Source organism: Triticum dicoccoides, chromosome 2A (assembly GCF_002162155.2).
Source record: "Triticum dicoccoides isolate Atlit2015 ecotype Zavitan chromosome 2A, WEW_v2.0, whole genome shotgun sequence".
In the NCBI taxonomy this organism is placed as follows: domain Eukaryota; kingdom Viridiplantae; phylum Streptophyta; class Magnoliopsida; order Poales; family Poaceae; genus Triticum; species Triticum dicoccoides.
In genome coordinates, this window is record NC_041382.1 from 592,081,883 (window position 1) to 592,142,597 (window position 60,715).

Genomic DNA, 60,715 nt, shown 5'->3' on the forward strand with positions numbered 1-60,715 from the left:
CTCTCTTCACTAACCTCACTCACCACCTCCTAATTTCCCTCTGGAGCTCGGCAGTAAGGCCGGAGAGGCCATCTTCCCCAACTCCGGCGAGGCGCCTCGCCGCTCGGCCTCTGCTCTGGCCAGTCCCCCTCCGGTGCCACTCTGCCCCTGCCGACACCACCATCGACCTCACTGGAGTCCACTTACCCTCCCCAACCTCTCTTCTTCTCGTATCATCGCCGGACCCGCCAACGGCCGAAGCCCACCACCGCTGGAGACGACGAATCCGACGTCGTTCGACCACCTCCCAACGAGCCACAGGTACGGGTGTGCTCGCCATCATTCGCCCGTTTCATCCCCAGCGTCTCCCAGCTCCGATGTGGCCTCCTCGCCACCGTCCATCGCCGGTGATCCCCGTCATGCTTTGCCTCTCCCTCTTTCTCTTTAAAACCTGCACACCGGCCCCACTCGTCAGCCTCTCATTCCCCCTCCGAACCATTTTTCTAGTGGAAGCGTATTCCCAGAATACGCCTTCGACGTCACCCTCTAGAGATTTTCCAGAAAATCATTTGAATTCATTTTTAATCTAGTTTGACCACAACTTTGACCTTGAATATCTCCTAAACTACAAGTCCAAATGAATTGATTCTTTTTGCATTGTTTTTATTTTGAGCTCCTTTATTTTCTAGTAGAGTTTGGTATTTTCATCTTCTATCTAGAATTTCTGGATAGTAGAAAATGCATTATGTGGTATTTATAAATGTCTACAAAAATATTTTCCAGAGTGTTTTGATGTGTGTTATGAAGACCAGGAGCATTTCCATCACTCCCTTGGAGCAAGGCAAGCCACACCCTCCAATTGCATGATTGCAATGCAATGCCATGGTTTATTTAATTAAATTTGCTTAAAATTTGCATTAGTTAAATATGATTTATTCATGGCATTTCTTGAAGTGATATTTTATCTTGCTATTGCCATGATGATGCTTGGATTTCTAGGACTAATGCCTTGCAGATTAGGATGATATATTGTCATTGGATTATTAGGAGCAATATTTATTTTTGTTATGATCATATGGGATATTATGTTTTGGAGTATGATTTGGACTTGATGCTATCATATTGATGTATGGTTAACTATCTTGCTATTGGATTAGTAGCATCATAGTCCTTGGATTCATCATGATTGTAGTGAATATGTTACCCTTGGAGTTTATTATGATATGACTATACTATTCATTGGATTATTGGATGGATATGGTTATAACTTGGATTACAGGTTGATATATGATGTTGGAGTAACAGTTATCATAGATATTTCTTAGGGACAACTTCCATCATTTTGTTAGTCAGGTGCCACCAAATCAAGCTCACCAGTGCAGCCACACTTGCCTGGATGGGGAGGCCCTAATGCGTTCTATTTTCATGCCTCTCGTTGGTTCCTCCAACTAGGGAAGGTTATGTGCGCGCTACCATGATCAGGTAGGCGGCCATAAGCCTTGTGTGCCCAAGTTGTATGGATCCATTGTCCCTATTTGGGACCTTTTGTTTTGCCACGATGGTGGCCGGCCACGAAGGTGGCAGGTGTCCAGAGTGGCATCTGGGGCCACCCATGACTTAGCCCAAAGGGGAGTTGGTCAGAGTGGCCGGGAGAGTGTCATGCAATGGATTGGTTTTGTTGGAACACCGTTGGTCCACCTGAATGGGAACACGAGGCCATGGGTTCTATGGTGTGGGTACAATGTACTAACCTCTGCAGAGTGTTTAAACTATGATAGCCGCGTCCTCGGTCATGGACACGGTTCGTACTAGGTCACATCGTTCGATCAACACTCATAATGATGGAATGACTTATGAGATGACTTATATTTGTATGTGAGCAAGTTACAGTTGGGCAGGATGCCGATGATGATGTGGATGATCTTGAGGATGATCATTTAGTTTGCCATGTGATCATGCGGTGATCACTAGGAGGTTCTAATCACGAGGTGATCGAGATGATATATTGCTTGGCCAGATACTGATGTCTACTATGCAACTTTATTCTTGTAGACACGTGTTGGGCCTCCAAGCGCAGAGTTTTGTAGGACAGTAGCAATTTTCCCTCAAGTGGATGACCTAAGGTTTATCAATCCGTGAGAGGTGTAGGATGAAGATGGTCTCTCTCAAATGACCCTGCAACCAAATACAAGAGATCTCTTGTGTCCCCAACACACCCAATACAATGGCAAATTGTATAGGTGCACTAGTTCGGCGAAGAGATGGTGATAAAAGTGTAATATGGATGGTAGAAATATATTTTTATAATCTGAATAAATAAAAACAGCAAGGTAGAAAATAGTAAATGGGCACAAAAACGGTATTGCAATGCTTAAAAACAAGGCCTAGTGTCCCTACTTTCACTAGTGCAACCTCTCAACGGTGCTAACATAGTTGGATCATATAATTATCCCTCAAAGTGCAACCAAGAATCACTCCCGAGTTCCTATTAGTGGAGAACAAAAGATAGGAATTGTTTGTAGGGTACGAGACCACCTCAAAGCTATTCTTTCCGCTCGATCTATTCAAGAGTTCATACTAAAATAACACAAAGCTATTTTTCTCCGATAGAAACTTTGGGGTCTCTTTGTAGTTCTTTGTGTGGATTGAGCATTATGAATATGATTACGCTTTGGTGTTATTCTAGTACGAACTCTAGGATAGGTCGAATGGATAAAAACGTGCATCAACCCCTATGCATAGATTACCCCAATATCACCACGGGAATCCGCAAGTTGAGTGCCATAATGTATATCAAGTGAATCAATAAGATACCCCATTGTCACCTTAAGTATTCATACCGCAAGACATACATCATGTGTTCTCAAATCTGAACATTCAATCCGACATGACAAAACTTCAAAGGGTAAAGATTCAATTCATCACAACAAGAGTATAGACGGGAGAAACATCATATGATCCATATATATTAACAAAGCCCATGACATACATCACGAGAGAGAGAGAGAGATTAAACACATAGCTACTGGTACAAAACCTCAACCCCGATGGTGGACTACTCCCTCCTCATCATGGTGGCCGCCGGGATGATGAAGATGGCCACCGGAGATGATCCCCCCCTCCGGCAGGGTGCCAGAACGGGTCTAGATTGGTTTTTGGTGGCTACGGAGCCTTGCGGCGGCGGAAATTCTGATCTAGGTTAACCCCGAGGGGTTTCGGGATATTTGGGAATTTATAATGCAAAGAAGGGGTACGGGAGGCCATCGAGGTGGGCACAACCCACCTGGGCGCACCAGGGGGCCCTGGCGCGCCCTGGTGGGTTGTGCCCCCTCGGGGCACCCCCCAGGTGCAGCTCTGGCCAATGGATTCCTTATGGTCCAAAAAAATCTCCGTAAAGTTTCGTTGCATTTGGACTCCGTTTGATATTGATTTCCTACGATGTAAAAACAAGCAAAAAACAACAACTAGCACTTGGCACTAGGTCAATAGGTTAGTCCCAAAAAATGATATAAACTTGCTATAAATGATTGTAAAACATCCAAGAATGATAATATATTGGCATGAATACATCATAAATTATAGATACGTTGGAGACGTATCAGCATCCCCAAGCTTAATTCCTACTCGTCCTCGAGTAGGTAAATGATAAAAGAAATAATTTATGAAGTGTGAATGCTAGAAAAGTGCATAAGTTTGATCAATGATAATTTCAATCACTTTTCCTAGCATCATAACAGCAATTATTTCTTATAAAACTTCTCATGTTATAGTGGCAACCCATTCACATGTTAAGGTTCAAACAATGAATTCTCTTGAAACCCAACAACCTAAGTTTTCAGTCACCAAGCAATTGCAACTCAACTTATTCAATAGAGTTTAAGTAAGAGCTCCACATACTCAACCATCATATAGTATTCTATGATTGATAACACTCACTGCATACACATGAGCAAAACGTTTCAACCGGACACATAGAAAGATAGGGGCTTATTGTTTTGCCTCCCAACGTAATCATCTCAAGGGTGATGTCAACAATAATAACTCATGCTACCAATATTAAACTGGACATATGTGCCTAGATCTTTCCTCACCACATGATGCTTACCAAAAGAGAAAATAAAAAGGAATGGAGAGGAATACTTTGACTCTTTGCATAAAAGTAAATACTAAAAAGTAAAAGATAGGCCCTTCGCAGAGGGAAGCAGAGGTTGCCATGCGCTTATTTGTTTATATGCTCAATCCCTTAGTGCAAAAGAACGTCACGTCATATTGCCCCTTGTGATAGCAACCTTTATTATGCAGTCTGTCGCTTTTATTGCTTTACCATCACAAGTTCGTACAACGCTCAATTTTCTCTTACACTAAATGATCTTACACTTTTAGAAGCAATTTTTATTGCCTTATTGCACCAATGACAACTTACTTGAAGGATCTTACTCAATCCTTAGGTAGGTATGGTGGAATCTTGGAAATAAGATTTGGGTTTAAGGGTTTTTGGATGCACAAGTAGTATCTCTACTTGGTGCGGAATTTTTGGCTAGCAAAGATGGGGGGCAAGCACCACATGTTGAAGGATCTATGACAATATAACTTCTATGTGAATATGAACAAACATAAACCATTACGTTGTCTTCCTTGTCCAACGTCAAAATTTTTGGCATATAATATTTTGATGGGGGCTCACAATCACAAAAGATTTCCATGATAGTGTATTTATATGTGAAAGTTCTCTTCCTTATACAAATTATTCGGGAATTGCTTGTATGACCAATATTGTGATTGTCAAGCCTCAAAAGATTTCACTTTCTAAACCCAATGTGAGGCTACCACTAGGCATGAAATGATTTCAACTTCATGACATTCAATTTATTCAACAATTTACTCATAGGATATAAGTGAAGCACAAGAGTAAATGACATAGGAAAGAGCTTCGTTGACGGGATGTGGATGCCGCTTACTTAGCCTCCATGGTAACTATTTGAGGACTCTATTTTATTTAAAAACTTTCATATCTAAGTATTTTATTAAAACAACAAGCAAAACAAAATAAAATGACATTCTAAGAATATCACACATCATGTGAAGAAGCAAAAACTTAGGCTCAACCGATACTAACCGATAATTGTTGAAGAAGAAAGGTGGGATGCCTACCGGGGCATCCCCAAGCTTACATGCTTGATACCTCTTGAAATATTATCTTGGGATGCCTAGGGCATCTCCAAGCTTGAGCTTTTGTGTCTCCTTAATTCCTTTTATATCACAGTTTCCCTAAATCTTAACAACTTCATCCACACAAAACTCAACTAGAACTCGTGAGATAAGTTAGTATAAACCAATGCAAAAACCTTATCATTCTCTACTGTAGAAAATCAGTAAAATTATTATTCAACATTGCATACTAAATGTCTCTGCATATTTGATACCCCTATCCTCAAATAGAATCATTAAACAAGCAAACATATGCAAACAATGCAAACATAACAGCAGTCTGCCAAAACAGTACAGCCTGTAAAGAATGCAAGAGTATCGATACTTCTTAAACTCCAAATATTATGAAAATTTACCACACTGTAGAAAATTTATCAGAGCTTATTTTGCAAAAAGTTACAACATTTTATCACATTATTACTTTTCTAGGGAATTTTTGCAACAACGGTAAACTTTCTGTTTTCAAACAGCAACATGTATACTTGCGGAAATAAGCATGGCAAAGGCTATCATTGCCACTTTTATTGAAATAAAAGATGCAAAACATTATTATAAATAACAGCAAGCAAATCCTAACAAACTAAATTGATGCTCCAAGCAAAACACATATCATGTGACGAATGAAAACATAGCTCGAAGTGAGGTTACCGATAATGTTGGAGACGAAAGAGGGGATGCCTTCCGGGGCATCCCCAAGCTTAGTTGCTTGGATCTTCCTTGAATATTTCCTTGGGGATGCCTTGGGAATACCCAAGCTTAGGTTCTTCTCACTCCTTATTCTCCTCATATCGATGTCTCACCCAAAACTTGAAAACTTCAATCACACAAAACTTAACGAAACTTTGTGAAATAGGTTAGTATGATAAAGAGCAAACCATTCCATTTTTGGTACTGTCAAAGACAAGATTCATAATTATTCTCACACAATGCTTACTGTAGCATATCATTTCTACAATTTATATTAAGCAATATAAGACATAGAAACTAGAAACAAGCAAACTATGCATTGAAAACAAAATCTGTCAAAAATAGAACAGTCTGTAGTAATTTGTACTCAAACCATACGTATGCTACTCCAAAAATTATGAAAATTTTAGGAAAATCTGATCAATTTGTCTATTAATCTTCTGCAAAAAGAATCAGAATTTTATCACGCTTCTGTTAAAAATGAGAATTGTTTTCCTGAGCGCAAAAGTTTCTGTTTTTCAGCAAGATCAAATCAACTATCACCGTAAGCCATCCCAAAGGTCTTACTTGGCACTTTATTGAAACAAAAGCAATAAAACATGATTACTACAGTAGCCTAATCATGTGAACACACAAAAACCGTAGGTAAAAGTGTTGGGTTGTCTCCCAACAAGCGCTTTTCTTTAATGCCTTTTAGCTAGGCATGATGATTTTAATGATGCTCGCATAAAAGATAAGAATTGAAACATGAAGAGAGCATCATGAAGCATATGACTAGCACATTTAGGTCTAACCCACTTACTATGCATAGGGATTTTTCGAGCAAACAACTTAGAATCAACTAGCATAGGAAGGCAAAACAAGTGCAACTTCAAAACAATCAACACATAGAGAAGAAACTTGATATTATTGAGATATGTAAGAGCATAAGTTCCTCTCTCATAATAATTTTCAGGGACATCATGAATGGATTCAACAATATAACTATCACATACAACACTCTTTTCATGATGCACAAGCATAGAAGATTATCTCTTTATGGCATACATGTCATCATAATAATCATCATAGATAGCAACCTTATTGTCATAGTCAATTGAAACCTCTTCCAAAATAGTGGATGTATCACGAAATAAAGTCATGACCTCTCCAAATCCACTTTCATCAATGTTTTAATAAGGTTCAACACCCTCCAAAATAGTGGGATCACTACTACCTAGAGTTGACACTCTTCCAAACCCACTTTCATCGATGTAATCATCATAAATAGGGGGCATGCTATCATCATAATAAATTTTCTTATCGAAAGTAGAAGGAATCAAAGGATCATATTCATTAAGAAAAGCATCCCCAACCTTAGGACAAGCATTATTTCCAGCAAATAAATCTTCAAACATATCATACTCATCAAACATAGCATCCCTAAGCTTGTGGTTTTGCATATCATCACAAACATTCTTATCAATAGCATGAATGGCACCAATAGTATAGCAAACATTATTATCATATTCTTCCAAGCAAGTGCTAAAAAGATTTTCAAGATCATAAGGGATATCGTTGTCTTCCCAATCATAATCATCACAACAAGCAATAGGCATAACAAAATCATCATCACTATCATAATCCTCCATCAACATATTTGATTCACTTTCATGAGGCACGATGGTGATGGGAGCAACATTATTTGGGAGAGGTACCTTTTTACCTCTATTCTTTCTTATTTTCTTCTTCTTCACCACACCATGTGTGGGTTTAATTAATTTTCTCAAGCTTCTTGTTGAAGAGATTGATTGGATAGGAAGCTCCTCCTCGTTACCTGATTCATCATAATAAACACTAGGAGGGTATTGGGAAATATTTTCCCTTTCATTGGTACTCTCTTCATATTCTATTGGTTTTCTTGACTTTGGATAGTTGGCAATATAAGGATTCTCAATGAAATTTACCGAACAAAACATATAAATTTCCTCTTGATCAAAATCAAGAAATCTCTCCGGATTTGGAAAACTCTTAGTTATATGTTTCATTTCTTCATACACCAAAAGAAGACTAAGCTCTTTATGATGCTCAAGGGTAATCAAGTTATCACAATTTTTGGATACGATTTGATCATGAAACAATTTGCATTGGAGATTTAAATGACCACGTTCATTGCAAAGTTCACAAGGATGATGAAAAAAATTACATCTTTCAGCATAATCATCTAGCCTCTCTTGCAACCTTTTAATTTCTAAATATTTACGCTTCTTACAAAATCTATCTTCCCTTTTTGGTGTGCAAAGGCACTCCCAATTCACTCCACAAAAAGTGACATGCTTATAAGAAACATTTTTGTCATGACTTGTGCAATCATCGTTAGCATTTTGGATATTCAAAGAATTCACACTAACAACATTGCAATCATGCTCATCATTCAAATAATGTGTGCCAAGAATTTTCTTGACTTCTTCTAACAATTGAGCACAATTTTCCGAATTATCATTTTCAAGGAAGATATTATAAAGATGATCAATAATATGATGCAACCTCAATTCCATTTTTGTGTAGTTTTCTTTTTATAAACCAAACTAGTGATAAAACAAGAAACTAAAAGATTTGATTGCAAGATCTAAAGATATACCTTCAAGCACTCACCTCCCCGGCAACGGCGCCAGAAAAGAGCTTGATGTCTACTACACAACTTTATTTTTGTAGACACGTGTTGGGCCTCCAAGCGCAGAGTTTTGTAGGACAGTAGCAATTTTCCCTAAAGTGGATGACCTAAGGTTTATCAATCCGTGAGAGGTGTAGGATGAAGATGGTCTCTCTCAAACGACCCTGCAACCAAATACAAGAAATCTCTTGTGTCCCCAACACACCCAATACAATGGCAAATTGTATAGGTGAACTAGTTCGGCGAAGAGATGGTGATAAAAGTGTAATATGGATGGTAGAAATATATTTTTATAATCTGAATAAATAGAAATAGCAAGGTAGCAAATAGTAAACGGGCACAAAAACGGTATTGCAATGCTTAAAAACAAGGCCTAGGGTTCGTACTTTCACTAGTGCAACCTCTCAACGGTGCTAACATAGTTGGATCATATAATTATCCCTCAAAGTGCAACAAAGAATCACTCCCGAGTTCCTATTAGCGGAGAACAAAAGATAGAAATTGTTTGTAGGGTACGAGACCACCTCAAAGCTATTCTTTCCGCTCGATCTATTCAAGAGTTCATACTAAAATAACGCAAAGCTATTTTTCCGTTCGATCTATCCTAGAGTTCATACTAGAATAACACCAAAGCATAATCATATTCATAATGCTCAATCCACACAAAAAACTACAAAGAGACCCCAAAGTTTCTATCGGAGAAAAGATAATAAAAACGTGCATCAACCCCTATGCATAGATTACCCCAATATCACCGTAGGAATCCACAAGTTGAGTGCCATAACGTATATCAAGTGAGTCAATAAGATACCCCATTGTCACCTCAAGTATTCATACCGCAAGACATACATCATGTGTTCTTAAATCTAAGCATTCAATCCGACATGACAAAACTTCAAAGGGTAAAGATTCAATTCATCACAACAATAGTATAGAGGGGAGAAACATCATATGATCCATCTATATTAACAAAGCCCATGATATAGATCATGAGAGAGAGAGAGAGATTAAACACATAGCTATTGGTACAAACCCTCAGCCCTGAGGGTGGACTACTGCCTCCTCATCATGGTGGCCGCCGGGATGATGAAGATGGCCACCGGAGATGATTCCTCCCTCCGGCAGGGTGCCGGAATGGGTCTAGATTGGTTTTCGGTGGCTACGGAGCCTTGCAGCGGCGGAACTTCTGAGCTAGGTTAACCCCGAGGGGTTTCGGAATATTTGGGAATTTATAGTGCAAAGAAGGGGTACGGGAGGCCACTTGAGGTGGGCACAACCCACCTGGGCGTGCCCTGGTGGGTTGTGCCCCCCTCGAGGCACCCCCAGGTGCAGCTCTGGCCCAATGGGTTCCTTCTGGTCCAAAAAATCTCCATAAAGTTTCGTTGCGTTTGGACTCCATTTGATATTGATTTCCTGCGATGTAAAAAACAAGAAAAAAACAGCAACTGGCACTTGACACTGGGTCAATAGGTTAGTCCCTAAAAATGATATAAAGTTGCTATAAATGATTGTAAAACATCCAAGAATAATAATATATTGGCATGACTACTTCATAAATTATAGATATGTTGGAGTCATACCAGATAGCCAAGAGTGAAATGGTTCACCAGTTATTCTAGCATTACCATATCATGCTTAGTAGTTGCTTCCTCATCATAGTAGTGTTAATAATTTAACCTTTTAATGCTATGTTGTTGTCTTGTCTTGATGCTTTTGGTTGTTGTGAGCTTGCGAGTACATTCAAAGTACTCACCTGGCATGTCATGCCAGTTGCAGGTGATGCGGTAATTGATTTCCTGTCAAGGATACCGAGCGTGCGAGCTAAATTGTGTCCCAACCAGAGTCCCTGTGGAGTGGAGTTCATCACCGTCATTGTTGTTCTGCTTCTAGAAGTTATTCCGCTGCTACGAGTTGTTCCGCTGCTAGCTTAGAGCTACCTTAGCAGGCATAGTGTCGTTGTGTCGATGTAATCCTCTGTAACATCGGGTCCTTTGTGCCCTTATCCTTTGTAATAAGAGCCAATGTGTTCTATACCAAGCAGTGTCGTATTCTAGAAGACTTGATCTCTAGGCTGGAATACAGGGTGTTTCGGTCCCTCTGAGCCAGGGTGCCATAATTAATCATGTGTAGTCATTTAAATTAATGATTTCCCTGTTATGATTGGCCTTGTCATTATTTTTATGCATGAAGATCTCCATTGCACCAAATTAGGTAGGCCATTCGTAAGGACCATTAAAGCTAGCATTAATGTTTTTTATGGAAATGTGAGATTTGATCTTTCATCAAAGGATCTGTTTATTAAACATTTCCCCAGGAAAAAGAAGATGAAGATATACACACGATACTGTATCACCCTAAACGCCAGGAGCTATAGACTATGTGCCAGCGCTCATGGTGACTCCGAGTTAGGTCAAATTTTGACACTTTGAACACGAGTTGGACTATTTTTATTGTATGGGAATTCCATCTGCCTCATATATAGATGAGATGTGCGGGCGGATTAAACAACACACAAACGTCAAATCAATCTTCCACTTTATACTTTTATACTCCTTTGTCTTTTTTGGCATTGAAACAGGGTTTAATTGATTAAGGATCTGAAATCAACCTGTAGGGCAGTTCGCTATTAACTTAGGATGTTTCTCGACCCAGCTCCCAAATAAGTCAAGGGTGGAAGCGAGCTTAGTACATTCATCTGCTGAGTTGTTTGCACTTCTCCTAATATGCTAGGCGAAAAAAGGAATAGGTGCTTTAGACTGGTCATGAAATTAGGTATGCCAAGAAGAAACACATGGATTCTTGATGCCCAAAACCTTGATTCGAGTAACCATTTATTTGGTACCGCTCAAGGAGCGGTAACTACAAGTTACCAAATCTTCTTGGGGGATTCCATCCACAAACTCTAATTTAGCAGAAAATGAAATGAAATGGTCGACCCATACATAGACGGCAATCCACGCGGATATATGCTATAGAATATATTCCGTAGAGAGCATAGTTCAATGGTAAAACATCTCCTTGCCAATGACAAGATACGAGTTTAACTCTCGTCGTTGTGATGCAATCATATCCCACCTTATCTGGGTATGAATATTTCTTGGTTTCACATTTGTGTCTTGTACATTCATAATTATACCATGCTTTCTTTAGGCCGTCCACAAGACCCGTTTTTGTACCGCCATACAATTACAACCTATCTTTGCTCAATGGCTACAAAAAGACAACACAAACATAAAAGATCAAACTCTAATTTAGTTATGGAGTGAGATGTTTTTCTACTTGAAAAAGGTTCGCTTCTTTGATATCCTTGAGGAGCATGTGTCATTATATGCACCAACAAATGATGACAATGATGAGGTGTTTTAAGAGAGTAGGAACTTCCATGCGAGGTGTAGAGGTTAACAACATCTAGACAGTCCTCCTGCATGGTGACATGAGAGAGGCCTCAAAGATGAGCAAAACTATCACATTCATAAATACCTAGCATCTCGACAATAAGAGGATTAGCCACACTTGGCAGAGATTTGCACCAAGCACTAGCAAAGCTCACATGTTATCTAGCCACACCGCGAGAACCACCCTTTGAAATTCATAGTGATTAGGACCATAAGTTTTATCCTCGCCCATCCTCTTCAGGTGTTCCCAACATTGGCAAGTGGGTAACTTGCTTCGCTCCGCCAACAATTCAAGCAAACACGGAATTTCCTATGCCCATGTCACTTATTACAGAGGATCGAACACCCCACTACCATGCCTCCAACAGTTTTTGGACAGCCAGATCGAGTACATTATGGAGATAATTGTACACCAATCCCTATCATTGAGCATATGGTCCATTAGAATATATTTTCCACGTGTCTAGGTGCGTCTTGGGATTTTTAGTTGGAACCAATGCTGAGTTGCATTCTAGAAACTGTTCGCAAACCAATGATGCAATGCATGTATCAAGTTTTCATCCATAGCCGGGAACACTTCGGAACGTCCTATTTCTTTGATATGGTGGTATTTCAATGTGCAAAAATCTGGAAGGATGTCGAGAAGCACTCTCCACCAAAATAGGGTGCATGTATCAATTTTAAATTAAGCCCCGCTTAGTCACTATGGTTCAAGAAAACTAATTTCGAGGCTCTGCATCAGAGGATGCCACCATGCTTTTACACACTTTTACCTAACTATGTGATATGACACGTATAAAAGACTGTGAACCAGACCCTTTGAAGTTATGTCTATTTCCTTTCTCTTTGAGAGGAAAAGAAAAGGAATGGATTCTAGCTTTTCCTAGAGGAACTAGAACCTCATGGAGTTTGTGTTATAGCATGTTTTTATCTAAGATTTGTCCCCTGCAAAAATTATGCAACTCTATCTCAGATCATAGGTTTTAAGCACGAATACCGCGAGCTACTAGTGCTTGCATGGGACCGCATGAAGGAGGCTATAAGAAATTTCCCCGTCCATGGGATGGAAGAATGATTCTTCATATATTTATAGTGCTCTTAATCCCATGTCAAAAATTATTCTTGTTACAGCTGCAGGAGGTATCATTATGGGAAGACCGGCTGTGAAGGCCAGGAAATTATTAGATGATATGCAAGAGAACCATTCCCAATGGAATGTGGAGAGGTCTACCACAAGAAAGGTTAGTTCTATCTCCGAAGAGAAAAATGAAGAGTTGGACACCAAGGATCGATGAATTAATCAACACCATAAGAGGTAAAGAAGAGATAAATGTGAATTCCATTACCAATACCAATGTTAATGATGTTACTCCCTCCATCCATATATATAAGGCCTAATACATTTTTCAAGGTTTTCCTTTGAGTATTTATAAGATTAATAATATATGAGATGTATAATGTGAAAATTATATCATTAGAAGCTCATTCCACATGCTAATTTGACGGTGTGTGAGGGAGTCCTGGATTAGGGGTGTTCGGGTAGCCGGACTATACCTTCAGCCGGACTCCAGGACTACGAAGATACAAGATTGAAGACTTCGTCCCGTGTCCGGATGGGACTTTCCTTGGCGTGGAAGGCAAGCTTGGCGATGCGGATATTCAAGATCTCCTACCATTGTAACCGACTTTGTGTAACCCTAACCCTCTCCGGTGTCTATATAAACCGGAGGGTTTTAATCCGTAGGACAACTTCATCATACAACAATCATACCATAGACTAACTTCTAGGGTTTAGCCTCCTTGATCTCGTGGTAGATCTACTCTTGTAATACCCATATCATCAATATTAATCAAGCAGGACGTAGGGTTTTACCTCCATCAAGAGGGCCCGAACCTGGGTAATACATCGTGTTCCTTGCCTCCTGTTACCATCCGGCCTAGACGCACAGTTCGGGACCCCCTACCCGAGATCCGCCGGTTTTGACACCGACAGTGTGCTTTGTGTAACTTGCATGTCATATCTTATTGCTCTAGAATATGGTCAAAGTTAGCCTCAAAAATGCATCATGCATTATATATATGGAGGGAGGGAGTAACTTTATTGTTTGCAACAACTATAATTCTAGTTGAAAAAATCTTGGGTATGCTCCTAAGCCCGGTATCCAATTAATAATGGAGCACCTAATAATTTAATTGGAACGAGCAATGGTAATAGAAGTTCTTTGACGGAACTCTAAAAACTTTAGAACTACTCAAAATGAGCTGGAAAAAACATTTACTAAAATCTTAAAGAATCGTGATGGCTTACTCGGTCAAATGGCCGATAGGATTGTTGGACTCACTAACGATATGCGTGTTGTAGAATAAATGACTTGTAGCATGGAAGCACGTGTTGCTAAAACTGCAGAGAGCCAAAGAGTGATTCTAGCCAAGTTTGCTGGGAAGACGGAACCTAATCCAGTTGAGGGTGTCAAGATGATGAGAAATAGCGAAGAATTTTTTAGGAGCTCGGCAAGTGTCAATATCAGAACCTTCATATTTTGGAACAAACTTTGTAAAGATGTTGACTCTCAAGCATCTGCTCCCCGACGTATCAAACGACGAGGCGTAAAAACACTTTGTTGATCAAGTTGCATATAAGGTACGTGAATTGGATGCTAAAAATAAAAAGCTATATGGTTAGCTTCTGACCAAACAAGAGGATATATTTGAGACAACAAGTGATCTAGGTTCAGTGCTTTATGTGATCTAGGTGTTTGTTTTTCTACTATCCCCAAATCCGTTTATGATAATCTCAATCTTGGTTCGTTTGTTACTACTGAAATTAAGTTGAATATGGCAAATCCTACCTAAATTAATGATTGCCATCTCATTATTGTTATGCCTAAACATCCCATTGCACCAACCACACTAGGTAGGCTGTTCTTAAGGACCATTAAACCTACCATTAACGTTTTTGAAGAAAATATGAGATTTGAGCTTCCGTCAAATGGTCCTTTTATTAAACACTTCCCCGGGGGAAATAAGATGAAGATATACATAGGAAATCGTATAACTCTAAGTGTCTAGCTCCTTGGCGTCGAGGTGGACTGGGGACGACGCTGGAGCGTGGTGACGATGGTGGTGGACCGACGATGGTGCCGGAGCATGGTGATGATGGTGATGGATCGGCGACGGTGCGGGACTGTGGTGATGATGGTGGTGGATCGATGATGGAGACGGAGCTTGGTGATGGTGGTGGTGGCTCGGTGAGTGGGCCGGAGCATGGTGATGATGGTGGTGGCCCGGCGAGTGGGCCGGAGCATGGTGATGTTGGTGGTGTCCCGCGTGGGCGGGAGCAGGCGCCGGCGCTGGCCCGTGATGGCGATGATGGCTTGGCGCCGGGGCAAGATGGCCATGATGGTGAGTGGGGCTTGGTGCTTGAGCCGGCGCGTGCTGGTGCTCCTTGTGCGCCAAGGAGAGCGCGGCCAGCGTGGCCAGCACCAGAGCCATCACCACAGCGGTTGGCGACAGAGAAGTCGCCATGGCGATAAGATTTGAGAGTGGTGGTGGTGGTGATATTGTTATTGTGGCAGTCGGAGAGCGCGTCTATATATAGCGATGAGCATGCGTATTTGGAAGACGGGAGCGGGTCGTCGTATTTACTATAGCAAATATTCAATCTTCCGCATTAATGCTTACTATAAAAATGTGATTTTGATTTATTCATTTCTGATTGTCGAATTCTCTACACAGGAAGGAAATAAATTGGTGCCATTTATTCGTATCACTGGCAGCATTACAGTATGAAGATATGGACATATGACTGTGACCTGTCGAATATCGTGTGAGCCGTTGAGTATATATACGATATTTATATTGCTGCTGGCAGAATATCTCGACCATTTATTAGAAAATCATGATCATGACATGATTGATATTATACACATCAACCTGAAAAATGAGAGGAAAAGATCTACGGTGCTTACAGAAGACTGGAGGCATCACAGGCAACTGTCGAGGCCCAAGGGGTTGTATGATTCGTCGAGGTGTTGGCTGGAGCCAACCCAAATGTATTGCACGTTGGATCAACCGATGGCTCTGGGCATGCCGTGCAACGAACCCAAAAAACTCCTTTAGGGTGACCTGTAAGATTGTTGGACTAACAACGGTGTGCATGCTTTAGAATAAAGAACTCATAGCATGGAGGCACATTTTGCAAAAATTGCAAGCATTGATTCTAGCCAAGTTTGCTGGAAAGCCGGAACCTAATCCCGTTGAGAGTGTCCAGACAATGGATGTGAGTCATTGGACAATCTTCTTTTTTTTTTTGCAAACACCCCCACTGCAAGAAAATGGCACATCCATGATATTGTGGCCCGTACGAAAATATTTTCTATCATGAAAATGACACTTTCATGATGATAATTGACAGAGAAAAAAACATGTGTCATCATGGATGTGGTGAACACCTAGTTCTATGACCAAAAATGGGATTTACGTTCTGAGCGGGCCAGAGGCGCATCTGCATGGCGTTTTTTGGGCAGAACCCGAGCGAGTCCACTTATTGAACCCGATCGATGGATCTCTCGTCTTACTGAACCCGGGCGATCCCTGCTGCTCTGGCGACACGGGGCGAGTGATACGTCTCAAACGTATGTATAATTTTTTATTGTTTCATGCTATTATATTATTCATGAAAGTTTCGGGAATTTCGAAAAAAAATGTTAGTTCTCTGGAACCACAGCCCCAAATCCCAAATGTGGTATTTTTATGCAAGTGCTCTGCACACGATTGCTAACACACGATTTGTGCCCGACGAGATTACAAATCACACATATTAAAGGAACTAGGTAATCCGATGGTGTACGAACGTTGTCTCCGATGGTGTACGAACGTTGTCGTGCGTGGAATCATCATGTGCATAGCAGTGCTCGTATTTTTATGTTATTTAGTCCACTCAATCTTTCTTCATACAACTTTCCTAATCCTCATTTATCCATGAAACGTTGTAGGCATTTCAAAACAGGAAGACGTAACCCATCCATGCTACGCTATTTTTAGTACACTATACAATTGCCGGTGCGTTGTGGCGTTGCAATGGGAGTATAATCATTCTACTAGTACAAATGCTCATTCTACTAGTACAAATGCTCGTGCGTTGCACCGAGCGAAATATTAAATATAACTTTACACCGGGTGATTCTTTTTGGTATGAAATAGTCTTTAATTAATTTTATTTTTTGTTATTCAGAAAAACATGAATATTTATTTTGTTTTGAGAAGGTGTTTTTTTATTTCAAGAATATTTTTTAAATGGAATCATTTTTACAGTGATGAACATTTTTTGGAATATAATATTTCATTTGTAATTTGTTTTGCACTATTTTTTGGGCTTGGCTCATTGAAAACTTGACCGACACACACACAGAGAACACGCATGAACTCGATCTTTCTTCCCGTTTCCCATTCTTCTTCCCCTCTGTTAGGATAGAGCCGATGCCTCCTCCCTTGTCCCCGTCGTTCTCGGAGGATGAGGGCAGGAAGAATAGCGCTTCTAGCGGCCGCACCATCGTGTCCTTCGCCCACACCGCCATATCAACCGGACCTTGGGTGGCTCCCTCTTCCTCCCTGTTCCCTCCCACCCATCTGGAGTAAGAAAGTGACCATGGTGAGCTTGCCATGGAATGTAAGCGGCTCCATTGTTCACATCATGTCAGGCAATGTCATTGTCAATTGGGGGAAATCCATATATGAGAACATCAGACATCTCATTTCCTTTTTCCCCACATCCCACATAAACCAGAGCTTCAGAATTGGAGTACCGCGAGCATTTTCAAACTCAATAGACGGTATAGAGATGGTACCAAGAAAATACTATATACAAAGATTTTCCCACATCCATGACAACAGAGCAGTCAGCTGACCACCTTAGAAAGTGCCTGACTAATGACATTTTTTCCACAACCAAAAACACCAAATAGCACCATGTTCCTCCAAAAAACCGAGGGGAGTGATACATCACACACGCTGGAGCCATTTCAAATTAGATAAGACTGGGATTTGATGGCGTTGGAAGGAAATGAAAAATCAACATTTGCACAATGTTTGGTTATGTAAGAGAAGAAACCATAATAAATAAAAACATGTGTTTTATTCTGGAAATTGAAGCTCGGATAATTTGTAGACAAACATGTCCTCTAAGAAGGTGTGTCCACACCGAGCTTTGATGCATCAGGTCTTCATGTACACACATGCCGTATGTGCGGCTTAATAACTTCCAAACATTAAGCTAGTAATTTAGTCCTCAAAAAAGTTATACCAAATAACTTCCTTACTTGAAGCATAGTTAATTACTTATTGATTCACTGAAATTTCAGCTCTATAAATGTATCATGCATACATAGCAACAACAGTTTATGAAATAAAGTTAAGCAATGGTAGAATGAAAGGGAATAAATAAAAGATCATATAAAGTGATAGCATCCACTTAACCTGTAGGCTATGTTGACCCGCTCAAGCGATGTAATTTACTTTCCCATCGAACCAGATTGAAGGGCGACATGGTGGTTCATCAAATTATTCTCAAACACAATCTGTCAGAGTCAGAAAACATTAAAATGTGAACACAGGTTCATAATGAGAATCTAATTAACACTGCAATGATAGCATCTTCAGAAACCAAATTAAATAACAAACATTTTCAATTAACTACAACAACAGAAAGTACAAGTGTGTATAAGTAAGCACCTAGGTGGAATAGATGTTTGCATAACTACCTAGTAGACAGCATATTTGCATCAGTAAGCCATGGTATAGAATTATTTGATTATTTCATGTATAGACATTCAGGCCCATGTTTTTCTTTCATTTTTGAGTCCATTATTGTAGAAAAAGGCTTATGATCTGGATTACTATGCTTTCTCGACACTCTTATCCTGTCCATCTAAATCTCAATGAAGATGTGCGGTTTCAGCCACAACCATCTGTCATAAAAAAAACACCAGATGAATGCAGATGATAATGTATATCCTTGATCTATACAGGATATCTATAAAGACTGCAGCTTCATGTATTACCAAGTATGAAGTCTGTTTTTTGTGGAATATTCATGGTGGTGGAAGCCCTTTCTTTTCGACAAACCACATAAGATAGGAAACCAACCTTACTTCACCTAACGGTTAGCACCTAAGCCTTCCTCTGTCAATTTTATTGGCTATATATAGTTTCTCTGCACACATCTGCACAATTTAGAAACCTAATGTTCTGTTAAACACAAATTCACAGAAGCAGTCAGAAGGTCTGCCTTTGTTGAATGATACGTAGTCCCTAAAAGTTTCCACAGAAGAGGCAAATGCTAGAATCACCTCGCTCTGACACTTTACTATGAATCATCTACGAATCACTGGGCCGGAGAAGAGGATATATTTGATTGCCTAGATTCAGAAAAAAAAATGATGCCTGATACTCACCACCATTTATAACTTCTAGTACATCGCTAGGGATTGGAAGGATCTACATATCCTCTTCCGTAATCCTCCAAGACCAAGAGCAAACTGACGGATTTCATTGAGCGCCTCCAGTACATGGCAAAGCAAGCAATCCAGCCATGCGGCATACCAACGGATTGAGCTTGGATTAACCTGACATGATTACTGTTACTCGTCACTTCAGAAGCCATGTACGGTCGCAACAAATTTTATAGATAGCCAAGAAAGATTCAGTGCTTGCTTGTCATCGTAATTCCCGAAACAACATAAATTTTGGGATTGAAGAGGTATCTCTGCTTCCTTACTCCCAAGATCGTACTTGTACAAAATGAACCCTGCAATGACGACGCTGATGAAGCACGACGACAGCAGCCCTAACCACGGAAACACAATCATCTTCTTTTGCCTGAGGTGTTCAACATCATGCAGGGGGTTCACGACACGCTGATGCGGGCGCTCCACCCACCTCCCCCTCCCCTCGGGTGCACCTGAGGCAACATGGCCCTCCTGGGGGAGAGGCAGGCGTCCGCGCTGTGCAGCATATCCATGGCGATGGCGACGCCCGGGCACCAATTGTGAGGGAAGGAGCCAAGCGAACGAGAGAAAGATGAGGAAGGGCTCGATCCGGAAGACCAGCCCGCACCAAGCCCCGCCGCCTCAACAGGAGCTCGTCTCCCTGCCCGTCGATGGCTCGGCGGAGCCTCCACCACCCCAGCCCGCACGGCCGCGCGGGACTCCCGCACCGACGGCAGCCCCAAGGGGCCTCCAAGCCGATGCTCGGCCCGGCACAGGGAGGGGGGCAGCCCGCGAATCTGTCGGTCAGGAGGTGGGCGGCGCCCTCCATCATCGCCGCCATTTGGGGAGGGACGCGATCCCGGTCGACGAGGTGTGGGGCGGGCTGCGCAGGGCAGGAGGTGGCGGCGGGATGGAGGTGGCGCTGGGATCGAAGAGGCAGGGTCGTGCGGGGCGCTGGGCTTTTCTTTTTTCTTTTCTCTCCTCTGTACCGGTTCGGGGCTGACTAATGATGAGGACTGCGGGTTTAATTATTAAAAACCATAGGATCTTTTCGCAAAAACGCAGCAACGGGAGAAAAACTTAAAGTGAACCTGGTGGACAACCCTTTATATTGGACATGCATTCAGACCGGCTAATTTCTTTCATGAAATTTGGTAAGTGCATAAAAAGCAAAACGAACAGTATTAACTTTATAAAATCTAGCTTACATATTTTGTCCAATATGCGTGTGATTTCTTGTTCTTTTGTGTTTCGTATCACACTGACTATATAAATAATTAGTTAAGGTTGAGAAACTTTCTGCATTAGTCATATCAAATACTCGTTATAGTAGAAATAATCAAAGCATTATGAATTATGAATAAGCACATATATAATTCAAAGAACATGGGAGATATCATGCACGAAGTAAAATGAGTAGAGGAAGCATCGAGACGGAGCTAGACGTGGCTAGCATGTTTGTGCTGCTGGAACTCAACACACGTAGTACTCCAACATCATCTGTTCACGCCCCTCCATAGTTGACCTACATGTCCTCCTGCTCCGGGAAGAATGCCTGCCATGGCCCGGAGGCAACCATCACGTTGTCGTTGACGTTGTACAGACAGATAGTCAGATGACCAGAGCACGTTGGAACAGTGTTGAATGCCGTGTCGTGGAAGTCCATGGCGTCCACGCCACTCCCTGTCGGTAGCGATTTGTGCTTGACGAAGAACACAATATAGTGCAAAAGAAAACAAAACAAAGGGACAAATTCACATTCTATCAAGAGAGCCTCGTTATCATTAACATGATCAGAAGGAAGATTCAAACATCAAAGTCACGTCTTTACGAAATAAAGGTCGTCATGCCCGAACTTGTACTGCCACTTGCCAAAGCTGATGACCCAAAGCCCTTGTCGCCGAGCCTGCATGGCTGTTCCCGTCAGCTCCACCGGTGTCGCCCAAGCGTTTTGCTCGCGCCGCTGGCTGCTTGAGGACTAATCACGTTGGCTCCCCTTTGAACCTGCACGGCTTAGGATTCAGAGGAATTGCCTTGTCGTAAAAAAGACACAAGGGATAGAGCAGGCCGGAGCATTACCTACCTGGCTGGCGTAGGCCTTGCTGCACACGACGATGCCTTTGACGAGGTGGCTGGTGCCCATGTCGATGGCCTTGGCGAGCACACCGTTGTAGCTCTTCATCCTTGGCGACAAGTAGTTCCAGTACCCGTGTGCAGAGCAAACCGAGGGACAGCAGCAACGTGGTGTCGGAAACACCATTTCACAAAATAAGTCCAGCTCCAGCAGCTAGCTCGGCTCAAGTGAAGATTGACCAAAATCATATCAAGCAATATGGAGCATCACTATACAGGGAAAAGGGGAAGGGGGTTTCATGACACGGACCTTCAGGTCATGGCGTGGTTTGCATATCTCCTCATTGTCCATGAAACGTTCCTCCCTGCACATCTAGAATAGAAGAACAGAGCTGAGTTTAGAGAGAGAGGGAGGGAGAGGGAGGAGGAGAGAGAGAGGAGGGGTGAACTAATCGGAGGAGGAGCTTGAGCACCCCATGGCCATGACCACTGGGCGGAGGAGCTCCATCCAGTGGGCCGAGCTACGTGTGGGGGCGAGGTAGGAGCAGGGGAGGAGTCACCAAAGCCGCGCCGACGACACGGTGAGGGCTTGGGGTGATCGGTGGTGGCCGGTAGCGGCGAATCCCGCCGGTGGAGAGGAGGCAGCGGGGCTAGGCGGCGATAGCGGAGAAGAGTAGCAGGGGCGGGGGGAGCCGCCAACGGCCGCGGCGTTCGTGGCGGCGCGCGGTGCCGGGGAGGGGCGGGGTGGTCGGCAGGAGGCGGCGGCGCGCTGGAGCTTGGAGACCGAGATGGGATCGGGAGGCAGATTTATTTTCCTTTTATCTCGACATACCGGTTCGGTTGACCTACTATACGTACTGCGGGTTGAATACACTGAAACACAGGGACCTGTGTGTAAAAACGCCGCGACGGTGAACCCAGAAACTCAATCCGTCCTTTATTATTACTAGCACAAAAGCTCGTGCGTTGCAACGAGAGCTGTGTTTTGATTTTTGGTTAAAAAACGGATTTCAGCTAAATTTTGGCCATTTTCGCCTGGGATGGAAAGTACCGAAACCTTTCGGCCGAAAAATATATATTTTAGTTAAATTTCGGCCACATCGCTTCGTGAGTCTTCCTTCCCCACAACTTATAGTTCATTGACCTGTAATGCTCCTAGTATTACAATTATGTTGGTAGAATATTACAATTGTCATAATTAATCAAGCTATTTTAATAAACTAAACTACATTCATTTACTATATCCTTTTTTCAAATAATATATTTTGTAGTGCGGTATCCATAAACAAAATTTGAAATAAGCATGAATGAGTCAACCAATGTCGGTGGACGTGTTGATAGAGTGTCAGGTGTTTTCTGGATGCAATTTAGGAAACAAAAAAATAATATTGAAATTAGAGCACTGATATACACACAATATTTGTCATCCGACTTCAGTACGGCGTTGAAGATCGGACCATAGATACATAGTGATGAAGCATCTCACACTGACATCAGACAATAAAAATGTCCTACACACAACACTTTTTGGAAAGTAATAAATTTACCTAGATGCAATTGTTCCTCCATACAACACCACCTCCAGCATGTCCACCTTCAGGACCTTAAGCATATCATCTTCTTTCTGCTCGAGAACAACCACTTCATTGAGATTAGAATCCATATTTTTGATGCTAACCTGTGTGTGTGTATATTAGTCCAATATATATTGTCTAATCCTACTTGAGCTATATGGTTGATGTCCTTTTTTTCTCGGCTTTCCCGTCGTAGTTGAGTCCGTGAAGGACGCAAACCCCGATCAACGCTGCTCGTCAGCTGGCGACCCTTCCACGTCGATGGCCCCTTTGAAGGCGCGCGAACAGTTCGGCCTTGGGATCCCTGAGCTGGGCCGTTGTGGTCGACAGTGTGTTTTATTGCGCCTAGGGCAAGCGCTACAGCGGCCGCCGCGGGCTGCAGCTCGTCAGTTGTTTATGCGCTAATTAAGCCTGAATCCGTGTCGTTCGTCATCCCGATCCCAATCTCTCTCTTTTCCTTTCTCATCAATCTGATCTTTTTTCCTCGAGGTGTCTTGCCGTACCTGTAGGCCTAACTCTTTTCTTTTTCATCCATATTGTGTAGTCCCTCATTCCTTAATTTCTTCCGGCCATAGCAGCAATCCGTGCACGTCCGTTCTCTCATAGGAATCATCTGGCAGCCAGCTTCTGGGTATGTGCAAGTTTTACACGTATATTAACTGGTGTGGTTTGATATAAGAAGTCGAGGTGGTACTAATTCAACATTAGGGAACCCTATGTTAAAACACCAACAAATCCTAGCTCAACTGATCGCTCATATTAGGTTTGGTGCGGAGGTCGCAAGTTCGATCCTGCTTACTGCCAACTATTTTTTGCGTTGTTTCATACAGTAGATGGGCCCGCAAAGTTGGCCCATAGTAACGACGGACGAAAATCTTGTCCACAGCGGATAGATATAGATACACAGGTAAAATAGTACCACCTCGCTTATAGTTTTAAATTTAAACCGAAAGCGTAAATTCACATGAAGAAAGCGTATTGTGACGGTGAATCCGGAGATCCAATCCGTGCTTTATTATTATTAGGGATAGATTATTATTAGGGAGAGATTAGATTAGCCCGTATATTATTACGCTAAAATCTTAGCAAGTTTTTATATGCAATCATCATAATTTACCTGCCATTTTATTGTTCAGAACTTACTTGGTAACAACTTGATGACTTGCCAAACAAATATGGTTTTTATTTTGCTAAGTTAATAATACTTGGGACAATTGATTCTAATTTAGGGAGAATGAATGAAAAAAAGATGACATTTATATCTATACCAATATAAAGACCCAAAAGAGACAGATATAACTGATCTCGGCCATTAAATTAAGTCAATCCAATGACTAGACTACTCCAATGGTGAGCGTTCAACGTGTTTAACATGCAATTAATATCATACCAAATATTGCACTAATCATAAAATAAACACACAAATAATAGGATACCTAATATCCGTGTGCAATTAATATATTGCCTAAATATTAATGTACATGCGCATTTACTAGTGAGAGTAAAAAATCAAGAGAAGGAAAGAGTCAAACGTATATAAGGAAGGTTGGATGGAAGAAGGTGAAATGAAAACCTTGCGTTCTTTTTTAGTATATATAAAGATCATATAGCGGTATTTCAATGATTTGCAGGAATATAATTTAGTACTTTTACTACATTTGCCGGGTCAAGTCAATCCTTCCACATAAGTCCCTTCTACTTCAAGTCAATCCTTCCACATTAGCCGTTCAGTCCAAGAAACTCCCCCTCCTTAAAATTGTCAATGCATTATTGAAAGGTTACAACAGCATTACAACAGAAAAAACTTGTTCTCTGGTGGAGCACACACCTCCTAGTACACCCTACATCAACGAAACAAAACAGAGTTACAGATATAGTTTATGTACACAACGAACTGGATGGTGCCGCGAGGCGGTGCAGTCAGTCAGTGGGCAAACAATGCAGATACAAATCTCGTCCCTTTGTATGCAGCACTCTACTAATGCCTCCTCACTCCAGTAGCCCCAAATATCCTTAGCAACTGCAGTTTTTGCATATGTTGGGTACCACGGCTGTATGACCTGAGAGGATTCTTCTCGATCGACGGAGCTGAGATGTTAAACAAGGACTGACTACTGCTATCGGTGTTGGTGGTCACAAGCCTGGCAGGCCTTGGCCGATCTGGGGTTTACATATGTACACTGATCACACGTCCAAATGTTGCTATCGTCCACACCACGGCTGGAGCTGCCTGATTTGGAGCCAGCAGCGGATGCCCTGTTCTTGCCAGTCTTGCTCTTGCCACCAAGGCTCTTAGAAGTAGTGTTCTTGATGCCCGTGCTTTGGCTAGTGGAAGGTCCAACGTCATTTAATCCAGTCTCCAGTGCCCGGACGAGATTCTCAAAATAATTGCGAGTCACGCTGTAAAATACCCCGCAGGAAAATGTCACAGGAAACGCAGCAGAAAGAGGTACTTAACTGATACTACATGGTTATGGATGACCAAGTCGTCAGTAGAAAATGAATAAGCAGTTCTGCTAATTCTAAAGTCGGCTGAGATTTTCTCAAGCACTTTTCACCAAACTGAAGATTTACTTCTAGATCAGTTGAGACTTAAGAAAATCTCAATCGGCTTAGACAGAGACATAAATGAATGAAGCAAAAAAAAAAACACTTCATAGGTATGCATAGCATCACAGCGAAGGATAGAACATATGTAAAGGTGATCCAAATTACCTAGTTAATCCAGCCAACTTTGTACGGAAGTCATTGAAATCTTTTGAGGGGGACTCGGCTTCAAGGTATATTTGAAGTTCTTTCTCTGCACACTGATGCAGCCGCTCCAAACCTGATTCAGCCTCACCTATATGCATACACACAAAGCAGAAATCAGATGAGTAGGATATGCTTATGTATTATCAATGATAGTAAAACTACAAACCTTGCAGATATTCAAAGAACTGTCTTTTGGCATGTTCGTGCTCTGGGAGGTAATAACCATAAGCATATGTCCACTTCAATACCCTCCTACACTCAACAATCTACATTTCAAAATTAAACCCAGTCACGAGGAAGAAAACTTGAGACCTAAATTTGGGAATAATAACACCCGTGAAGTAATACCTGTAGCCATGCCTCTATGATGAACTTGAGCTGTGACTCAGGTTGACTTTGTATATCACTTAACTTTTCAAGCTGAGAAATATTTGCAGAATTCAGTCTTAGGAGTCCTGGACAGGCTGAGGTAAGCTATAATAAAAGCAGTGAAATGAACAGTGAGTGTCACATATATTCATATACCTTGTCATTCTGCAGACTCTGAAGGTCTCCTAATGCCTTTTGCCTTGACTACATCATGAAGACAAAAAGTGTCAAAGCAATCAGAGTTACGAGATTACGTGTTCTAACAGGTAAAGATATCACAGGAATATTCCTATCACCCTGTCTACACGAAACAGCACCTAAATCAGCATTGACTTGATATCGACATCTCAACACAAGGAGAAAAAATCCTTTATACAAGAAACTGCATTATTGTCAGCATTTCTACAATTGATTATAAATTATTAACAGGTTTAACATTGGACAAATAGGTGAAATTAAGAAGAACGATGCAGCACAATGCCACTTCCATGATATTTGGCGTGAAACAAGTTCGCTATCTCTCCTCTTTTTTAAAGAAAAAAACATAGATTGATCCTCTCAGGCTAGCCAATCAACCAAGAATTCTATCATCTCAGGCAGTTCAAAACTAACACTTCAAAAAATTCTAAACAATTATCTTGCACACTCAACAGAAGTGCCTTATATTTATTTGTCCGCCAAAAATGATGCAAGGATGGCAAAGCAAAAGACAAAAATGGCAAAACCTAGTTAAGCTAACAGAATAATTGTCTACTTCAAAAGGTACAAATCGTCACTATGAATCCTAGTAATGTTCTGTACATGCTGCTTTTTTCATAACGAATAACTTACTGACTGATTAGCTGCCCATCGTTCATAATAATGTGTATATCTCTCAAGGGAGTTCTTCGCCATTTCCCTTCTCCTTTCAGATTCATCATACTGTGACCACAACAAAACAGATAGAACATGTTATTATATCTTTAGGTAATGAAGTGAACATCTAGGATCAGAATCACTACCGCTCCTTCTTGTCTTGCTGCCTCATAACGGTTACAAGCATAAAATCCACCAGTCCTCTCTCCATGCTCCGACCATGAACCAAGACACAGCCTACATTACAATAGCGCAAATATCACTTCAGCTATAGGAGATTTCTAGTGCAAAAAAACATAACACAGAAAAGAAGACTGATTGTATACCAGCAAAACTCAAATTTACATGGAGGTGTGCATGTGATATGCATGCATCCCTGGTTTTTCTCAATAGGCCGCTTGCACTTAGGGCAAGGCTTTGAGTTAGCCAGTATCCTGAAACCATACCCAGCAGTTAGGAAGATAATAGTACAGTTCACACCTGAAAAAAACAAGACTAAAAGATACTCCCTCTGTTCCATAATAGGTGTCGTGGTTTTAGTTCAAATTTAAACTAAAACTACGACACTTATTATGGAACTGAGGGAGTATAATTTTATCAGATCCATCATACAACTGGCCAAATACTTCAAATTTTTACAACTCCAAACATTAATGGTTTTAGAAGATCATCATGTTATTACAATAATAATGACATCCAAGCTAAAAAAAACTCTCCTCGACCCTATCTCTCTCTTCACCTACCTGGTTGGCTAGCATGATCACCACAGCAGGATGCAGTGCGTCCCACCAGGAGATCAAGGACGATTGTCCAACTACCATAAAAAATAACAATCCACGTTATCTAGCTAAAGCTTACAATATCCGCAACACACCCCATCTCATAATAATAATCATAAGACTCTGCACATGCACAATATTGAAGTGATCAAAATGGATACAAGGTGATATAGTGGTACAACTTGGGTGCGGGGGTAGACTATCATTGATTAGCATGCCAAGTGTCGAAAATAATATTCTAGTTCCAGATTGAGAATAAGCAAAGTAAGTCATCCTACAGTACCAATTCATATTCTCAGACTCTGCGCTGTTCTTGAGGATCCACTTTGAAACAGTGGCACAGTCTACTGGACGATGAGCTTCCTCAGTGCACTGCAAGATTTATTTCAGATAGTTTATATTCTGCCTATTATGAGATAAACGAATTAATCGGTCAAATACTCACATTCCAACAGAACCCATATGAACAATTGCAATTAACATCATAGCTGCCACTGCCCACAACAAATTCTACTGCATATTCACATCCAGGAGCAGGACACCACTTTGTCTGTTACACATAGAAATGCCTTTAATCAACAGTATAGTAAAATAAAACATTTATATTATTAGTTCAAGAGTTGGCTAAATATGGCAGTTGATCGTTCTGTTGTCATCCATTACAATTACCAATTAACTACACCCTTTCAAAATGTGAAAACAATTGCATATAAGAATAATGATTGTTGAAAAATATAAACACTACCAAAGTTCAATATTCACATTGTCAACAAATAAATATCTTCATAAATCTGAATATCAGCTCCACATCATTTCATTGTCCATGGTTACAATACCTCTATATCAAGATATAGCAACTTACCTTTCGATTATCCTCAATGTAAGATCTGCGAAGATATCGCCCATACTTTTCCTTATCCTCTTCATTAGCCAGCGAATTAATCATATCTTGTCCAACTGCAGCAGCACAGGACGGATCAGGACATCTCAACATCAGACATCCTGGACCATCATTTATAGCAGTGCTAATGTAACCTGTCAATACACATGAAACTTTAAGCAGTGACATCATAATGTCATAGGTCGATTATATAGCTATTAATGCAAAAGGGTAAAACAAAGTACAGAGAAACACCACCAATCAATCGCACTGAAACTTCTATACGATGAGTCTCTAGTGTAAGTGATCAGCTTCTCCATTTAGGACTAGATTGTTACATCCACAAGCAATGTGGACCTTTCCACGAAAAAGTATAGCAAATCTCATAAGGATGCAACTCATTTACAGTATAACAAAGATGTAACTGATGCTAATCACTTCGAAGACCTTAAGCATGGTGAACATTTGTTTAAGCAAGCTTTTTAGGTAGCCATAACATCTGAGAAATTGAATGCACAGAAGAGCATGCCATGCCAGCAAGTAAAGTGGTTGCAGAAGAATGTAATTACGAGGTATCGTATCATTAACTATCACCACCCCAGTATGCGGCTACAGAGAAATGACAGTTCATGGTTTGTTACAATATGAGAATGAAAACAGAAAGCATGATTCCACACAACAAAGAATTTAGGGTGTGTTTGGTTTCAGTCATGAACTGGAATGACATGGCACATGGGTCGGACCTGTTCCTGGGCCTTGTTCTGCCGTTTGGTATACAACTGGAATGGAACCCACTCGTTCCCACCAAATGAATATTCGGCCCAGATCCGGAACGCAGTGATACCTCCAAATCAGAGGAATCAAGCGGAATCGGTCGCGCACTCCTCTCCCTCTCTCATGTGACGCCTCTCCTCGTCTCTCTTCCTCCCTCGATCTGCACCACCAGGCCTCCTCCTTCAATCTGCGTCGCTGGCCACTCCCACCGCATCCTCGCGCTGGCGCTACTCGCCGTTGTGCTCGGAGCCGCCCTGGCCGCGTCCCAGCCGGGCGCACCTGAGGCGTCCCATTCGACGTCCTTATCCTCAAGGCATCCCCTCCAACGACGGCAGCCGGGATGGCACGGATCCAGCCTTCACCAGGGCAACGAAGGCGGTACGACGACAACGGCAAGCAGGAAATATGCGCCCCCCCCCCCCTATCTGTCTTTCGGGTGGAGTACAGGTAGCAGCAGATCGCGTGGCCGTTGGCTTGTCTGCCTTCTGTCTTTCGATGGTGGCGGAAGGGTCAGTAGCCAGCTTGCTTGTGGTGGCCACACCTGGGCAGCAGCAGCAACGAGGAAGGAGCGGCCGGGGCAGCAAGCAGCGCAAGTAGCAGAGAGGAAGCGGCAGCGTTGGCAAGCATCAGCGCCGGCAAGCACAAAAGCTGGGACAAGTGAAGCAACTGGTTTTTCCTAGCTTGTCATTCCTTGATTAATGCTTCATCTATGTGCTCTGTGTTGAGATTCTGACAAATTTTGATGCCATTAGTACTAGTGTAATCCAGATTTTGGGACTTGATTAATATTTTTTGTCTATTCTTGGAAACAATTTAGTGATGATAAATTTTGTAGACATCAGATTATATGTGGACGATAAATCATTGTGCAATTGAAATGTATTTCGCATAATTTTTGTTAAACATAAAAAGGTTGTAACTGTTCATATTGTACATTTGCATGTTAGAGATACTCTCCAAATCTATTCCATTCCAATTCTCCAAACTAAACGCTGAAATATAACCATTACATTGCACATTTTATCCCCAACCAAACACAGAAACAGAACCAACCCATTCCGGTGGAATGGAACAATGACATTCCATCCCACTTCGTTCTTAAACCAAACACACCCTTAAGGTCCATATACAGAGGAGTGTTTAAAGAACAGATTGACCAACCTCTCCAGCATACACTACAGAAAGGATGTCCACATGCGGCAGCACTCATTGATGCATGGGGGCAATTTTCGAAACAAATTCCACATGCCAGCTGTTATGAAGTGAACAAACTGTATAAGTTGAATATTCAAGAGCATCAAATGTTTTACATAAGCTTTTGTAGAAATTAGAAACCATTGAAAACAGGCAAGAGAAATGGCATAAAAATGGCACATGCGCATGACGCTCACAATGCATAGCAAGTGCAAAGCTACTATTTTCTAATGCATGTACACTGCAAACCTGCAATGATAAAAGCATGTCAGCCGATACCTTTTTCAAACAATCTGAGCTGGTGGCCATGCATACTGATACAAGTAGGTGCTAAGATACTGGGAAGTGGCAAATATGAAAGCCTGTACCAAATAATTGACTGACTACAGTAAGTGTGTTTGTATTTTATATGCTTTATGTACACTTTTTTCAGCATCCACAACTCATCCTACAAATGGTAATGGGGGGAATAGAAATATTGGAAACACTGGGTAGCTCAGAAATGCTTGTACCACAGCAATTCCCAACAACTACTATATGGCTCAAAAAAATGAAATATACTTAGTGAAATGAAAAAATAAGTTCAATTAATTGAGGTAGTGATGTACTTCTCTGTCATTTGGCATTTCAATGCGCTTCTCCGGAAAACCAACAACCTTGCGAACACGTTCTTCATCAACGAACCATTCATCATGCACCTTACTAACACTCCTGTGGGGAAAAACATTAAATGAGAAAGTGGAATTAACAACCGACATAAGATCACAAGGAGATATGAAGTACATATATATGGGCAAGTAGCATTTGATGTATACAGCTATGACCACTTCAGCTAATAGGCTAAAAACCAAAAGCAGTGAAAATAAACTTCCATGGATGAACTATCCATGTGCCAGAAACATGAGTTGGTCTTCAGGTCTTATGGGTTTCACCTCTAGCCTACCCCAACTTGTTTGGGACTAAAGGCTTTGTTGTTGTTGTTGTGGATGAACTATTGCAAACATAACTTGGTATGGAAAAATGACACGGATTCCTAAGTACCACTGTTTTTACCATAATAAGTTGTCCTAACTCACAAAACTAAATGTTATGGAAATGTATTTCGTGACGAATCTAATTATGGAGTCATTCCAGAAATTTTTATATATAGGACAGTCAAACTTAAGTGTTGACAATCATGGATTCCAGAACATCTTATATTTGCAATATGGGTAAGATAAGGATAAATAGCAACTAGATAACCCAGCTTTGCAACACATCTACACCTTAATAACCTGCTGCACGCATATACCTTTTGTGTCCGAATCGGTCAAACATAACTATAGCAATACAGAAATGTAACTTAGGTCTCAGAGTACAAGAATCTAAAAGCCACGGCGATATCCAAGTATCTAACAACCCCAAAAAAGGAGCGGATCACTATAGGGCAAGGTGAAAACAATAGGGCAATGGATGTTACCAGTTATAGCTGCGAAGAAGAGCACATGCTTCCGACTTTGAAATTGAGAGAACGGTTGAAACCCTATTTATGTCATCCTCTTGCCGCTGCTTTATACCAGCTTCACTCAATATGCAGTAATTTTGCTGGTGCACAAAACAAGTGAATGACGATAAGAATAGCAGGGCATGTAGGTCGAACAAGCAATGAGAAACATTGAGCTGAGAGCGATTTATTTCACAAGTCAATATAAATAGTATCAAATGCAACCACTTAAGCGACACATTATGATTACTAAATAAATTAAAACTATTGATGACCAGAAAAATCTAATGCATTATTTAAAGGTAGAACAGTGCTATTCTGACTTGGCAAACAACCTAACCTACTTTTCTAATGCAACTTTGAAGATTGTTGTCCAAGTTTGGCCTAGATGTAGCTTCTCTGAGATACCAGTTTGTGTAGTTTACAGGCTTATGTTGGAATAGCCAATGCTTTTTTAGGAAGCCAAAAGCTGGAATTTGGCTTTCAGAGCACATTATTTAGTTTGTTTCATGTTTGTGAAGCTGGAAGCACAACAGAACAGTACACTTAAGGAACAAATAGTAACTTATCAGGCTATCCTTCCATAAAACATTCCTTATACCTCCAACACATATAGTCATATACCAATCAAAGCAGAGATTGATATCAAGACAGATATCGGAAAGCAACTGAAACTTCTTCACAAGAACTTGGTTGAGTGCACAAGGCAGGGTTGGGCCGGCCTAATGACAGGAATTCTCGATGGTCAGACAGTTGATGGATCAGCAGACGGCAATGCCACTCATCTATGACTATGTAACATGTAGAGTAAAGACAGCAACTAGTGGTGAAAATGGCCAGGGCAATGGATTACCTCAATGGCTGGAAGCTTGGAAAGGAGGCAGATAAAGGTTTCAGGGGAGGGGATAATGACAACTGAAAAGCGAGGTCTGTGTTGCTGGGTCAATAAGGAAGGTAGTGGTATGGAGAGAAGTGGAACACCAAGGAACCACGGAAGCTACTCAAGTTTGCCAGATAATGAAGCTACTCAAGTTAGGAAGTTCGTCGACTAAAACAAGAGGGAAACCCAGGGAAAAGAAGTAACTAACAGATGAACCACTATATCCTAGTGCCATCATCTCTGTTGATGTCCGCCCATAAAAACTTTGCTTTGGAACTGGGAGGAGCTCCGCTAGATTTTGGCAACGTGGTGTGGTACAGCAGGTCAGCAATTCTTTTTGCCATTGTCAAGTTCTAAGTGCCCCATACATCAATAGGTTTTGTACATGGATATGTGGGATAAAAATGACTAGCATTGTATAGACATCCAAAATTTAGACATTGAAGAATTGCATGGCAGCTCATATACTCTGTGATTTGGCATTTAATTAGTAGGGTACATGCATACCGCCCTAGAGCCTACCTTGTTTTGGTCCATCATGACTTTTTTTTTCTTATAACATCATGACTTACCATTTGCTAGTAATTAAACTTTTATGTGAAAAGTTATAAACTACATCCCAAACAAAGTTGTCATCGTAATTCACAATATTGCATTATCTCATTATTTATTGTATGTATACTTTTATGAATTTAGTATTTGCTTGTCTAGGACAAAGTATTGGCAGTCAGGTGGCCAAAATGTATATTATTCGTCAACAATGTTGACTGCGTTATTTATAATCCTGCATCCACCACTGCTCTCACACAAAAAATAAATATTCCCCGGAGGCCCTAGCTTGCACCAACACATATTTATTGAGGATGACGGCCAATGCAAGGGCAAGGCCATTCGCCCGAGCCACAGCCCAGTCTACTAGAGAAGGAAGGCCGTAGCAGCAAGCATAGGAATAGCAATCTCATCGATCGTCTAGATTCACGAAACTACAGTTCCCGCACATTCCCACATCAAAAAGATGGAAACACGAGCTACGCGATTGCGCCACTCCAAGCACACACCCATCCTGGGCGGGAAACCGAGATCACCTGCTGCCGGTGAGAGAGGAGCTCGGGGGAGTCGTCGGAGTCGTGGTCGGCGAAGTCGTAGTCGGCGTCGCCGTCATCGCTGGCGGCGAGCCCGGCCTCCCCGCCGCTGTAGAAGTCGTCGTCCGCTGAGTCGTTGGCGTCGTGCATGTCGTCCTCGGAGTCCATCGCCGCCCCGCCGCCGCCAGCGCTCGCCTCCGCTCGCCGCCGGAGCCTCAGGAGCAGCGCGGATCGGGCGGATCGGAGCGGCGCCCACCACGAGGAGGGAGCAATCGGGCCCGGGGCGCGGGGGCGCGGCGGCGCCCGCGCTGGTTCGGGGCAGAGGCGGGGAGGGAGAGGAGGATGCGCCGGTGTCGGGGGGGTGGGGGGAGTGGGGCGGAATGGGGAGGACGGATTGGTGGGAATGGTGGGTCGGGTGGATTCGCTCGCTCGGCTGCTGCCTACACACGAGAATAGCTAGGAATGCAAGCTTTTTCCTCTCGTTTTCTTACTCCTTTCTCCCCCACTTTGCTTTCGGTTGTTTATCCCTTGTCACCCGTCCTTGTGCGCGTAGTGTTTTTCTTACAGTTCTTTCTCTCCGTGTTTTCAGTTGTCCGTGGGATTTTCTATTGACTTCAGATTCAAAGCTCTTTGGATAATCCAATAAGGGCATCTTCAACACGAACCCTTGATAGACCGTGCGGTTCGGATCGTATCGTGTCATCCAACATGGGCCTATATCGGTTCGTCGGGTGATCCGAACGTACTTTTTTCCACAAATCGAAAACAAATTAAGAGCTTTGCAAGCGTCCGGATCGCTGACCCGCCCGCGTCTGACCGCCCTAGCCCATCCGAAACAGCCACTCGTGCCAACGCGTGTTCTCGCCTGGCAGTTGCCGCATTCATGCCGCTAGAGAGCAGCCGCTCCGGCATTGACACCTATGCAGGACGGGCGTGACCACTCACTGTCGGTATTGAAGCGGCGCGACAGCCGAGTAAAGCTTGGTATTAAGCGGTGCTATCCAACATGCATCGCAAGGTATTAAGTTCATAACAAACAAAATAATGCTTGAAGCGTGATGACATAATGCAGACAAAGTAAGATCAAATAATATGGCCGAACCCCGTCGTTTTAACCTTAGTAGCAATAATACAAATACGTGTCTTGCAAGTCGCCGCCAAGGACGATGCCTGCAATATCAAATCAATCATAACGCCTCAGCAACTGCCCTGCGGATATTTGACCCTCTGTAAGGTTTGTGCAATCCTCATAGAGTATCGGGGGCTGTTATGCACAAGGCCTACTCAAACTCCAGCTAAAAGCTAAATCCGTTTTGCGGAGAAAAGGCATTACTTGAGTCACCTCAAAGCATGTTAAAAGGCCTTGGACAGCATCGCTCAGTCCGTGTTGACGGATCGAACGCTCTGTAGAACCGCACCTATAGGGCGATGTTCGGCGACGATGACGGAATTGTTCACCAGCTCCTCCGTCGCGTCCGGCCAGCCTGCTGTCGCCCGATTATTGGTGTTCGGCGCGGGCGGCGGGACCTCGGCTTCCCTTCATTGGAAGGCGGGATCGGCTCCTTCAAGGTCCTTGGGAGCTCCGGTGCGGCTGATTGGGAGGGCCCTGAAAGTCCGAACCCCCTCCTGTGTTCGCCAGGAGGGACGCATCCTCGTGGTCTTTGGTGACCGAGGCCTCGGCCATGATCTTGTCGCCGCCCTCCCCCGTGTTCGGACGGGGAAGGGTCCTTCGGGACAGCACCTCCCTGTGCTCTTCAGGGACCAGGGGAGGTGCGGAGCGCGACGCGGATCCGCTGTCCGCTAACTCGGCAGGCAGAGAAGTCCCTCCCAAGGTTGGCTCGGTAGGGAGGCCGCGCGGTGGGCCGTGATATCGCATAGTCAGTTTCTGCCAATGAGGGACGGATAAAATGAAGTAAGAAATGTTGAGGTTCATACCTCATCGCGGGGGGCTTGACCCTGGGATCCTTCTCCGGGACCTCTTCGGACGCCACTGACTCCTCGTCGGAGTCCGAACTGTCGGGCAAGACCAACTTGGGTATGCATTGCCTCTTCGAGGCCCGAGGAGGGTGCTCCTCCTCGACGTCTTCGAACGCCGCCGGGAGGAGGCACTTTCCTCCTCGTATGTGTCCTCTTCCCCGTCCTAGGCAGACGGGGCCGCAGTGTCTCTGGCCTTGGTGGCCGGACGACCTCTTGAGCGGAGGCCTTCCCTGGCCTCTGGCAAATCTATCTTCTTATTTCCTTTTTTCTCTGGCGCCTTGTAAGGCTCCACGACCAGCAGCTCCTCTAGGTGAGCTGTCCGAGACTCTTCAGGCAGCAGAGCCAGACTACTGATCTTCTTGGCCTTCTCAAGCCAGCCTTGTGGAGGCAACAAAAAGAAACTTAGATGGAACTTTGTGCAGTATGAGCGTCCGAATATAAATCGGGTAAAAGATATGTTACCTTCTTTGGGGGATTTGCGGCGTCGAGGCCGATGTCTTCTTTCTCGGTCGGCCACTCCTCCTGGGGCTTGAACAACAGCTTCCACACCTTGTCATGGATAGTGCCGAAGAAGTATTGCACGGTGGCCGGGTCCTCGGGCTTGTAAGACCACATTGGAGTGGCCCTCTGCTAGCAAGGAAGGAGGTGGCAACCGAGCATTATCTGGACCACGTTGGTCAGCTTGGCGTCGGTCTCCATCACGTTAGAGATACATTTTTGCAGCATCTTCACCTCGTCGGCGGATCCCGAGTCAAGCCCCTTCTTGGTCCACAAGGTCAATCTCGCTGGGGGTCCGGATCTGAATCTGGAGCCGCCATCCAGGCCGCATCCCGTGGTTCCGTAATATAGAACCACTCTTTCTGCCACACCTTGAGGTGTCGATGAATGTGCCCTCTGGCCATTGAACTTGGGTGAGCTTGCTGATCATCGCTCCACTGCAGTCCGCCTGGCATCGCCGACTACCTTCGGCTTGACATTGAACACCTTCAGCCACAGGCCGAAATGCGGCTGGACTCATAGAAGGGCCAACGATGATGAAGGCCGAGATGTGGAGAAGGGAGTTGGGGGCTAGATCATGGAAGTCCAGCCCATAAAAGAACATCAAACCCCGAACAAAGGGGTGTAGAGGAAATCCCAGCCCCCGGACAAAGTGGGGGAGGAACACTACCCTCTCGCCTGGCTTGGGCGTGGGGATGACCTGACCCTCCTCGAGGGCCCGGTGGGCGATGTCGGCCGACAAGTAGTCGGCTCGCTTTAGCTCCTCGATGTCATTGTTGGTGACAATGGAGGTGTCCCACTTATCGTAGGCACCAGATTTGGCCATGGCCAGAGCTAGGGAAAAGCCGAGAAGGGACCCTCCGTAGAACAGTGAGGCAGGGCGCTGGAGCTCTGGAGATTGGAAAGCGACAGCGAGAGGTGGAAGAAGGCATAGGATGGTAACTGCAGTTGTTCCCCTTTTTATGGGCCGCGGAGAAGCCAAGGGATCCTTTTTCCCCGCCACGGGCCTCTCCACTTCCCGTTATACTCGCGACGTTATGCGTGGGTGGGACAATTGAAATCATTGATCATATCCCCTAATAAGTGGGGCATGATCTCTGCCTTGATGAGACATGCCAACGGAGGGGCGGCCTCGAGCCGCATGTCGAGAACTTCCAGCCGTTCGGTGTTATGACCAGACGCGACCCTTCACCAAAAAGTTGCCAAATGAGGACACTATTCACAATGGAGCGCCTTGGCCTTCGGGGCTAAGTAAAGCCAAATGCTCCGGATTCTGAACACCACACAACTTCGAACATGCACAGGGCAGGACGGAGAACACGCCTGATACGTCTCCAACGTATCTATAATTTTTCATTGTACCATGCTTGTTGGGGATATTACTATCAGTTGAGACCCGCCCAGGAGGGGCCGGGTCAGTTTCAATGGAGGGTTACGCAAGAAGCCCAGTAAACATTCAAGATTGTAGTTTATTAAGTTTTATAGAAGGCCCAAAGGCCTGGGGCCGGCTTAAGGCCCGATATTGTAAGTAAACCGCCGTATGTAAGGAAAGACTTGAAAAGAAAGACATGTAAAGGAAGTCACCGAGCCGGACACGATTATGAGCCGGCCGGGACTCTGTAGGCCACCAGGCGTCAACCCGTGTATATAAGGGGACGACCCGGTGGCAGTTTAGGGCAAGAAACAACCAAGTCGATAACCAAGCCGGCGAGTTGAGCCTCTTGGAGATCGAAACCTCAGCAATACCAACACAACTAAACATAGGCTTTTACCTTCATCGTAAGGGGCCGAACTAGTATAAAACCTCTCGTGTCCTTTGTCTCGATTAACCCCTTTAAGCTTCCTAGTTGCGATGGCCCTACGACTAAGTCCTTTCCCTAGCACATCTGTCGTGACAATTCCACGATAGCTGGCGCCCACCGTGGGGCCAGCGCACGGTGGATTTGAGTTCTTGAAGGGCAACTTTGAAGGGCTCAAGGGATACGCTGTGGGCCGGATGACCAAGAGTGGCTGCGGCAATCTCTACATCGATGACGAAGGCTGGGGCCCCGAGGCCGGCTCGATCGAGTATGGGTAACGAGTCCCCTTCGGCGGAATTCACGTCTTCATCGGCCGGATCGGCGAGTCAGGCCCTGAGCCGGACGTCCACACCAACCTCATCGAAATGGCTCAGCGCGTCGGGTCCGCCCGTGTTCAATCTGTCGTGAAGCATGCCTTCGTAGGCTGCATCCATGGTGGTGAATACTCCGAAGGATCGATGGAAGGCAGGGAGACGGCCATCTGCTCTGATACTGCATCATCAACAGGTGAGACGGACTCGTTGTACCAACTGCAAGACGACATGCTCGGGGGCTGTTCCGATGGCAGCAGTATTCGGGGCCCCCTTGAGCCATAGAATTGGGTCGGAGTCTTCATGGCAGGGACGCAGCCCGGGCAGAACTCCACCGCAGCGACAGCAGCAGCCACCGGGTCGGTAGCTTCCGGGTCAGGAGACCCCACGCGCCCCCCGGCTCAGGTTTTAATGGACCTCATGGATAAGCTGACGACTCTGCTAACCGCTACGGTAGAACCGGCGGATAAAGCCCAGGATGACGCGGAAGTAGCACGCGTGCGGGAGGAGATGGTGCAAGCTAAGGAAAATCTAGCCGCGGAGGAGACCCGGATGGCAGCAGAATGAACAGCTTTGGATGCTCGCGCTCAGCAGCTTCAAGCGGAAACCTTCCGGCTCTTGGTGGATCTTAATGCATCAAATGAGGTGATGAGGAGGAGGCATAAGAAAACTCAATCGCATCTGCCTCTGACGCTGGATCCGAGGAACCTGTTCCATACACCCGGAGCTGGAGGGAGCAACCCGCCAGAGGCAAACCGGGTCACGATGCCCGGTGCACCAGTTCAGCCATGCACCATGGAGCCGCCTCGCATGAATACGGCTCCTCCTCGTTATGTATCAACACCCTCGGGTCACTTCTCTAACCCTGTGGAAAATCTCATCGCAACGTCGGCTCGTTTGGCAGCTCTCGCAATGGAAGGCGACTCGCCAGCGGCAATCGAAACCCGGAGGGTAAGAGAACTACTTCAGACAGCCTTCGCCCAACAGGATGCATACTCATACAGTCGAGATAGGATTAATTCAACTCCTCGCCCAAGTCGAAGCCCGAGTTATAGTAGGCACATGGAGTCTGCAGAGATGTCAAGTAATGCTCAACGCCACCACCGGCCATATCGGCATGAGGCGGTGCGGGCTGGAGCCCTTAACTTGGCGGATCAGGAGAGGATTCGTCAAGAGGTGGAACGGGCAGCTTAGATAGCAGCAGAGCAGGCGGCTCACCAAACCTTTCCAGCTTATCCAGCAACCTCGGTTGAGGCAGGAGTGGCTACAAGAACTGGAGGCGTACCTTGCCTGGTCCCAGCCATACGCAATGAGCGGTTGCCCAAGGATTTCAAGGGACCTCGTAAGGTACCTAACTACACGGCTGCTTACAGCCGGGGGCTTGGATTGAGAGTTATGAGATGGCTATGTAGCTGTTGGAGGTCAGCGATGCTGCAATGGCCAAGTATTTTACCATGATGTTGGATGGAACGGCTCGGACCTGGTTGAAAGGATTACCACCCAATTCCATCGGCTCATGGGCAGAGTTGAAGGCACGGTTCATCCAGAACTTTAAAGACACGTGTAAGCAGCCAATATTGATTGTGGACCTGACCAATTGCAAGCAAGAGGATGGAGAATCTACAACCCATTGGGTGCGCCAGGTCAAGGAGATAATACATTCATCTGATAAGATGGACGCGGGCTCAGCGGTTGTGATGTTGGAGAAAAATTGCCGTTTTGAACCTCTGAAGCAGAAGTTGGGGAGGCTTAAACGTGACTGTAATGACATGGGAACATTGATGGCGGCTCTTGTCAAGTATGCCGATTCTGATACCACCAAAGACCCGGTGTCTGATGAAGAAAAGGCAACGAAGGGAAAGAAGAACGGCAATGGCAAGGGTCACCAGCATAACCCGACAAATCAGGGAGGTAATAAGCATAAGGCTGATGAGTTTGTTGCTAATACTAATGCGCAGGGTGGTAATCAGCTGCGCAAGGGCAGACAACCCCCTCGATCTGGCGGGTCAGGCCCCACCCTTGAGCAGTTGTTGAATGAACCTTGTCCAAGACACGGCACCCGGGAGAAGCCAGCCACCCACTTGTGAAAGGATTGCACGATCATGAAGGCGTTTAAAAATTCAAATGCATTTGATGGGGGTCACGGCCCGGGTGGCGGCTCAGGTGGAGGCGGCTTTCAGGGCCCGGACGCCGGTTCAAGCGGAGGAGGTTTTCACGGTCAGGGTTATCCTGGTCACCAGGGATCAACAGCAGCAACAATCCGGCTATCAGAGCAACCCGAAGCAGTGTAGTAGCCGACGGTATCATGTCTTTACTACCAGTTTATGTAAGAGAGACCAGAAACTCCACAAGAGGGCCGTCAATGCCGTTGAACTGGCAATTCCACGTTATCTACGTTGGTCAGAGCAGCCTATTGTGTGGAGCAGAGAGGATCACCCGCCCCGGGTTGATAATCCGGGTCACTTGGCTTTGGTGGTGGCACCTCAAGTTGGTGGGTACAAGTTTACTAAGGTGCTCATGGATGGAGGCAGCAACATCAACATCCTCTACTATGAGACGTTCCGCCGGATGGGATTGACGTATAAAAATCTTAAACAATCCAACACTGTTTTTCATGGTGTGGTACATAGTAAATCGGCATATCCAGTTGGTAAGATCGAGCTGGAAGTAGCCTTTGGGGATGAGTATGACTCCAGGGCAGAAAAATTAACCTTTGAAGTAGTTAAGATCAAAAGCCCATATCATGCTCTGTTTGGGCGGCCGGCTTATGCCAAGTTCATGGCTCGAGCGTGTTACGTATATTTGCAGCTCAAGATGCCAGGTTACAAGGGCACCATTACAGTCCATGGAAGCAGAAAGATAGCTCTGGAATGTGAATAAGATGATGATGCCTATGCTGAATCTGTTTGTGCAACGGAGGAGTTGAAATTCTATAAGGATCATGTTGACCCGGCGGACATGACGTCATTAAAGAAACCAACAACAGAGCATGAGTCGGAGTTAAAATTCAAATCAGTTGATGACACTAAGATGGTTGACTTTGTGCCTGGTGATTCATCCAGACAGTTCATCATCAGCGCAAACTTGGATCCGAAATAGGAAAGCGCGCTCATCGAGTTTATCCGTGAGAACCGGGACATCTTTGCATGGAAACCTTCAGACATGCCGGGTGTCTCGAGGGAGCTCGCTGAGCACACTCTTAATATCGATCCAAAGTTTAAACCTGTCAAACAGTTTCTCCGGCGGTTCAATGAAGAGAGGCGCAAGGCCATCGGAGAAGAGGTGGCCCGGCTCTTGGCAGCCGGGTTCATTGTGGAGGTCTTTCACCCAGAATGGTTAGCTAACCCAGTGCTTGTACTCAAAAAGAATGGCACCTGGCGTATGTGTGTGGATTACATAGATTTGAACAAGGCTTGTCCGGCTGATCCTTTTGCTCGTCCCCGTATTGATCAGATCATTGATGCTACGGTGGGTTGCGCACGGTTGAGTTTCTTAGATGCTTACTCCGGTTATCATCAGATTAAGATGGCAGTCAAGGATCAAGAGAAGACAACATTTATAACTCCTTTTGGGGCTTTCTGCTATGTGTCTATGCCTTTTGGGCTTAAGAGTGCCAGGCGACTTACCAGCGGTGTGTACAGAATTGTCTTCACAATCAAATTGGGCGCAATGTTCATGCCTATGTGGATGATATAGTGGTGAAATCCATGGAAGAGGAAACCTTGGTCACAGACCTGAAAGAGACTTTTGATAATCTTCGAGTTTACAAGATGATGCTTAACCCGGCCAAGTGTGTTTTTGGAGTGCTAGCCGGCAAGCTCTTGGGTTTTCTGGTGTCTAACCGAGGTATTGAAGCTAACCCGGAGAAAATCAAGGCAATTACATCTCTAGCCAAACCAACCTGCGTCAATGATGTTCAACGACTGGCGGGTCGTGTGGCCGCTTTGAGTCGGTTCATAAGCCGGTTAGGGGAAAAGGCTATGCCTCTGTATCAGTTGATGAAGAAAACAGATGTTTTTGTTTGGAGCGATGCTGCGAACGCCGCTTTTGAGGATCTGAAGGCACAACTGGCTGAGCTGCCGGTCCTAGCTGCTCCAATTGAGAAAGAGCCGCTATTGTTATACGTGGCTGCCAACTCATGGGTTGTTAGTGTGGCTATGGTGGTAGAGCGCAAGGAGGCTGGCAAAGAGCATCCGGTTCAGCGGTCGGTTTATTATGTCAGTGAAGTGCTAATTGAATCTAAGCAACGGTATCCACATTGGCAGAAGCTTGTTTATGGGGTGTTCATGGCAAGCCGGAAGCTTAAGCATTACTTTCAGGGACATCCAATCACTGTGGTTAGCTCTGCTCCTTTGGGAGACATTATTCAAAACAGAGAAGCCACGGGGCGAGTTGCCAAGTGGGCAATTGAGCTTGGGTCTCATGGGCTGAAGTATGTTCCACGCACTGCAATTAAGTCTCAAGCCCTGGTTGACTTTATCAATGACTGGACAGATATGCAGATGCCAGAAGAGAAGCCAGACAACACATATTGGACTGTTCATTTTGATGGATCCAGGCAATTGGAAGGCTCGGGGGCTGGAGTTGTATTAACTTCCCCATGAGGTGATAAATTTTGTTATGTGTTACGATTGATGTTTCCATGCACTAACAATGCAGCAGAGTATGAAGCATTGCTCCATGGTCTTCGAGTGGCAAAGGAGATGAGCTTGAGCCGGGTCAGATGTCTTGGTGACTCAGATCTAGTGGCTCGGCAAGTATCTGGCAAGTGGGATTCCAAAGACCCTCTCATGGCGGCTTATCGCCGAGAGGTTGATGCTGTTGCAGGATATTTTAAAGGTTATCATGTGGAACACATTGACCGTCGAAAGAACGAAGCAGCTGATGCTTTAAGCTGGCTGGGGTCTCAGCGTAAGCCAGTACCACCCAACACCTTTTTAGATTTTTTGCATAACCCCTCTGTCAAGTTGCCCACAGAAGAAGATTTAGCTGTTCCTGACCCAGAGGCACAGTTGGTGGCGGCTCTTCATGTCATGCCAGATTGGACGGTGCCATTCTTGGCTACATGACCCGGGGAGAGTTGCCAGCGGATGAAACTCTGGCTCGGCAGATAACTCGGCGATCTAAGTCCATGACAATTTCGGATGGAGAGTTATTTCATCGCAGTGTTTCTGGAGCGTTTCAACGGTGTGTTTCCCCCGAAGAAGGTCAAGAAATCCTTCGTGAGATCCATGAAGGCGATTGTGGTCATCACGCCGGGTCAAAATCTTTAGTGGCTAAGGCGTTTCGTCACGGTTTTTACTGGTTGACGGCTCATGCTGATGCAGAAGATCTGGTCAGTAGATATGATGGATGTCAAAAATTTGCACGACGAGCGCATGTGCCGGCTCAAGAGCTACGGATGATTCCAATCACTTGGCCGTTTGCAGTCTGGGGGCTTGACATGGTGGGACCTTTCAAAAGGTCTAAGGATAAAAAGACACATCTCTTGGTGGCTGTTGATAAGTTCACCAAATGGGTTGAGGCAGAGCCTATGAGTAAGTGTGATGCAGCCACGACGATTCAGTTCATGAAAAAAGTAATCTTCCGTTTTGGTTTTCCACACAGTATTATCACAGACAATGGCACTAATCTATCCCAAGGGGCTATGGAAGAATTTTGTCACCGAGAGCACATCCGGCTTGATGTTTCTTCTGTAGCTCATCCTCAATCCAATGGTCAAGCTGAGAGAGCCAATCAGGAAATTCTGAAAGGGCTAAACCCCCGGCTTATGGTTCCTTTACAGCGAACGCCGGGTTGTTGGGTAGAGGAGTTGCCTTCAGTGTTATGGAGCATCAATACTACACCCAACAGGTCTACGGGTTACACACCCTTCTTCATGGTTTATGGAGCAGAAGCAGTATTGCCCAGTGACATCCGTCATGACTCGCCCCGTGTGGCGGCTTATGCTATTATATTATCATTCTTGGATGTTTTATAATCATTTTATAGTCATGTTATATCATTTTTGGTACTAACCTATTGACATAGTGCCCGGTGCCAGTTGTGGTTTTTTGCATGTTTTTTACATCGCAGGAAATCAATATCAAACGGAGTCCAAATGCAGCGAAACTTTTTGTGGATTGTTTTGGACCAGAAGACATCCAGTGGGTCGGAGAAGCACCCGGGGGTGCCCCGAGGGGGCCACAACCCACCAGGGCGCGCCTAGGTGGCCTCCCGCACCGCCTCTTTGCTCTATAAATACCCCAATATTCCAGAAACCCTAGGGGAGTCGACGAAAATCAATTCCGGCCGCCGCAAGTTCCAGAAACCACATACCCAATCTAGACACCATAACAGAGGGGTTCATCATGCCCATTGCTACCTCTCCAGTGATGTGTGAGTAGTTCTTTGCAGACCTACGGGTCCGTAGTTAGTAGCTAGATGGCTTCCTCTCTCTCTCTCTCTCTCTCTCTCTCTCTCTCTCTCTCTCTTTTGATTCTCAATACAATGGTCTCTTGAAGATCCATATGATGTAAATCTTTTTGCGGTGTGTTTGTTGGGATCCGATGAACTTTGAGTTTATGATCAGATCTATCTTTTTATCCATGAAAGTTATTTGAGTCTTCTTTGATCTCTTATTTGCATAATTGCTTATAGCCTCGTATTTCTTCTCCGATATTTGGGTTTTGTTTGGCCAACTTGATCTATTTATCTTGCAATGGGAAGAGGTGCTCTGTGATGGGTTCGATCTTACGGTGCTTGATCCCAGTAACAGAAGGGGAACCGACACGTATGTATCGTTGCCATTAAGGATAACAAGATGGAGTCTATTTCTACATAAATAGATCTTGTCTACATCATGTCACCGTTCTTATTGCATTACTCTGTTTTTCCATGAGCTTAATACACTAGATGCATGCTGGATAGCGGTCGATGTGTGGAGTAATAGTAGTAGATACAGGCAGGAGTCGGTCTACTAATCTTGGACGTGTTGCCTATAATGATCATTGCCTGGATATCATCATGATTTTTTGAATTTCTATCAATTGCCCAATAGTAATTTGTTCACCCACCGTTTGCTATTTTTCACGAGAGAAGCCACTAGTGAAACCTACGACCCTCGGGTCTGTTCTTTATTATATTTGACTTTGCGATATATTTTTATTTGCTTTTATTTTCAGATCTATTAAACCAAAAATACAAAAATATCTTGCTGCACTTTATTTTATTTGGCTTTTGATCTATCAAATTATTACAACTTTCTCACGACCTTTTGCCAATTTCTAGCGCCGTTACCCGAAAGGGATTGACAACCCCTTTATCACGTCGGGTTGTGAGTATTTGTTATTTGTGTGCAGGTGTTGTTTATGTAGTGTTGCTTGGTTCTCCTACTGGTTCGATAACCTTGGTCTCATCACTGAGGGAAATACCTACCTTTGATGTGCTGCATCATCCCTTCCTCTTTGGGGAAATACCGATGTAGTTCTAGCAGACATCAAAAGGAATTTCTGGCGCCGTTGCCGGGGAGGATCAAGTCAAGGTAGTCCCCCAACAACTCGCCAATTTCTGGCGCCGTTGCCGGGAAGACATCATCAACATCTACCAGGCTCCTAATTACAAATCTCATCTCCTTGCAATTTACATTATTTGCCATTTGCCTCTCGTTTTCCTCTCCCCCGCTTCACAAAAAAATTCCTTTTTTCGCCCTCTTTTTCGTTCGCCGTTTTCTTGCCGGATCTATCCTTGTTCTTTCTCTCTAGTCGTAATGGCTAGCGTGTCTACTCCTCCTTTGTCACCAGATTTTGAAGTTTTATACTTCAAGCAACGACAAGGAGAAAATTTGAAAGATGCTTGGTATAGGCTAATGGAATCTTATCGTGTTTGCAACCTAAAGGGAGACGCAAAGATTTTACTTCGTAATTTTTACATAGGATTGGCTTTGCATCATAGACAACTCTTAGATTTTTCCACTCAAGGGAATTTTATCGAGCTTGATGCCAATGCTGCCTACGAAATTTTAGAAGGAATTCTGGGGGTTCCACCTCAAAAGAAGGGGTTTTCTTTCACCCTAGAGGGAGTTCAAATGTTGGACAAACTTGGTGAGGGAGTCCTGGATTAGGGGGTCTCCGGACAGCCGGACTATATCCTTTGGCCGGACTGTTGGACTATGAAGATACAAGATTGAAGACTTCGTCTCGTGTCCGGATGGGACTCTACTTGGCATGGAAGGCAAGCTAGGCAATACGGATATGGATATCTCCTCCTTTGTAACCGACCTTGTGTAACCCTAACCCTTTCTGGTGTCTATATAAACCGGAGGGTTTTAGTCCGTAGGACAACATACAATCATACCATAGGCTAGCTTCTAGGGTTTAGCCTCTCCGATCTCGTGGTAGATCAACTCTTGCAATACCCATATCATCAAGAATAAATCGAGCAGGACGTAGGGTTTTACCTCCATCAAGAGGGCCCGAACCTGGGTAAAACATCGTGTCCCCTGCCTCCTGTTACCATCTGCCTTAGACGCACAGTTCGGGACCCCCTACCCGAGATCCGCCAGTTTTGACACCGACATTGGTGCTTTCATTGTGAGTTCCTCTGTGTCGTCGCCGTTTGGCTTGATGGCTCCTACGATCATCGATAGCGATGCAGTCCAGGGTGAGACTTTTCTCCCGGACAGATCTTTGTGTTTGGCGGCTTCGCACTGCGGGCCAACTCGCCTGGCCATCTGGAGCAGATCGAAAGTTACGCCCCTGGCCACTAGGTCAGGTTTGGAAGCTTAAACTACACGGCCGATATCCATGGAGACTTGATCTTCGACGGATTCGAGCCCCTGCCTTATGTGCCACGTGGTCACGATGAGTACGATTTAGCTCTACCATCGGACAGTGTTCAGGAGATCGCACCGGCAGCCACTCCGAGCCTCAATTCGGAGCCAGTTGCACCGTCCATGGACGGGTGGATAGACCCCATCACGGAGGCTGTATCCTCAGCGGCGATCGAGCCGAATATCGACCTTACCCTTCACGGGAGCCGTGTTGTTGAACTACCAGATCCTTCTCCGGCCACGGACTCTGAACCGCCTGCGCTCGTTCCTATCGAACCTGATTGGGCGCTGATCATGGAGTTTACCTCCGCGGATATTTTTTAGCACTCTCCCTTCGGCGACATACTGTACTCATTAAGGTCTCTCTCCTTGTCGAGAGGATCCTGGCCGAACTATGTCCGGCAGGATTGGGATGCGGATGGCGAAGAAATTCTCCACCCACCCACCACCCACTTAGTAGCCACTGTCGATGACTTAACCGACATGCTCAACTTCGACTCCGAAGACATCGACGGTATGGACGACGATGCAGGAGACAAAGAGGAACCACTGCCCACAGGGCACTGGACAACCACCTCATCATACGATATATACATGGTGGACACACCCAAAGAAGGAAATGGCGACGAGACAACGGAGGATGACCCCTCCAAGAAGCAACCCAAGCGCCAGCGTTAGCGGCGCCGCTCTAAGTCCCGCCAAGGCAAAAGTGGTGATACCGGCACAGGAGATAATAGCACTCCGGACAGTGCCGAAGACGGTAACAATCCCCTCCAGCAAGATTTAGGGCAGGGGGATGGAGAAGCCAGCCCTCCTAAGAGAGCGGCAGATGGAGAGGCAGAGGATGATAATTGCATGCCTCCCTCCAAAGACGAGGCAAGCCTCGACGATGACGAATTCGTCGTGCTAGAGGATCCCGTCGAACAAGAGCGCTGCAAGCGCCGGCTTATAGCCACGGAAAATAGCCTTAAGAAAAAGCAGCAGCAACTTCAAGCTGATCAAGATTTGCTAGCTGACAGATGGACTGAAGTCCTGGCGGCCGAGGAATATAAACTCGAGCGCCCCTCCAAGAGCTACCCAAAGTGCAGGTTGCTACCCCGACTGGAGGAGGAAGCACCAAAACCTACATCCCCGGTGTATGACGTGGCTGATCGGCCACCTCGTGGCCGCGACAGAGAAACATTCCAGCCAAAAGCTCAGCCCGCACCCCGAGCCATTCAAATAAAAAGGCATGGGGAAATACGCCAGACCTACGAGACGTATTGGAGGACAAAGCAAAACATGCAAGATCGATCTATGGATCACGAGGGCACGCCACTATGCGAGACGATAATTGTCACACCGGATACAGTAAAAGTAAGTCCGGCCGAGCCGAACATAGCGGGCAAGACTCATTTGAGCTGCATCGCAATATAGCCCAGTACAGAGGCTCCGCACACCCCTTATGCTTCACAGACGAAGTAATGGATCATCAAATCCCAGAGGGTTTCAAACCCGTAAATATAGAATCATACGATGACACAACAGATCCTGCGGTATGGATCAAGGATTTCTCCTGCACATCCACATGGCCCGTGGTGATGACCTACACGCCATCAAATACCTCCCACTCAAACTCAAAAGACCAGCTCGGCATTGGCTCAACAGCTTGCCAGCAGAGTCCATTGGCTGTTGGGAAGATCTGGAAGCCGCATTCCTCGACAACTTTCAGGGCACTTATGTGCGACCACCAGATGTCGATGACTTGAGACACATAATTTAGCAGCTAGAGGAATCGGCCAGGCAATTCTGGACACGGTTCCTAACAAAGAAAAATCAAATCGTCGACTGTCCGGATGCAGAGGCCCTAGCAGCTTTTAAGCACAACATCCGCGACGAATGGCTCGCCCGGCACCTTGGCCAGGAAAAGCCGAAATCTATGGCAGCCCTCACGACACTCATGACCCGCTTCTGTGCGGGAGAGGACAGCTGGTTGGCTCGCAACAATAACATATCAAAGAACCATGGTACTTCGGATACCAAGGACGGCAACGGCAGGTCACGCCGCAACAAACATAAGCGCCGCATTAACAGCGACAATACCAAGGATACGACAGTCAATGCCGGATTCAAAGGCTCTAAACCCGGTCAGCGGAAAAAGCCATTCAAAAGAAGCACTCCGGGCCCGTCCAGTTTGGACCGTATACTCGATCGCTCGTGCCAAATACACGACACCCCCGACAAGCCAACCAACCACACCAACAGGGATTGTTGGGTGTTCAAGCAGGCCGGCAAGTTAAATGCCGAAAACAAAGATAAGGGGTCACATAGCGATGACGAAGAGGAGCCCCAGCAGCCGAACACCGGAGGATAGAAGAGGTTCCCCCCACAAGTGCGGGCGGTGAACATGATATATGCAACCCACATCCCCAAGAGGGAGTGGAAGCGTGCGCTCAGGGACGTATATGCGTTGGAGCCAGTTGCCCCAAAGTTCAACCCATGGTCCTCCTGTCCGATCACCTTCGACCGCAGGGACCACCCACTAGTATCCGTCATGGCGGATTCACCGCATTGGTCCTAGACCCAATCATTGACGGATTTCACCTCACTCGAGTCCTTATGGATGGCGGCAACAGCCTGAACCTGCTTTATCAGGACACAATGCGCAAAATGGGTATAGACCCCTCAAGGATCAAACCCACAAAAACGACCATTAAAGGCGTCATACCAGGTGTAGAGTCCCATTGCACAGGCTCAATCACACTGGAAGTGGTCTTCGGATCCCCGGATAACTTCCGAAGCGAGGAGTTAATCTTCGACATAGTCCCGTTCCGCAGTGGCTATCATGCACTCCTCGGACGAACCGCATTTGCGAGATTCAATGCGGTACCACACTATGCATACCTCAATTTCAAGATGCCAGGACCTCGAGGGGTCATCACAGTCAATGGAAATACAGAGCGCTCTCTTCGAACAGAGGAGCACACTGCGGCCGTCGCAGCAGAAGCACAAAGCAGCCTCTTAAGGCAATCCACTAGTCCGGCGATTCAAGATCCGGACACATTCAAGCGTGCCTGGAGTAATCGGCAAGAAGACCGTCTGGCACGTTCCGAGCTTTCATAGCAATGCGGCCCCCACCCCAATCCCAGCTACACGGTGAAATCCGTGCCACACGTACATAATTACGCATTAAAAATACCATGGGCACAGGCGGGGAGGGGGGCACAACTACGGCATGCCCCAAGACGCGGCTCAATCGCACTAGGGGCTCCCCGCTTTGTTATTTTTCTCTTTCAGGACTTCAATCTCTGGAAACCCTGTCCGGCAGCATGATTGCCGGATACATGATGCAGCAACCAAGGAGGCAGAAAGCTACGTCGCACCGCGGAACTCCCAGGTGGATTACGATAATGAGTGAAATACTTACTCTAATACCATTCATCAGCTCGCCCTTGGAGGGGACATGTCATATAGTCCTACTTTTTTGCTTATCGCACTACCTGTATCATTATGCTTTAACACACCTTTTTGAATAAACAATGCATAGCACTAAGACTATTATTGCATTCTTCCTTTTTTCCATATATATGTTCATTCACGACATTCAACATCCATACACTCTGGTACGGCTAATACGCTAGGGGCTTAAGCATACCCCATAATACGGCGTGGTAAGTCTGAACACTTTCAACAGTGCGGCACCCCGAACTTATAGCATTATATGCATCAGCTTCGAATCATGTCTTGGGTCAATAGTTGGGTTTGCCCGGCTCCCATATTTTGGTACCTTACGTTCCGCTATATCGGCTAAGGTTGCACTGGGAGAACTACTGCGATTGTGCCCCGGTTCTGCTGGGCTAAGCACCTCAGTAGAGAAAGCTAAAACTAACTGTCATGATAAGGCGAGAGACTGGTCGCTGTTCGAGAGGTTTTCGAGTCCCTAAAGACTTAGGCCGCTTAGAGCGGGGAGTCGCCTCTGTCTGACTTAAGGCGTGTATCACGCCCCGAATTCGGCCTTCTGAATACCAAGAGCTTCGCCGAAATTTAAAATTATAGAATTCTATGGCTAAGTGAGAGTGATAAAGCATTATAGTCCGATTGCCTTGTTCGTTGTGCTGAGCACCTCCCTGGAAGGACCCAAAAATGGGAACAAGAGTGCTCAGATTTATCCCGAACACCCCAGCACTCGTGGCATGGGGGCAGAAGCCAACGACTAGCCATCTCTCAGATTTGATAAACAGCCGAACAGAAGGTAATATTTTAAATTCAAACAAGCGTTGCATAGCGCATATGAAACAAGTTTTCATCATACAGGATCACACGAGCAAATTTATTCAAATATTACATCCTTTGCACACTCGTCCACTATGAGACGGGTACCCTTCAGGACACCCTCATAATACATCTCGGGGTTGCGATGTTCCTTGCCCTGCGGCGACCCCTCCTTGACCAGCTTCACAGCGTCCATCTTGGCCCAGTGCACCTTCGCACGGGCGAAAGCCCAGCGTGCGCCTTCGATGCAGACGGACCGCTTGATGACTTCCAGCCAGGGGCAGGCATCTATAAGCTGCCTCACCAAGCCGAAGTAGCTGTTGGGAAGGGCGTCGCCAGGCCACATCCGGACTATAAAGCCCTTCATGGCCTGTTCGGCCGCCTTGTGCAGCTCGACCAGTTGCTTCAGCTGGTCGCTCACGGGCACCGGGTGTTCGGCCCCAGTATACTGAGACCAGAACAACTTCTCCGTTGAGCTTCCCTCTTCGGCCTGGTAAAACTGTGCGGCATCCGACACACTGCGGGGCAAATCTGCGAATGCTCCTGGAGAGCTCCGGACTCGGGTAAGTAACAAGTAATTTACTTTCACATGCTTGCTCTGCATAAAGAATGCCTTACCCGCCGCTATCTTCTTCATCGCCTCAATCTCCTGGAGGGCTTTTTGGGCTTCTGCCTTAGCATTCTTTGCGCTCTCGAGGGCCGCGGCAAGCTCGGACTCTTGCATCTTCGAGTCAAGCTCCAGCGCCTCGTGCTTCGCCACGAGAGCCTGGAGCTCTTGCTGCACCTCGCCCACTCGTGCCTCTTGCTTTTTCCACTCGGCGCGCTCCTTGGCCGCTTTCTCTTCGGCCTCGGACAGCGCCTGCCTTAGGGTCGCCACCTCAGTCGTGGCCCCTGGCAAATTCATGATGATCCTATCATTTTGCAATCGCATCTTTTTTTATATATCTATAAGACAAGGTAATACTTACCTTTGTTCTCCTCGAGCTGCCTCTTGGCAGGGCCGAGCTCTTTCTTGGACCCCTCGAGGTCCTGCTTCAATGCGGTAACCTCCGCAGTATGTGCGACAGAGGCCAGCAGCAAAGCCTGCATACGCATATAGACATACTTATGTTAGACTTATGCGATATTGTTTGATCCTCTATTCGGCTTTTCTTTATGAACACCAAACAGAGCATCAGGGGCTACTGTCTATGCGGTAATATTTTTCCTATATTTTAAATACTTACCTCAAAGCCTGTTAGAAGGCTGGCACAGGTGTAAGTGCATCTAGTGCCACCCCTAGTTGGTTTTGGATTATTGACGACAAACCTAGTTGAGGGACTAATGTGTTTGTGAGAATTGCAGGATAACACAGGTAGAAGTCCCTCATTGATTCGGGTTTCCTACCAGAGATGACCCCTAAAAATGTATGAAGACATTGATGTCAAAGGTGGTATATGAAGATATTCGCATTAAAGACTATGACAAGAGAAGACATCGCATGAAGCCTATGGAGCTCGAAGACTTAGATCTTTCGTAGTTCTTTTTCTTCTTCTTTGTTGAGTCATAGGAACCACCGTACTGTTAAGTGGGGTCCAAGAGAACCAGTCAGAATGACTGAAGTGATGCTTAACCAAAATCTATGTCTTCGAGTGAAGACTATGAGAGCGAATCTTGTCCAGAGTCGGACAAGTCAGCTTTGCTTGTAGCCCAAGTAAAGTTGCCGTGTGAGTTTGAAATCTGACCGTTGGAACACGTGTTAGTTCCTTAGTGACCCAGGGTCATTTCGGACAAATCAGGTCGGGTTGCCTAGTGGCTATAAATAGCCCACCCCCTATAACCAAAAACGGTTGGCTGTTCAGAGTTAGTGTACGGCTTTTGTCGTTTGAGAGCAACCCACCTCGAAGCCCTTGAGAGAGAATTCCTTGCGAGGATAAAGCCCTAACCACCCAGAGCCAAAGAGAATTAGGCATCACTTAAGTCTTCTTGTCTGTGTGATCTGAAGACTTATTACACTTGAGGACTGTGAATCCTCCAGCCGGTTAGGCGTCGTGTTTTGAGCATCCAAGAGACATTGTGGATTGCCGGTGAACGAAGTCTGTGAAGGTTTGGGAGTCTACCTTGAAGACTTACCAGAGTGATTGGGCGAGGTCTATGTGACCTTAGCTCAAGGGGAATACGGTGAGGACTGGGTGTCCTGAGCTGCGTGTTCAGGACTGGGTGTCCGGGACTGTGTGTCCTCAGGTTTAAATACCTAGCCGCCCTAACCAGACGTACAGTTGTCACAACAACTGGAACTGGTCCAACACATCATTGTCTTCAACGAGTCACTGGTTTCATCCTTCCCTTCTCTTTACGTACTGTTACTCCTTGTGAAGTCATTGTATGATTGCACTATCTTTTATCTTCACTGAGTGACTGCGAGTTCTGTTTGGTTTCATAATATCTTCCTACCTGATCCTTACTACATTGCTGCTATTAGTCATTGTGCCTTCACTCTATTGAATACTTGACTATGGCTTGCCTAGTGTAGTCTACCTTCCGCTGCAGGGTAATAGGTTTATTTCTATCGTTTGTCTTCATAACTTCCACGTTTTGAAGACTTCCATAAAAATCGCCTATGCACCCCCTCTAGTCGATATAACGCACTTTCAATTGGTATCAGAGCAAGGTACTCCCTTGTTTTGTGTGATTCGGTTTAACCACCTGGAGTTTTAGCTATGTCGACTGCAGGGATAATCAAAGTCTCCGCTGGGTGCCCCGTCTTCGATGGAACTGAATATCCCTACTGGAAGAATAAGATGCGCATGCATCTTGAAGTCATTGACATCGACCTATGGTATGTCATCAAGAACGGCGTTCCCAAGGCTGGAGAAGGTGTCACTGCTGCTGACATCAAGAAGTTCGTTCAACTGGACTCTACTGCCAAGAATATCATCTGTGGTCATCTGACCAAAGGACAGTATGGCCGCGTGAGTGCTTTGGAAACATCTAAGCTAGTCTGGTACTGGCTCTCCAAGGTCAACGAAGGCGTCTCAACCCAGAGAGATCAGAGAATCAGTGTCCTTCGCAACCTCTTCAACCGCTTCAAGAGAAATGACAATGAGAATGTCCAGCTCACATTTGATCGACTCACTGACATCACGAATGAGCTTCAAGCCCTTGTCGCTACTGAGATCACCAAGCATGAAGTCGTCAAGACACTACTGAGATCACTTGACAGTTCATTTGACACCCTAGCCCTGATGATTCAAGAACGTTCTGATTTCAAGACACTCGATCCGTCTGACATACTTGAGAGGCTCAGCACACATGAGTTTCAGCTTTCTGAGAAAAGAGATATCTACGGTCCAAACTATGGGCGAACTCGTGCCTTGAAGGCAAAAGCTGTCTCCTCATCTGAAGAAGAATCTGACAGCAGTTCTGATGATCCTGAAGACATTGGAAGGGAACTTGCTATGCTTGTGAAGAAGTTCCAAAAATTCACCAAGAAGAAAGGCTTCAGAAAGTCTTCCCGATCAAGCTCAAGGAATGATGAAGCTTCTGCTCATGACTACAAGAAGAAAACATGTCACAAGTGCAAGAAACCTGGCCACTTCATCTCTGAGTGTCCACAGTGGGACAATGAGAACAAAAAGAAGAAGAAGAGCAAGGAATATGACTCTGACGACAAGAAGAAGAATAAATACTCAGAGTCTTCTTCCAAGTCTTCTTCAAAGTCTTCATCACACAAGAAGAGCTCATCTGGCAAGGCACGTGCGTTTGTTGGCAAGGAAATGGATTCAGAGGAGGAGTCCGCTTCTGAGGAGGCGGAGGTGGAGTCTGAGGAGGAGTCCGATTCTGGCGTCGCAAGTCTGGCTACAGCATACGTTGCCAAGTCCATCTTCAACACTAAAGACAATGACTTCATCACCGACACCGATGCAAATGACATGGACTACTCCGCTCCTACCTACTACTTCATGGCACGCGGTGCCAAGGTAAACACACGCACTACTCACTATCAAACATCTAGTGACGATGACTCTGATTGTGGTTCAAAACCTAGCTACAAAACACTTGCTAAAATTGGAACTGAACAACAGAAAGCCATGGAACATATTCAAAAACTATTAGACAAAAGCGATGATCTGTTAGGCGCTGAAATGACTCGATCTGAGTCCTTAATTGAAGACATAAAAAAATCTTCACGTTAAGTATGAGGAACTTGAAAGTCGTCATGAAACACTCTCAACAACTCATGAAAAGCTTTCCTATGATTATCTTCAAAGGAAGCAAGATCTTGAGAAATTGAAGCGGCTCATGAAGATCTTCAAAAGGAAAATGAGTCACTTCACGCCAAACAGATCAGTTCCGCTCAGGAAGGATTTGAACCACCATGTCTTAAATGCATTGAGCGTGATAATGCTACTACTGTTGCTGAATGTTCTACTGCTGCTACTGTTGCAATATCTTCAACTGTTGATGTGGGAACTAACCCCTCTACTGAGGATTCCACTGCTATTGCTGATGAGAATGCTAGGTTGAAGACATTGCTTGAAACAGGGATGTACAAAAGTCTTAAAGGGCATTAGACACTATGTGATGTCCTCAAAAAGCAGATCTTGAACCGAAACCCGAGGAAAGAGGGTGTTGGGTTCGTAAGGAAAATGAATGCTGATGGATCTTACTGGAAACCTGAGCAGTACCCCAAAACCACATGGGTTGCTGCAAAGGAATCTTCAGCAGATCTATCCAATCTATCTGGCTTCTCTTGTGCAAATACCACTGTCATTGATGAATCCTTTGATGCAAACTATAAACTATTTAAGAATCAGAATGGTGAAGTGTTTGCCAGGTACATTGGTACTAACTACAGGAATGGACCGCCTATGAAGAAGATCTGGGTTCCGAAAAATTGTCCGGAGAATCTTCCTGTGAATGTCATCATGACACCACACGTGAAGAAGACAAACCTCAGACCACAGGCTTCATACGGTCCAAAGGCTTCATATAGACAGAGGACTCACCTGAGTCGCATTAACGCAAATGTTTTACAGGGAAACCATACTCAGGCCTATGAATATGAGCGCGGTTCATCAAACCGCCATGTTCATAAGATCAAGAACTATTCTGCTTATTCTTATGAGTACTATAGTCCGCCTGCAAGACTTTTTGCTAGGGCTCCAAAGCCAAAGTTCTCAGATGCTGCACTTAGACTTATTGCTTCTAAGCCACCCTTGAAGATGTGGGTGGCTAAGAAAGCTTAACTCTCTTTTGCAGGGAAAGGTCTCCAGCAGAAAACCAAAATCGTCTGACGCTATTGCTGGGGACCTTAAACATCTTGTAGGGCGCAAGATCAAATGCCCGAATGGTCTTACTATGTACTTCGTTCCTGAATCGCTTGCCACTCTCCCTATCAGTCCTAATCTGGATCTAAGCTTTCATAACCCACTGGTTCGTTAAATGTTTTTGCTTCACAATTCTCTTCGTGAAGCCTATCCCCCTAACTGCACTATAGGGTACGACGCCAGTGTCTTCAGAATGGATTATTGATAGTGGGTGTACCAACCACATGACTGGCAAAAGAAGTCTTCTTATGGACTCAACCTTACGTCCATCCGACAAGAGTCACATCACATTTGCTGACACTGGTAAAAGTAAGGTATTGGGTCTAGGTAGAGTTGCAATCTCAAAGGATCAACACATGGATAAAGTCATGCTTGTTGAATCCCTTGGCTTCAACTTAATGTCTGTCTCAATGCTTTGCGATTTGAACATGATCGTAATATTTGGAAAATATTGCTGCCTTGTACTAATGGAATCTGACAAGTCTCTAGTGTTTGAAGGGTATCGGAAAGATGATTTGTACGTGGTAAATTTTTCGGCAGGACCACAGCTTGCCGTATGTCTTCTAGCAAAGGCTTTAGAATGCTGGCTCTGGCATCGGAGGCTAGGGCATGCTGGCATGAGGAACCTCCACACCCTTGCAAAGAAGAAGCATGTCATAGGCATCGAGGGCGTCAAGTTCAAGAAAGATCACTTATGCGGTGCCTGTGAAGCAGGGAAGATGACAAGGGCCAAACATCCCTCGAAGACAATCATGACAACCACTCGACCCTTCAAACTACTCCACATGGATCTTTTCGGTCCCACTCATTACTCAACTCTTACTACTACTGCTTGCCTCTATGGCTTTGTTATTGTTGATGATTATTCTAGATATACTTGGGTGCACATAATCCTCTACAGGACTGAAGTGCAGGATGTCTTTAGACGCTTCGCCAATCGAGCAATGAACAATTATGGCGCCAAGATAAAGCACATCAGAAGTGACAATGGCACTGAATTCAAGAACACTGGCCTTGATACATATCTTGATACCTTGGGCATCACACATGAATTCTCAACCCCATACACCCCACAGCAGAATGGCGTCGTCGAACGCAAGAACAGAACACTCATTGAGATGGCCCGAACGATGCTTGATGAATACAAAACTCCAAGAAAATTGTGGCCTGAAGCCATTGATACTGCATGCCATACAATCAATCATGTTTATCTTCACAAGCTTCTGAACAAGACATCTTATGAGCTCCTTACTGGCAAGAAGCCAAATGTCAGTTACTTCAGAGTATTTGGTGCCAGGTGCTGGATCAAGGATCCACATCACACTTCAAAATTTGCACCAAAAGCACATGAGGGTTTTATGCTCGGATATGGAAAGGATTCACACTCCTACAGAGTCTTCAATCTCTTTCATTATAAAGTGGTTGAAACAGTGGATGTGCGGTTTGATGAGACTAACGGTTCACAAAGAGAGCACCTCCCAAATATGCTAGATGAAGTTCCATCCAGCGAATCAATCAAGCTTATGGGAACTGGAGAAATCATACCCTCTGAAGCTCAACCTGAAGAGGAACTTATCATCTCCGCACCTGATCAACCTGAAGACAATGCTCAGCCTGAAGACAATCCCACTAACAATGACAATGATTAGCAAGAGCAAAACCTTCGCCCTGTACATCCTCGTGTTGCCAATGAAGTGCAGATTGAGAGAATAATTGACAGCATCAATGCACCCGGTCCGCTCACTCGATCAAGGGCAACTCAGCTGGCAAATTTCTATGGGCACTTCGCATTCGTCTCAATAACAAAACCCAAGAAAGTTGAAGAAGCCTTCATGGAACCTGAATGGATTCAAGCTATGCAAGAAGAGCTTCAACAATTTGAGCTGAATAATGTATGGGAACTGATTAAGCGTCCTGATCCTCGGAAGCACAACATAATAGGCACCAAATGGATATACCGCAACAAGCAAGATGAGCATGGTCAAGTTGTCAGAAACAAAGCTCGTCTCGTTGCTCAAGGATATACTCAAGTGGAAGGCATTGACTTCGATGAAACATTTGCTCCTGTGGCTAGACTTGAAGCCATACGCACACTGCTGGCCTATGCCAATCATCACAACATACTTTTGTATCAAATGGATGTGAAGAGCGCCTTTCTCAATGGCAAGATTGAATAAGAAGTGTATGTTGCACAACCGCCTGGCTTTGAAGATCCAAAACATCCTGACATGGTATACAAGCTCAACAAGGCACTGTATGGCCTCAAACAAGCCCCTCGGGCCTGGTATGACACACTCAAATACTTCCTGAAGAGCAAAGGCTTCATACATGGTTCCCTAGACCCCACTCTCTTCACGAAGACATATGATGGTGAACTGTTTGTGTGCCAAATATATGTGGATGACATTATCTTCGGCTGCACCAATCAGAAGTATAGTGAAGAGTTTGGATATATGATGCAAGAGCAATATCAGATGTCCATGATGGGAGAGCTGAAGTTCTTCCTCGGTCTCCAAATACGACAACAACGCAACGGCATCTTCATATCTCAAGAGAAGTATCTCAAAGATTGTCTGAAGAAGTTCGGTATGCAAGACTGCAAAGGCTTCACGACGCCAATGCCAGCCAAGAATCATCTGGGTCCCGACGACAATGGTAAAGAGTTCGATCAAAAGGTATACCGCTCCATGATTGGTTCTTTGCTTTATCTATGTGCATCTAGGCCAGATATTATGCTTAGTGTTTGCATGTGTGCTCGATTCCAAGCGACACCAAAGGAGTCGCATCACTTAGCTGTGAAGCGAATTCTTCGATATTTGGCTCACACCCCAACTCTAGGATTATGGTATCCAAAGGGCTCAGAGTTTGATCTGGTTGGATTCTCGGATGCTGGTTATGCTGGTGACAAAGTGGATCGCAAGTCTACATCAGGCACATGTCACTTTCTGGGACGATCACTTGTATGTTGGTCTTCAAAGAAGCAGAACTGTGTATCTCTCTCCACTGCTGAATCTGAATACATTGCTGCTGGATCTTGCTGCGCTCAGCTTCTGTGGATGAAGCAAACACTCAAGGACTATGGCATTCATCTGAAGCAAGTGCCACTCTACTGCGACAACGAAAGCGCCATCAAGATTGCCAACAACCCAGTTCAGCACTCAAGGACAAAGCACATTGAAATTCGTCATCACTTTCTTAGAGATCATGTTGTGAAGGAAGATATTGATATCATACACGTCAACACTGAAGAGCAATTGGCAGATATCTTCACCAAGCCCTTGGATGAGAAGAGATTTTGCAAGTTATGGTGTGAGCTAAATATCCTGGAATCCTCAAATTTCCTGTGATCAGGCACACATCCTAACACTTATGCATATTGATGACTTAGATGTGCAACACACGAAGTAAAGTATATCTTCAATCAATGAAGACATATAGTCTAAGTGTGAATACATTAATGTGGAATTTGACTTCAGAGCGCCACGATAATTGTGCGCCATGTCTGGGTCTAATACTTCCTATATGGTGGGTAACGCCACCACCAAATGTTCTGTTTGAAGTGTTTCACTCATGGCGTTACATTTGCTATGTCTTCACATTTGGTATTGGCTTCAATCTCAACATATCTTCATGATTATCTTCACTATGTTGATTATAT

At 44.8% G+C, this 60,715-nt stretch overlaps 2 protein-coding genes across 5 annotated transcripts; both read right to left on the reverse strand.

Moving 5' to 3' along the window:
• Window positions 1–21,143: 21,143 nt before the first annotated feature.
• On the reverse strand, window positions 21,144–22,279 carry LOC119355578. Of its 4 annotated transcripts, none has more exons than XM_037622401.1 (4): window positions 22,040–22,277; window positions 21,790–21,852; window positions 21,490–21,693; window positions 21,144–21,410 (listed from the first exon to the last, which is right to left on the reverse strand). In XM_037622401.1, exons 2-4 carry the CDS (start codon window positions 21,850–21,852, stop codon window positions 21,330–21,332), a joined length of 348 nt encoding a protein of 115 aa, XP_037478298.1. In that variant the 5' UTR covers window positions 22,040–22,277; the 3' UTR covers window positions 21,144–21,329. The 4 variants fall into 4 exon arrangements, 3 of the variants coding, with proteins under 3 accessions (XP_037478298.1, XP_037478297.1, XP_037478299.1); XM_037622400.1 differs by having other exon boundaries at window positions 21,953–22,277; XR_005171614.1 differs by having other exon boundaries at window positions 21,486–21,852; window positions 21,953–22,279.
• Window positions 22,280–24,779: 2,500 nt separating this feature from the next.
• LOC119355577 (probable E3 ubiquitin-protein ligase ARI8) lies at window positions 24,780–34,505 on the reverse strand. Its single transcript, XM_037622399.1, has 15 exons — window positions 34,107–34,505; window positions 32,118–32,242; window positions 31,267–31,369; window positions 30,626–30,716; window positions 28,673–28,845; window positions 28,256–28,360; window positions 28,094–28,182; window positions 27,358–27,465; window positions 27,178–27,268; window positions 27,008–27,097; window positions 26,333–26,380; window positions 26,156–26,227; window positions 25,974–26,073; window positions 25,769–25,895; window positions 24,780–25,453 (listed from the first exon to the last, which is right to left on the reverse strand). The coding sequence occupies exons 1-15, from the start codon at window positions 34,269–34,271 to the stop codon at window positions 25,171–25,173; spliced, it is 1,770 nt and encodes a 589-aa protein (XP_037478296.1). The 5' UTR covers window positions 34,272–34,505; the 3' UTR covers window positions 24,780–25,170.
• Window positions 34,506–60,715: the final 26,210 nt, after the last annotated feature.

Bases quoted from the DNA above. Each gene is read 5' to 3' on its own strand.
- LOC119355577 (XM_037622399.1), bottom strand. From the start codon at position 34,271: ATGGACTCCGAGGACGACATGCACGACGCCAACGACTCAGCGGACGAC. The intron at 27,269-27,357 runs GTATACAATCAG...ATTGTAATGTAG, and splicing joins TGTAAATTTGAGTTTTGCTG to GCTGTGTCTTGGTTCATGGT. The intron at 26,381-27,007 runs GTAAGTTATTCG...TTCATGATGTAG, and splicing joins GATGGGCAGCTAATCAGTCA to TCAAGGCAAAAGGCATTAGG.
- LOC119355578 (XM_037622401.1), bottom strand. From the start codon at position 21,852: ATGTGCAGGGAGGAACGTTTCATGGACAATGAGGAGATATGCAAACCA. The intron at 21,694-21,789 runs GTCCGTGTCATG...GAGCCGAGCTAG, and splicing joins AACCACGCCATGACCTGAAG to CTGCTGGAGCTGGACTTATT. The intron at 21,411-21,489 runs GTAGGTAATGCT...TAAGCCGTGCAG, and splicing joins GCAAGGCCTACGCCAGCCAG to GTTCAAAGGGGAGCCAACGT.